The sequence below is a fragment of the Arvicola amphibius genome, chromosome 14 (assembly GCF_903992535.2).
Source record: "Arvicola amphibius chromosome 14, mArvAmp1.2, whole genome shotgun sequence".
Taxonomy (NCBI): Eukaryota; Metazoa; Chordata; class Mammalia; order Rodentia; family Cricetidae; genus Arvicola; species Arvicola amphibius.
Genome location: NC_052060.1, coordinates 51,683,968 through 51,756,056, shown reverse-complemented (window position 1 = coordinate 51,756,056; position 72,089 = coordinate 51,683,968). Strand labels below are relative to the sequence as shown.

The 72,089-nt window shown below is 45.6% G+C and overlaps 1 protein-coding gene across 1 annotated transcript; it reads right to left on the bottom strand.

The window, feature by feature from the left end:
- Window positions 1–19,565: 19,565 nt before the first annotated feature.
- Window positions 19,566–66,230, bottom strand: Mcoln2 (mucolipin TRP cation channel 2). The gene is made up of 14 exons (XM_038311560.1): window positions 66,146–66,230; window positions 53,687–53,846; window positions 47,488–47,661; window positions 45,497–45,650; window positions 39,778–39,862; window positions 39,587–39,683; window positions 38,768–38,867; window positions 35,144–35,256; window positions 33,367–33,516; window positions 32,896–32,997; window positions 32,669–32,791; window positions 24,159–24,365; window positions 22,419–22,540; window positions 19,566–19,690 (listed from the first exon to the last, which is right to left on the bottom strand). Exons 1-14 carry the CDS (start codon window positions 66,220–66,222, stop codon window positions 19,654–19,656), a joined length of 1,701 nt encoding a protein of 566 aa, XP_038167488.1. The 5' UTR covers window positions 66,223–66,230; the 3' UTR covers window positions 19,566–19,653.
- Window positions 66,231–72,089: the final 5,859 nt, after the last annotated feature.

The window sequence follows — 72,089 nt, the reverse complement described above, 5'->3', positions numbered from 1 at the left end:
CTTGCCACCACCACCAAGAAAAAAGTCATTATGAATTACCTTGCTTTAACAGAAGCTTTTCTAGGAGGTTCAAATCTTAGTTTCATTTTAACTACTTAGATGTGGCTTAGTTTGATTATGTTGTGTTGTGATCAGATCAGAAGTAATGGGAATAAATCATAATGAGGGGGGGAGATTTAAAAAAGTAAGAAACATAAAAATCTGAGTATTTGAGAATAAACAAATAACAAAATTGAAAACCAGAAAATAAAAATTAAAAACTATTAGATGACTGTATCATAGAAATATTACTTAAAGTAGCCATGATTCCTAAGCTTCACAGCAAAGTTCAAAAGTTGCATTGTCACCAAGCATGGTGGCATGTGCTCTCATCCCAGCACGTGGGAGGCAGAGGCAGGCAAATCTCTGCGTTTAAGGCTAACTGATCTACAGAGCAAGTTCCAAGACAGCGAGAGCTACATAGAGAAACCCTGTCTTGAAAAACAAAAGCAAACAAAAAACCCTATATAGTGTTTTCTACAGTATTTACTAATTAAGCTTCAATTTTACTCAGTCTCCACAACTATAAATAGTGTCTACTTTCAAGTGCAATGATAATTGACAGGTCTGATGTGCAGTAATAATTTTAAGTGACCTTTTTATCAGAGAAACACTGTGTTATTTAATAAAAACAAAAGGATCAACTCATCAAGTAACAGACTTTCAAAATACATGAGATAAAAATTCACTAAAGGAATAAATAAAATACCTGTAACTATCATTGGTGATTCTGGCATTTCTTAGTAACTGATAGTAAAAGCAGGCAAAAGTCAACTTATAGAGTACTTGATTTAGCCTAATTGGCATTCCCAAAACAGTATCAATTACAAAACACACATACATGAAACAGTCACCAAAACACACATACATGCAACAGCCATCAAAACAGACCACATTTTGAATCACAAAATGACTTTCAATACACCTAAGGGTTTAAATTATTCTCTGGCCAAATTTGCAGTGAGGTAAAGTGAAAACAAAATATAGAAATCTAGAAAATCCCCAGATATTTGCAAATTAAGTTCATGCATATAAAAATCCGTGAACCAGCCGGGCGGCGGTGGCGCACGCCTTTAATCCCAGCACTCGGGAGGCAGAGGCAGGCGGATCTCTGTGAGTTCGAGACCAGCCTGGTCTACAAGAGCTAGTTCCAGAACAGGCTCCAAAGCCACAGAGAAACCCTGTCTCGAAAAACCAAAAAAAAAAAAAAAAAAAAAAAAAAAAAAAAAAAAAAAAAAAAAAAAAAAAAATCCGTGAACCAACAAAGATATCAGTAGAGAGTTTAGCAAACATTGTGAACCAAACATATAAAAAAATTGGCGGGACACTATCTTGAAGAGAAGCAGGAAGGAGCCAGTGTCCAGTATGTGATCCCGTCTCCTGTTCACAGAGCAGATTCTTACTCAGTGTGCCTGGGCAGTGGGGACAGGAATCTACACTCCACTAGGCTGTCAGACCTTATCTGTGTGCTACAGTGTGTTGAAATACGAGCTGTGCTGTCCTCGTCTCTGGGTGGACATAAGACCACTTGTGCCTATGAGACAGCAGAACATAGTGGCAGACTCCAACAGTGAGTGCAGGATGTTATCTTGGGGAAGTCCAATGGTTAGTGTTTCTGTGAAGATCTGTCAGCCTGAAGCAGATTTGAAGGAGGCTTTGCTGCAGGGTCCTTCTTGGTCCTTCTTAGAGCAAAGTGGTTCATGAGGGGCACTGCATGAGGCCTAGACTGAGTAGGAAGGGGTGATCAACCCTCTACCAATGAGATCCTATTCTCTGAGGTAACTTCAGGAAGCTTGATCCCGGGGTGACGTGGGTAAATGATGAGAAGCTCAGAAAAGTCTCTTGAGAGAAAGACACAGCAAAGGAATATTTGAGACCAAAGATCCAAAGTCAGTCAAGATGGCATCACAGATAGCATCACGCCTTTCTTTTGCTCTAACCTCCTCCAGGTGTGTTGAAACCATGGTCCCAGGCCACATGCACCCCAGGAGAGCCGCAAATGTGACTAACACAAAATGGTAGATAAACTCACCAAAAACATCGTGAAGCCTTTGTAATTATTTTTTTTGTACCTGAATTGCATGGTCCTTAAGCATGAACTGTGTAGATAATAATGTTGTATCACAATGTCTAAGGAGTGAATACAGCCTCAGGTAAGAAAAAGAAGCCTCGAATGTCCAGATGCCTCTCTGACACTTTAGACTTTCTAGCTGGGAAAACTCAAGCATTGGAAAGAGAAAAATGTCAGTGTCGTGTGAAGCTCGGGGATGTTATGATCGTAATAAACAGCACATTGCAGTTCTAAAGGGAGATGTTTTCCGACAACTAACCACAAGATGCCTAATTACCTAATGAGGATTGGAATATGTGTAAAGCCTGTCAGGTTTTCACTAAAAAGGGCAGTGGATTTTCAGTGGGCAAGTGGAGGTTTAATTTGCCTTCTGTTCACCCTGAGCTCATCTTCTTTAAGCAGCTGACATTTCAAGAAGATGCTTCTAAAAGACATGAGGTCATTTTAAAAGAAATAACAGTGAAAACTTGACTTGTTAAATTCCAAAGTAAAACACTTGCGTTGTAAAAACAGCTGGAGAGAGACTTAAGGAACCGAAAGGCACATCCGGGGAATTCATTCAGCTGCAGTGAAAGAAAGAGGGGGAATGTGAAAAGGAGGTCACGACGGACGAACATGAGCATGTTTGTAGTCAGACATGGAAAGCAGGACGAGATACAAAGGCAGAGGGAGACACCTTCAAAAAGGAATGATTAGATGTTTTACCTCATAGGGGTAAACAGGAAATTCCAGACTCAAGAAGTTGAGCTAGTTCAAGCAATTGCGCTGACTGTACACCTCCACATTCACAAACTGAAGTTTTTAAGATGAACAGACAGCATCACTAATTAATGAGAAAAGACAGATGATTTGATCTGATCACAGACTTCTCAGCAGCAAGAGTCCAGGAGAAAATAAAACAGCACCCCCAAAGCATGAAGACAAATGCTAAGCAAGCCAGAATTTAATTTCCATCCAAAGAAGTATGGCAAACTGGGAGTTATTTTCTTTTTAGTGAAGACTAAGCCTTAATTTTTTTTTTAAAAAAAAAGAAGGTAAAGGAAGGAAGGAAATGAACCCCAAAAGAAGAAGTGGTCTGTGGAGAGTGTTTTCCTTGTGGCAAGTGGTGAGCCCATGAGTAAGTATGAATCCACCCTCTCTGTAACCAGCAAGAAGCAAATGTTACAAGGAAAAGAACTAAAATATTAAATATAAATATTAAACAGAAAGGACAGGTAGTGGAGAGTAAGCATGAGGGAGAACTGGGGCTGCTGGGCTGAGATCTGCGGCTGACCAGCCTTTAAGCAGGGGGAGGAGCTACCTCAGCCTGATGGGCCAGGCTTTGTGCAAGCCCAGGGTGGCCTGCCCTGTCTGAATGGAGAAGGGGGAGGAGTAAGTGGGGAGGGGGTGGGTGAAAGTCGGAGGGAGAGGAAACTGTGGTTGGTATGTAAAATAAATGAAAAAACATGCTAAAAAAGAAAAAAATTTATTACATTTAGAGTTTTATAAGTCAAGTAAAAAACTAACCAGACTGGGTAAGTACTAAGAGAAATGACAGGGGAATACAAAAACAAACAAACCAACAACAACAAAAAAAACCCAAAAATATCATTAATTCAGTAAAGGGAAAGGCAAGAGAGGGGACCAAGGAAAAAAAGCATGATTTACAGAAAATGCAAATGAAAGTTACAGAAGTGAGTCAAAACACATCTGCAGTCACAAGAAATGTGAGCAAGACAATCTGTCATGGTGAGATAAGCATGGTGGGACTGGCTCGATGCCTCCATAGTACCAGTGCCTGCTGCTCAGCCTGACAACCTGAGCTGGAGCCTCAGGACCAGGAAGGTGGAAAAAGAGAGCCACTGCCAGCTGTCCTCTGACCTCCACATACCCCGTGGCACACTCGCTCCCCCAAATACGCACATAGAGAGATAGATGATAGATAGATGGATAGATGGATGGATAGATAGATAGATAGATAGATAGGTAGATAGGTAGATAGATAGATAGATACATAGATAGATAGATACATAGATAGATACATAGATACATAAATAGATACATAGATAAATACATAGATAAATGGTAGGTAGATAGATGATAGATAGGTAGATAGATAGACAGACAGACAGACAGATAGATAGAAAGATAGATAGCATAAGAACCAACAAATCCAGCTACACATTACTTCATTGAGACATATTCAAATTATAAGAAAATTAATATTAAGCAAACATTAAAGAAAGTTCATGTGTGGTTGGAACCTCCAGCTCACTCCTGCTTGATCCAGAAAGCCCCATTCCTGGCTTTCTCTCTCCCCAAATTCCACCCCCTCAGAGAATCTCCAATAAAAAGAAGGCACAAAAAAGTTCAGCATTCTTGGTGGTTCGGCCCCTCCTCCCCTGAAGCTGTCAGCAGCCCAAGTGCCTGCCTAAAGTGCTCAGCTTTTGATCCTACTTGGGCACAAGCCCCTGGCCTATGAGCTATATAATCTCCCTGCTTTGGTTCTGGCATATGGCTTCTCTCTGGGACTGGAGAACACACCCGGGATCTGGAATGTTCAAATAAAACTGTATTTATTTAATATGTTATGGAGGGGAAAGGGGAAGGGGGGAGGAGAGAAGGGGAAAGAGCAGAGAGACACACAGAGAGAAAAAGAGAAACAGAGAAAGAGAGAGGAGAGAGGGGATAAGAGGAGAGGAGAAGCTGCCTCTTCAGGAGAGAGACAGAAAGGAAGGACTTCAGGCTGGAAGCAGAAGGAAGATCTACTTGCCTCAGCAGACAGGAGAGTGGGAGTGGGCGGGGCTTGTCTCTTAAAGGTATAGGACAGACCATTACATTTCCATCTCTTTTTTATAATAAAAAAGCAGGAGGTTATGCACGACAGGTTAAAGGAATTCCACTGCGGATTCTTAAGACTGCTTCCCGCTTATTTGTGGATGTTGTCTTGGGGGGGGGGGAATCCTGAGAAAGCTGGGTGCTAGTCACATCCTGGGGTAACTGATCTCTTTGTTCCTGTCCAGTGCTTTTGGTATGGAAATGTCTGGTGTCTCTTACACTTGTTTACGGTACTGGAAGAACAGAGGACAAAATTAAGTTTAGGGAAAAAAATTAGGACCAGGGAATTGAGAGGAGTATATCTGACCTGTTTAAGGAGGACCCTTCAATTCAGCTCCCTGAAACTCACAAGAATTTTTTGGGTTTGGGAAAACATAAGTTTTAGCATATTTATATCAGAATGACTGTGACAGATGTTTTCACCCAATGAAAAGTATTTTTAAGACTATGAAAGGTAGGGTGAGAGAGAAATTTGATAGCATGCACTTGTTCTCACACCTGTATAACTTGCAGGTACAAGCCTTAATTACTTACTTGTATTTTGCTAAAATTTGGTGAGGTTGTCCTTTAAAACTGACAGAACTTCTCAGCTGTCAAACTGCATCAGAGATCTTTGAGAAGGAAAATATTTTTACTTGAGTTATTGACTAAAAAACGACAGAGAACTTACTTGGTTGGCACCTAGAGCTACTACTCAGAGTCTGCCATGGTTGCTGAGGGTTCTATTTGCCTTTTGCTGTTTAGTGCAGGGCCTGTCAGGCTCCAGAAGATCCTGTGGGCTAAGAAATCTGTAGGAAGACGAGCCCACCTTGACCTGAGCAGCTAGGCTGTCGATTCCAGCAATTCTGTCCACTGTCTGGAGATCTTCCGTTTGGATGAAAAGCAGTTTTTCCCAGTGGTCAGCACTTGGCAGTTAAAATGAATTGCGTTTGGATGTAGTTTTGTGCCCATTTGTCTTCTGTCTTCTTTGGAGGAAATAGAGTGCTACTGCTAGCAGCCAACCTGTCTCTTTTTGTTATTGAAAAGTCTTTTAATAATTAAATATTTAAATGCCATATTCCCCAGCTCTCTGAGCAGTTGAGGGCTGTCTATCAGGTACAGCTACAGTATAGAATCTGCCTGGAGAGCTGGGTCCAAGCTTGACTGTAGTGGCTCTCAACTTAACGGGTAAGATTTACACTCGTAAAAAAGACAGAAAGAAGAAAACACTGCTTGCAGTAGAAGGGTAACGGCGGAACTGACAATAGCAGGGAACAGTTTAATGTATTTTAATCAGGGTAGTCCCCAGATCTGAGGCTTGTGCTGGCTCCCATCTTTTACAACCCACATTCACATCGAGTTACTTTCTCTCCTCTTTCTGGTGTGGATGAGGAGTTTCCCCGTGTATGGGATGGGGGTGATGACACATGATCTCACAGAATAACTGTGGGGATAAAGCTAAATGATAGACGTGAAAGCCCCCTAGCCTTTTAGTGCGGTGTGGCTGTACGAGATTATTTACACTGTGTCGTGCTCCTGCCATGGATTGGTGATATTAAAAACCACTATTTCTTGAGTGCTTCTGTGAAGTCCAAGTTATCCGTTATCATGTGACTTCTCTAACTTTTGCGGGATGGGGGGGCTCAAGACATGGTTTTGTAAATGGAGATTGCTCGTTCATTTCCCGGATGCCCAGACCCAAATAATCACACAGAAAATATATTAATTACTATACTGTTTAGCCAATGGTTAATGGTTCAGACTTCTTATTAACTAACTCTTACATATTAAATTAACCAATTTCTATTAGTCTGTATATCACCACAAAGCTGTGGCTTATCTGGTAAGGTTCTGTTCTGGCATCTTTCTCCTTCAGTAGCTACATGGCATCTCTTTGATGCCGCCTACTCTCTCTCTATATATCTCTTTCAGTCTGGCTATATTCTGCCCTGCTATAGGCCAAAGCAGTTTTATTCATTAACCAATAAAAGCAACACATATACAGAAGGACATCCCACATCAGGGTTTCTCTGTAACTTTGAAGCCTGTCATGGAACTAGCTCTAGTAGACCAGGCTGGCCTCGAACACACAGAGATCTGCCTGCCTCTGCCTCCTGAGTGCTGGGATTAAAGGCGTGCGCCACCACCGCCCTGCTAACTTCTCTCACTTTTAAGAGCAGAACTGTTGTCATTTATGTTTTTATTCAAATGTAAAGCCAATGGCGGCCAAGTGAAATGTCCTCACCTCTCCCCTTTCTATCGCGGGATGTGCACACGCCCTAGAGCAACACCTGTCCAAAGAGGAAGGAAAGTCGTCTGGGTGCTTCGGGTGAATAAACGTTTCTCCGCCTCCTCCTTGACGTTCCCTGAGCCATGGCAGGGGTGGGGGCAGGGTGTCTCACTTAGGACCCAGTGTTCAGTCACTTATTCTCAGCAATTTGACCACCTGCGCGCGTCTGCATCAACTACTGCCTGCTGCCAAAAAGAAGTTTCTCTGACCAAGGTTGTTCATTTGCGGGAGCAGAGGTAACTTTCCATGAGCCTCATCCTTAAAGAAGAATGATTTGTCCTCCCCTGCAGCTACCACTGCCAACAGTTCCTCAGTAAGAGATGATCCCTTAAAAGCTCACCCCCATGTGTGGTGGGACTCTGCCTGGGTGCTGTGAGGTCACGAGTATGACAGCCATGCTCTGTCTATAAGACAGCATTCTCAACACCTTCCTCATCCTCTCGCGCTACACCAAGGCACATGCAAGCGTCAATTAGACTCCAGGGATTAAAAAAGAGAGAGAACACGAAGTTAGGAGGGAGACATCTGGGGACAGTCAGAGATGGAAATGGGGTGGACACGGTCACATTTCATTGTACACATATATGAAATCCCGAAGAATAAATTTTAAAATGTTTTTTTCTTAGTGATGGGCTTTATAAGTCTAGTAAACATGACTGCATCATCTTTGCCTTGCCTCGTTGAATTTGGTCATTAAGTTTTATTTTGGTGATCCTGAACTCTTGAGGTTGACTGCATGAATCTGAAATGAACAACAGAAAATGAATAAATAAATAAAATAGATAGATAGATAGATAGATAAATAAATAAATAAATAAATAAATAAATAAATAAATAAATAAAAATTTTAAAGAATGCAAATCACAATGCTACTCCACATTGGTTTATTGGCTTGGAGAAGTCAACAAGGAGCTTGTCCTACTGGGCTGGATCCTGAACTCAGTATATAAGGGAATTGGTCACAGAAGAAGATCTGAGCCCTGTATACCTGTGGCCAGAGCACCACTAGGAAAACTTGACATCATGTCAATCAAATAATGAAAAGAGACATCTCAATGAGGGTAGACAGCTTTGGATGACTCACCCTGGGAAGGATACCATGAATCTTGACCAAGCAGCATAGCCTCAAGCTAATTATAGGCAAACATCAGCAAATGAAGATTAAAGTGTTACATATGTGAACCAATGGCCAGTTGTTTAAAAATCTCTGTGCAATGAAAAGTAAAGGCTAAAGAGATATCTCATATTAAAGATGACCAAATAAATAATAAAAGTTGGTAGTGACTCTGAGGTGAATTTTGTGCTCAAGGTGAAAAAGATGTTATAACAAGGACTACTGAAGCAAGTGTAACATTGGGTTATAGACTTGATATGATAAAAAGCATGTTTAAATTCCTGAGTTGAACCACTGTATCCTGATTAGATAAGGGGTTAATTTTGTGCTTAGGAAAGACACATAGGAGCACTAAGCCACCCCCTTCATAAATATGATACCCATGCTGTGTCCCTTTTAGTCCAGTCAGCCTTATCTCAGAGTGTTCAGAAAAGTAAATTTTGCAAATTGGACTGGTCTAATGGTATTGGAGGAAGGCCATTTTTTTTTTGGTTTCCTGGCCACCCAGACTTCTAAAATAATCACATAGAAACCATATCATTTAAATCACTGCTTGGTCCATCAGCTCTAGCTTCTTATTTGCTAACTCTTACATCTTAATTTAACCCATCTCCACTAATCTGTGCATCACCACGAGGTCGTGTCCTACCAGCAAAGTTTCAGCACGTTTATCTCTGGCGGTGACTCCATGGCTTCTCTCTAACTCTGCCTCCTTTCTCCCAGCATTCCTTTCCCCACCCTATCAACAGGCCAAGGCAGTTTCTTTATTCACCAGTGGTAGTCACAGCATACAGAGGGGAACCCCACATCATCATGGAGCTGGTCTTCTGAAAGAGGCGTTCACAGGAAGGCATGGACTGGTGGTGGGGCACTGCACAGAAGTGTGGAAAGATCGTGAGCCCTGATAAAATACGTCTTAATAAGCGGGACTGTGGTGGTGCACACCTTTAATCCCAACACTTGGGAGGCAGAGGCAGGAGGATCTCGGGGAGTTCGAGGCTAGCATGGTCTACAAGAGCTAGTTCCAGGACAGGTCCCAAAGCTACAAAGAAAACCTATCTCGAAAAATAACAACAACAAAAAAGTCATGATGTTTGCTCTCTTGGCTCACAATCAGTGGCAAGAACCATAAGCTATGTCTAGCTCTATGGGTGGAGCAATAATCTTTTTCACTCTCAACTATTTGGTGACTCATTGTTCATGTCTGAACATCTCCCTAGAGAATATAATCTTTTTTAGGTTTCCTATTAGCGTGTATCAATCATCCATAATGATGAGTTTGGGTATGACGTTTTCATATGTGTATACAATGTATTTAGGTCTTAGTCACCCCACATACACACCATCCTCTCCTCTCTCCTCCCCAACTCCCACTGACCCACTTCCTCTGTCCAGTTAGCTCCCCTTCAACTTCCCCACCAACCCCTCTCCCAGTTTTGTGTTGTTATTGTTTTTGTGTGAATCAAGGTTCCTTAGAGAAATATGGGCAACTTACTACTGGCTACACCACTGAAGAAACGCCTCCTTCTCCCCTGGAAACCAGCAGGTGCCATGAATCTTCAGAGAGGGTAGGGTCTTGTGACAGCAGCAATGTGTTTTTTTTTTTTTTTTTTTTTTTTTAAGGAGTGAGAATCAAATTGTGCATGAGCTGGCTTTTGACCCACGAGTCAGAACTACCACACTGATTGACTTTAAAGGACTGGGAGGGAGGTGATGGCTTGTCTGTCCACATACCATTTAAACTACATTGGGAGATAGACCTTAGGCTAATAAGGACGCCGTAGGCAACTGAGATCGCCTTCTCAAACTGCTTCTCACCATTCTTGCACAAGTCAGCCTTAGTCCTTCAGGTCTTATTTCAGTTCTCCCTGCGACATGTCATGTATTGTTTTCAAAGCTAACCTCACACACTTCTCCTGGACATCCCATTGATACTGTGGCTCTCAGGATGGGCTGCTTGGGTCTCACCTGGCTCTAGCAGTGACCTTGTGTGATCCCGCACCTGTTACTGAGCCTCTCCATTTTATTGTTTGTTTCCTACAGATAAAGATTCCAAGACCTAAAACAACCTCCCAGCTGGTCTAAATCACCAAGCAGCTGAGCATTAGACTGGGAGCTTCTGAGGCCCTTTTGACTCCCCCGCAGAGGTAAGAAATGACCTTCTGATATCCACCAGCCCCTAAGTGTCTGGTGTTGTTTGAAAAAACACAAGTCCTCCCTCTCGTAAAGCAAGTTTGTCATTTTTCTGCCATCCAGTTACTGGGAACCATTTCCTCAGAAAGGCAGACAGCAGAAAGGAAAGGAAGGAAGTGGTTTGGGTATGAGAACCCTCAGACTTGTAATGCAGAAAATAAATGTGGTTCTTTTGTCTTAGTCAAGTGTGGACATGTGGACAGAGTATCATGCATAAGGCCTAGAGGTTGTGGCCTCTTTAAAGCTAAAGAAAAGAGTAACAGAGAGGCAAGCATGTCCCCGCCCCCATGCCCCAGCATCCCTTAGCAAGAGATCCTGTCTCCTTATGCACATCTTTTCCAAAGTCCCGTGGAACTATTCGTGCAAGAAGATGAAGATCCAACAGAGCAATCGACGGTGATCCACCCACCCCTTCCTCTGTGCTTCCATTACTCTGATGCCTCACAAGTTCTTCCAGGAACTTGACCTTCAAAGGAAGAGATAGGAGGAAGTCATCAGCTTCATCAGCTTCAGCTGGCATAGTGTGTCGGGGGAAAGAGGGGAAGGGAAGGGGTGTGGGGGTGTGGTTGATATACCCAGTGTCTCTCCATTGGAGAAAACTTATTTTCCTTTCCCCGGCACATATCAACCACAAATAGCTTCTTGGTTAGTACTGGGGTCCCGTGCCCACGTCCCCTTCTTGTGCTGGGATTTTGTCTGGTTTGAACCTGGACAGGAGCTGTGTGTGTTGCTACAGTCCCTGTGAGCTCATACGTGTATCAATCCTGGTATGTCTGGAAGATGCTGTTTCCTTGGAGTCTTTTACCAGCCTGGCTCTTAAGCCTCAGCTCCTCCCCTCACTTTCCCCAGACACACTCCACGAGCCCAGGGAGTCATCTACTGGAGCAGCCCCTCCCTGGCAGTCACACCCAGTTATAGGTCTTTGTACTTACTTCCACTCCCAAATCTCCACGTGGTCATACGAAGTAAGTACGCTCCATTGCTTATGGAGGGTAAGGAGGGAGGCACAAGGAAGTAGGACAGGTAGGGAGGGGGACAAGGAGAAGACTGCAGAGAGTGTGTGGCCAATGGTAGTGTTCAGAGTCAGGAAATCAGACTACACTGTCAGTGACATCCATCCCTCGTCACCTTTGGAGACACAAGACAGCTGCAGGCCAGGGCGAGAGACCTGAAGAGCGCGGGGGTGTCGATGGGTGTGGAGGGGCGATATGGACCAGAGTCTTGGAGAACTGCTTTCTTCCAACCTAAGAAGGGAACTAGCCACTCGCTAGAAACATGTGCCACCCACCTGTCCTGACACATCTGTTCCTCAGTAGCAGAAAGGAGTTAGACCATCCCTTCCTGGTGAGCAACCCAAGGGCAGGAAGTTTCCAGAACATGGCAGCAGAAAAGTCTTTTGAGAAAGAAGAACATGTATGCAGGTAGATTCAAAATATATATGAACCCGGTGTGTTCCTTTGCAGGCAATTCTCAAGTCAATTTTTTTACTGTTTGTCACCATGTTTAACAACAGTCTCTCTCTGTCTCTGTCTCTCTCTGTCTCTGTCTCTGTCTCTGTCTCTCCTCTCTCTCTCTCTCTCTCTGTAGAAATGTTATAACTGACTTTCTTGCCTATCTCATTGCCTATCTCAATTCATCAGGTCACTTGGCTCGTGGGTCTATAGTACTCTGGGGGTTCACACAGATCTATGTCCTTGCCTGGTCTCTTCTTTAATCTCATCTTCTATGATTTCCCCTAAGGCGTGATCCAGACCCTGCCTCCAAAGTATACATTTCCTAATTGGCCAAGTTCTCTCTCAGAGGTCCAAGCCTTTCTCTTTCTGTTCCCTTAAAAGCATGCACCCCACATATCTCAGTTCTTGGGTTGTCTACTCCACGCCACCTCATTTCACACGTCAGGGGGGCACAGGAACGGCCTTCCTGCTGTCCTAAAGGAGGCACGGGAGTAGGCTCCCTGCTGCCGTCCTGCGGCACCTTGGCTAGACCTTGTGCCAAGTCAACTTACTGAAGACAGCGATCTTGCATCCTCAATACATGGCAGAGTCCTAAAATTCAACACGTAAGTGCTGAACTCATAATTCTTAATAGCATCATCACTTTCCTTCCCACGCCATGTAATTAGCTGGTGTTTTCCAAAATTAATAGCGCTTATCCCTCCCTTTTCGTGCCTCTTAGGAAACGCCCATGTTTGTTACCTAAGTCTACCTGTAAGTCCCACAGTGGGAGGAGATTAAGTATCGATAGCAGTACTCTGATGCCCTCCCTACAAACTGAGAGGTTGGACCGAATGCACTGCCTTGTCGTCGTGGATAGCATGGGCGTCACACACACACACACACACACACACACACACACACACACACAGGTCAGGCTCCAGAGGTGTTATGAATGCCCTTCCCTGTGACTTTTAGCGTGTTGGGCGCACGGGGAGGATATAAATCCACGTTGTCAGAGCAAACATTCCTCTTGGGGGACATCGGCTCAACCTGGAAGAGAGAGTAATGGCCCCAGCCCACAGACAACAGGGATGAGTAATTTAGTGCCGCTAGGCAATTAGTGCTGCTGGGGGTTGGGGGGAGGCTTTCATTTAAAATTCTCTTTAAACCATATGCATCATGGCTCAGGGGATAATTTATGTATCATTAGAAAGTAGGAAACATATATCACACTAATAAATTGTCTCCCCCGTTCACTGCAGCCAACAGCTCCCCAGGGTCGTTATGAAGTCAGGCTTCTGCTATCCTTATTATGCAAGGGTGTGACAGGCCCGTGTTCTCATTTCCTCCCTAGCTCACAGACAGAGACAGATGCCGCGGTAACATTGAGCATGTTTTGTTTTTTCTTTTTCCAGCTGTTTGGGGCAGCATTTGCTGCAAGTGGCCCCATGCAGAGTGGTCATGAGATGGATTCTTCCCTAACAGCTTAAGGGTCTGTTTGGAGATTCAGTTTAGCTCTTCCAGGCCTGACATCCACTTTTCTCTAAGATGCGGCCTGTTCAGCCATGCCACAAACCCTTCACACCAAAGGTGACCACAGGGGTTCTGGAGAGAAAGCTTGAAGGCTTTGTGTTTGGCTCCCAAAAGGCTTCCTTCACTCAACAAGCTTTAAGGGTATATGTCATGTGGTAGAAAGTGGTTGGAGTTCAGAAGTCGAACAACCTTTGATTTCCTGCCAAGGGGATAAAATGCAGAACCTGGGAAAGATGCTCTCTCTGAAAGAGAACTGGTCCAGGGCCAGGAAGTCATCACATCTTCACCTGCCTGGACAGCACAGGCCTGACACCACGGTCCTGAGTTCAGTCTCCACTGAGAACAGATTAAAATATCGCCCACTGTCACACCTTCTGCGAGGACATGAGAGATGGTGTACCAGGGCCTCATTGTTATGATTTTTAGGGTTTTGTGTGGGTTTTGGTGGTAACAGTGTTTTGGTTTGTTCTGGTTTGTATTTTTGTTTGTTTGTCTTCTGGGTTTTGGAAAATGGTCAGGCTTTCCAGAACTATGTACATCTTCAATATGTAGCAGAGGACCTTGAATCTCCAATTCTGCTTCCCCCTGTCAGAAGGCAGGGATGACAGCGGGTTTGGTTTATTTGGTGCTGAGGATGAAAACCAGAACTCCCCACAGGCTGGCTAAGTGCTCTGAGCTCCCCTCATCTGCCTCCACCCAGGAGACATAAGAAGACATGGAGGAAACCGTTTAACACTTGTCAGTGAGAAAGGTCAACCCGAAAGGCGATAGACTGTGGGAGTTCAACTAGACTGCACACTGAAAGAGGAAGCAGAAAGAGATCATGTAAAGACTGGTCTGCAGTACTAAGACCAGGGGAAGAAGGAGGCAGAAAGGACCAAGCAGGGTAGGTGGTGTTTAGAGCAGGGAGAGTACCCTGCATGAACATCCAACAGGGGGCGCTATTACACATTCACCCACCCTGCATGAACACCCAACAGGGGGCGCTATCACACATTCACCCACTCTGCATGAACGTTCAGCAGGGGGCATTATCACACATTCACCCACTCTGCATGAACGTCCATCAGGGGGCGCTATCACACATTCACCCACTCTGCATGAACGTCCAGCAGGGGGCGCTATCACACATTCACCCACTCTGCATGAACGTCCAGCAGGGGTACTATCACACATTCTCGTAAACCCATACAGCATACACCGTGAGTGAAGCACAATGCAACAATAGACTGTGGGTGATGATGCGCTCACCCATGCAGTTTCACAGATGGGGTTGACAGCCAATATACAATTCTATTCTGGGACCTGGATGCATAGAGAGGCTGGGCACCTGTGGGAGCAGAGGGGCTATGAGAATAGTCTTCACTTTCAATTTTGCTGTGAACCCAAAACTTCCTTTAAAAATGAAGTCTATTTACATAAAATTGGCAATAAACTTGTTTTCTCTAATTAAAAAAAAATGAAGTCTATTGTTAACAAACACAATTCCAACTCCCGCTCATTTATTTCGACTATATATTTAAATTAAAAGGTTTACACATACCTGTCATCCTAGCACTCAAGAAGCTGAGGCAGGGGGATTTCTTTGAGTTCAAGTTCATGCAGAGCTATGTAATCAGTTCGAGGTCAGCCTGTATTACACAGTAAGATCCTGCCTCAAAAACAAAACCGTAATGAATACAAATATAGACCTCAGTTTCTAATCCTTCCTTCCCTCCTTCCTTTTTTTTTTTTTTTTTTTTTTGAGACAGGGTTTCTCTGTAGCTTTGGAGCATATCCTGGAACTAGCTCTCAAAAGGGTGGGGGGAGAATAATTGTTTAAAGCATGCTCTAAGGGCTGGAGGGATAACTCAGCAGGTAGGAGCCTGTACTGTTCTTGCAGGGGACCCTAGTTCGGTTGCCAGCACCCTTGTTGGGTACCTCACAAATGATTGCAACTCCAGCTCCAGGGATCCCACATTAGCTTCTGTGAGCACTCATATACAGAGATGTACAAAACAAAACAGTTAAACATGTTTTCAAAATTAAATCGAAATTTAAGTTTTAAGTAAGCATGCTTTAATCATTGGGTTGAGTCATATCAAGAATAGCTATGACCCTTGCAGAGCCCACCGACAAATGAACACAAGGGACCCCTTGTCCAAAGTACACTAAGAATTTCAGGACTGGTGATGACAGGCCATTAAGCCAAGTGGAGTGTCCTTTGAGAATGCACAGGTCATGCCATCACCAAGCTGACCCAGAGATCATCGGTGTCAAGACCCTAGGAATCTCAAGTGCCACAGCAATCTCTCCAGTTCCCAGGCTATGGGGCACCTTTCCTTCAGTACAGAGAATTCTGTGCTTGGGGTAGTCTGTAGGTCCTCGTCACCCTGTCAGGCGAGAGGGGGTTCACACATGCTCTGAACCATGGGAGGCTCTGCATGTTTGGTAGAGAACGTGAAGCTGGGATGTTCAAATGACATCAGGCAGAGAGCCTGACTAAATTTGCCAAGGTCATGTGAAAAGGGTGGAAGCAATTAACAGTGAAGTCTGTTTGTCCAATGTCACTGCAGTGAAGGGTTGCATGGGTGAGGGACCCACAGCTCCCTGTAGTATCAGCAGAGGATCCTGGCCAGCACCATAGGGCAGTTCCCGGACACACTTTGCTAAAGACTTTGAACTCCTGGTCCTCAATACCAGAACCAGGCTATTTTTAGGTGAAGGCATTTGGGATTGCTGTTTGCCCTTGATAAGAAGCTGTGCTATTGACTTCATGCACTCAAGGCTCCAAGTCTGGGTTTCCAATGAGTCAGGGCTCCACAGGATTCTGAGTAGAATGTGGCAAAGGGCTTGTCATGGTTTCTAGCCCAGAACATTAGCTAATGGCACCTTCTGCTGTGACAGAGAGAGCATTTGCTGAAAAGATGAGCAGAGGACAAGGCCCACCCTGAGTGTGAGCAGCACCATCATTCTGAACTGATGTTGGAAACAGGGAGAGAGGAAGCATTTCTCCCTTCTCTGCTTCGTGATAGAGCTAAATCTAAACAAGCAGCCTCACGCTCCTGCCGCTATAGCCAGGAGTGGTTCCCTCGGGCATGCCTTGTCTTGTCTTCCACGGTGGGCTGGCTTGCCTTAGATCGTGAGCCAGAACAAACCATTCCACTACTCTCATTTGTCACACAGTGAAAATAATAATGGAGAGCTTTGGATAGGTACCCCTCACCTCCTGCACATCTGCATGGGTAAGGATCCCTCAACTCCTGCACATCTGCATGGGTAGGAGCCCCTCAACTCCTGAACATCTGCATGGGTAGGAGCCCCTCACCTCCTGCACATCTGCCTTGTTGTATCAATGGGCTGAGAATGAAACTGCCCTGCACTTTGCTGTCAGGCCAGTTGGCTAAGGACACAAAAGCTCCTGGTACTGGAGACTGACAGAGTGTGTTCCTCGGGACCTTCGCCATCTCATCTGGACAGCTGGGCACCCAGCGACAGGACATTTAGGCTGCTTCATCCTGAACACCCTACAACCACTTGTGAGCTTCTAGAGTTGAAGCAACCATTCTCTCCAGGACAGACCTAGAGTTGGATTTTTGAGTCCCTAAAGTCCTACCCAAAACAAAGTCCAACAGAGTATTGAGCAATCACAGAAGATGAAGATCTTCCTGGCTGGCCATGAATAGATGTGTACACTTGTACGCCAAGCAAGATGAGCGTTTCAATGACTTGGTAGTATAGCAACCAAAAGACATGCCCCTTTTTATGAACTTTAACTTGACTCTTAATTTTCATAATCTCCATTTTTATACCTGAGCAAATGGAGATGCATTTTGCCCTGTTCAAAGAAACTCAGAAAAAGATCTCTGAGAAACTAGTTTACAGAAGAGAATGCTTTGTCTGCACCATTGCATGAATGAATAGAATCTACTTCTAAATATAGCAGAGGCTGGAACAGAAAGAGGCTCAAGGTCCACACCAGTGCTGGATTTGCAGGCACTATGAGACCCAAAGGCCAGTCTCAGTCATTAAGATGTATCCCCATCCTCTCAAGGCAGAAAGTGGCTTGTTCAGAACCCCAAAGCTGCAGGTTGCGCGGAACTGTGACTCAAGGGGTCCCATGCCAAGCTTGTCTCTGCCGTTCCAAGTCAGCAGCTTAAGATACTGTGTGCAGCTTTGGGTGTCACTGTAAGCCAAGGAAGCAATTTCTACAAGGGGTAGAGAGTTGAGAATGCAATTAAAAGGAAGAAAGAATACGTCTCCTGTCACAGCGAAGTCCCCAAGTGGAGGTCTAAGAGAAGAAAGGAAATGGTTTGTCCCAGATTTGTCTATTAGCAATTACCATGCCACATCGTTCAATGACATCCAAAAGATAACAAGGCAATTGTTTTAAATGATTAAGAGAAAAAAACAATGTTTCCATGGTAACCTTGAAAAAGATTTTTTTTTTCTTTCTGAAAGTATTTGAGTCAACTGGAACAAAAAGAAATGAAAGGAAACATAAAAGCCAATTTAAAAAAAAATAGCTAAAAATGGGCAAGACCATCATTAATTTTCTGTTCAAATGGCAGTCACAGCTGCAGCCTGGAAATCTAGTCTGTTCAGAATCAACCAAGCTAGAAACAGCTTAATCAGACACCTGATCTGGAACCAGGCAATGAATTCTAGAACCTCAGTCTGATGGTTTTTAGTTTCAAAACCAAACCCTATGATCTTGGCATTTTCTGTAAAAGGAAAAATAAATTAAAACGACATTTTAACTAAGCAGTCCATATGTAGGCATTAATTTTTTTCTTTGAAAAATTTTAAAGATTTGTTTGTATTATGAGTGTAAGTGTTTTGCTTGCATTATGCATCTGCCCCATTCTGCAGGTGTGAGAAGCAGGCATGTGAGCCCATGGAACCAGAATTATGGAGGCTATGAGCCACCATGTGGGTGCTGGGAACGGAACTCAGGTTGTCCCCAAGAACAGCAATGACAGCCCTGGAACGAATCTTTTACTTTCTTACAAATTTTAATGTTATTGACTGTATGATTTTCTTTGCCGAGATTTGCTGTAAGCCAATGGAGAAAGATCAGGGGTAAGGAGCAGAAGGAGAATCAGACAAATGATTCATGACTACAGGGTCTTGGGGTACAGACAATGCCAGGGCAGAAGCAGCTCTGAGAAGCTAGTTCAAATCTCACTCCACACCAGTAGATCTCATAGCCCCTGAGATACCTCAGCTATGCCATAAATCCGTGTTTGAGGTGATCTTAAGCTCTTGCTATTAGCCCAGATCTTTACTGAGTAGCTTCTATGGACCAAGCCGCAGAGTTCCTTCACCACTTGCTCAAAAATGAGAGATCTCTCATGGAGACAAGGTAGTTAAAAGGAGTGTGATATGAAACTCACACTTGGAAGCTGTTGAGAGACATTGCGTTTTAACACACAGTAATAATGAAATACAGCATTGTGAAAATAAATTTATTTGAGAAAACACACATCATATATTCTTGCTTGACATAGGTAAATCCCCACCACAGTGGGGATAACTTGTGAAACGGAGGCCACTTCAGGTTTAGCACCACTCAACTGTGTGCACAGGCCAGGGAAAGCTCAGCTGAGGAGATACTCATATGGTCTGCTACATCCCGCCGACTGGGCTGAAAGACCCAGCGTGGCATGCTGAAGAATCAGGTTCACAGAACAAACAGCCATCTTTTGGTTAGTGCCTGAGTGCGGGACTTTTCACGGCTTACCCGTCCTCCAGCTTCAAGCCTTAATTTGGAATAGAAACCAAATATATTTCTGTGCTGGCCATGAATTAACAACTGTCTTCAAATCCAAGGATTACATTTTTAAAACAAACCTTTTTCTGGCAATAAGCACATACTTTTCCCTGGTTTTAATATTGCTTACACACTCTGAAACGCTAATATTTTTCAGCCCAATTTTATGATGTCACAAACGAGCAGACTATTGATGAATTCTATTATCACACTTCAATTAACTCCCAGGAAGGGCCAATCCTCTGCCCTCCATGTTCGAAAAAGGTAGCTTTGGAATGTCACGTCTGGTCAGAAGCTGGCAGACACTCCTCCTTCTGGATCCACAATTCAGTAAGACAATCTTGTAGTGAACTTCTGCTCCCTCTGGGGTCTCTCTTCACCGCCACAGGAGAAAGAGGTCTGGACTTGATTGACATTAGCAGAAGGGTTTTAGTCAATGAGAATCAAGTGGTCATCACTTCCTCTCCTGAAACAGAAAAGGAGATGAAAAATAAAGAGAGCAATAACTTAAGAATTTTTGTTTGGGTAGTTTTGTTTTGTTGTTGCTGCTGCTGTTTTAGACAGGGTCTTATGTAGCTCAAGCTGGCCTCAAACACTGTAGCTGAGAATGGCCTTGAATTCCTGATCCTTCTGCCTCCCCTTCCAGAATACATGCATTGTCATGCTTGATATTCACATTTTTTGAAAACTTTATTATTTATTTAGTAGTGGTGGGAATCAAACTGAGGGCTTTACCCAGTGTAGGCAAGTGTTCTACCATCGTGCTATATCCCTACTCAGAATTTCCAAAATCTCTACAAAAATACTGGGACACTCTATGTTCTAGACACACAGCTTACGTGAGCTACTGTGAGAGAGGAAGAAAACTGAAGAAGGGAAACATTCGCACTCTGGGGCTTGGAGAGACTTCTGGAAACAACCTGTGAGCAGCCACCATCTCTCAGGACTGTGGTTTTATAGAGCCTTATCGGTGGCTACGAAGGCCAGGCTCTCCTTCATGGTGGAGAACATTCGACAGCTCGTGTCTGCTCAACCGAGTCTTTCTCTCCAAAGAGCCACAGCATGTGAGGTCCAGGAAGAGGACTCTTGGGCCATTTTGCTCACCCTGACAATATTGCAGACATCAAGTGGTTCAGGAGGGTGTGGGATATATTCATCTGGGTACAATTTTAGGGGTATTTCTACCGATGTTTTGCTGAGAAGGGAAGACCACCCAGAATTGGGTAGCCCTATTCCATGGGCTGGGGCCTTGGGGTGGACGAAAAGGGGAGAAAGAGATCAAGGGAGCACCAGGGTTCATCTCTTTCTGCCTCTCAGCTGTGTGTGCAATGTGGCCAGCTGCCACGTGCTCTGGTTGCCAAGCTTTATTTGTTCAAGCCCTGAGCTGAGGCAAACCCTTCTTTCCTTCAGGTGTTCCTCATCAGGCATTTTGCCATAGCAACAAGGAAAGTCACTACTACGATAGCTGCACAATAGGAAAACAAACCCAGGGATCTGCCTTCTCCTTCTCATTTCTTAGGAGGCAGCTGCCAACTAAGAAAATTAATTCTCGTTTATCCTGGAGTCTATGGCAGCAATTTGATGCTCTGAGAAGATGAAATCAATTTAGCAAACATCTCAGAAGATCTTATTCTATGTTACCAGACATCTTTGGACGTGGTCCGTTACCCCATTGCAAGCCTCGAGATGCAGAGTGAATTGGTTCTCAAAAACACACACCATGTTTAAGGGCTTAAGCCGTTATGGTCTCCCCTCTTCCTTTAGGAATTTGAATTATAAAATTCTCCTCAAAAACATGGGTAAGGCATACCTTAAAAATGTCTATTCCCAACCCAGGTGAAACACAGATGTGTGCCCTTAAGAAAATCATCCCCATCTGACCTCCATTCTGGTTCCCACACAACTGGGTAGCACACTCTGGTCACTGAGATTTATACCATTCTTTGGTGTGGGAGGTCCTTCTGTCTATGTGTTGCTTTTATTGGTTAATGAGTAAAGAACTGCTTTGAGCCTATGGCAAGGGCAGAACAAAACTAGACAGGAAAAGCTAGGTTGTATGCTGGGAGAAAGAGGGAAGAGTCAGGGGGACACCATGGAGCCACCGCCGGAGATATATGCACTACCGCCGGAGATATATGCACTAAAACTTTGCTGGTAAGCCACGGCCTCGTGGTGATGCACAGATTAATGGAAATGGGTTAAATTAAGATGTAAAAGTTAGCCAATAAGAAGCTAGAGCTAATGGCCCAAGCAGTATGTTAATTAAAATAGTTTATGTGTGGTTATTTCTGGTCTAAGCTAGCCGGGTGGCCGGGAACCAACAAGCAACTTTCCTACAATATTTCTTGCAGAGTCCAAACAGCCAGCAAAGCCCAGCTGAGTATGATAGAGCTACTGATGCGGGGGTTTAAACCAAGAACGCTGTGATGATTTGAAAGAGCATGGTACCCCATAGGCTCATACATTTGAACACGTAATCCCCAGTTGGTGGAGCTATTTGGAAAGGACTAGGGGGTGTGGCCTTGTTGGAGGTGTTTCACTTGGAGTGGGTTTTGAGGTTCCAGAAACCCATGCCATTCCCGGTTCGCTCTTTCTGCCTTGTGTTTGTGAATCAGGATGTAAGCTCTCATGTGCTGCTCCAGGGCCTTGCCTACCACCATGCTCCCCACCACGATGGCCATGGCTTCTACCTCTGACCCTGCACACCCCAGTAAACTCCTTTTTCTCTATGGTGCCTTGGCTGTGACGTTTCATTGCAGCAATAGAAACTAGTAAACAGTAACTAGGAGAGACGCCAGCAGTTCCTCCACAGCAGGTCCCCATCTGTCCAAGGAACGGAGGAGTGCCACATCCCGAGAAGGGAGAGAATGCATCTAACGTGCCTGGAAGCTCACCTCCAAAATAAAAGGCCTCTTCCTTTGGTCCCTTAAGAGTCCGGCCTCTAGACTCAGGCCACAGTTTATCTCCTAAAGAGGCTCTCACAGGGTTCCTAAGAATTTTAATCATGTCCTGGAGCTTTCGACACAAAGCGTATTGTGTAGAACATTGTTTTACAAGAAACAATTTATTTCTCAAACAGATTTGTGCAGGGGAGGAAAGAAAAGAAAAACCAACTGTTTCCCACCACACGCTGACCTCAGAGTGCAGCGTTAACTTTGGAATGGCTTTCTTCCAGCTGTAGACTCAACACTTACCTCCTCAGACAGCAGACACAGGATAGCAAGGCCGGTGGTTCTTTCTGGTACCCATCTTTGCCACTGCGTTCCTTCAGGAATTTCTGCAGATCCGTTTCAGGAAACCCATTTTGCTGGTATTTCTTTTGAAAAGCACACAATGCTGTTACCTGCTTTCTAGAGTGTGAGAAATTGTTCCCCTTGTCAACAATGCAAACCCAACTCTGAGAAATTAACTTCAGCCGTGTGAGTTCAGATCCAAGAAGGACTATGAGCAATGATGACTCAGTCTGTCAGTTCTAGAACATCTGAGCCAGGGATGCCCTGGTAACTGAGAACAATGGGAAGGAAAGCGCCAGAAAACCAGCCAGGGGAGAAGGGAGAAGACGTGTGTTGAAAAGAGGAACTCGCGCGTTAGTAGTGAGACCAGCAGATACATTTCACTCCCCACTCTGCCCACTAGAATCAGACAGGGTCATAACCTGCCTTCTCTGCATACATGAAGTTGGCCAGAAAATGGGATGGGGGTAGATTTTTCTCAACAGACAAAGAGAAACCCTAGCTTCCAGTCAAGCTTAGTAAGGTCATCCAGCTCAACACTGATACTTGCCCCCACACAAAGACACTACCATTCCAAAGACATGAATTTTCATGGTAAGAGCCTGCAATTCTGTCCCAACACACCCTGCTACAGGGACCAGCTACCACGTACATTGTGACTCTAATCGCTGACCAGCTTCCTTCTGAGTTAGTACAGGAAGGGCTGAGCAGAGGGTAGCACCCTGTGTGGTTTAGGCATTGGTGCTGAAGTAGCTTTCCTAGCACAAACATCTGTTGTGGAGATTCCAGTTCCAAAGACAGTGATCTTCCTTGAAGCTCTAATTCAACCACACAGGCCCCATCTGAAAGGGTGTGGGACACATCAGGGCTTGGGAGAACTGGAACCTTCTCTTCCTTTACCTTAAGGAAGGGTGCACTACGAGTGTTCCTACCGCTGGGTGTGAGGTATGTCACTAACCACCCAGTTGTCAGGGCGACAATCACCTCCCATCCCTGGAAGTGACCCTGAAACCTGAGCTCCAGGTAGCCATGCAGGCAGGAGCATCTGTCAAGTTAACTGCACTCAGTTTTTCTTCCTCCCTCTTTTCCCAGCGTGCCTCCAAACCAAACCACCTTGTTCAGGGTAACAAGTAAAAAGTTTCATATACTGTGCTGGCCAGTTTTATGCCAACCTGACACAAACTCAAGTCATCTGAAAAGAGCGGATCTCAATTGAGAAAATGCCTCTATAAGATTTGGTTGTAGGGCATTTTCTTAATGAATGATTGATGGGGGAAGGGCCAAGCCATTGCTGGTGGCGCCATCCCTGGGCTTGTAGTCCTAGATTCTAGATGAAAGCTGACTGGATAAGCCATGATGAGCAAGCCAGTAAGCAGCATCCCCCACCCCCTGGACTCTGCATCAGCTCCTGCCTTCAGGTTCCTGTCCTGACTTCCTCCAATGATGGAATAAGATAGTAAAGTGTAAATCAAATAAAATAAACCATCTCTTCCCCAAGTTACTTTTGGTCATGGGATGTCATCACAGCAATAGAAACCCTAAGATAAGTGCATATTTATAATTAATCATCAAAAAGGTCTATTTTATGATTTTTAAAGACTTGAATAAAATTGCGTTTCAATAAGATTACAGCCTATCTCATGATCCAACCCACACAACGTTTGCGGTGCTTTCTGGCAGCAAACGCTGACCGTGGCTTACCTTGACGGTGTGATAAGAATCGGTGATGAGAGCAATGAAAAGGCTGAGGACCAGGTATATGAAGAGGCTGATGAAGGAGTAGAGGTAAAGGCGACTGAACAGCCACACCAGGGTGCTCTTCTGCTGGATCTGAGCGAAGGTAGCAAACATGTCGTCTCCGTTGACCAGAGAAAACAGGCATTCGGATACTATGTTCAGGTTTTCGAACTGCAGGGGCAAACACAAAGGAACTCCTGAGTCTCGCACCGGAGGGCAGGAAGTGGGGAGCTACAGCTGGCTTGTTTTCTTCTGTTTTGTCGTCAGGAGAGCTGTGGGGTGTATCTTACAGCCAGCTACACATGGAAGTGCTGAAGACAACACGAGATCAAAAGGTTTTCCTAAGTGGCCGTACCATAGACTTCCCAACCACGTAAGAAACACTTTTCTGGAGACTTTCACCCTCCAGAGTGGACATACCACAGCTAAGACAGACTACAGGGCCAGTGGTGCTCTGAACTAGTTCTCGGCGAGAGGAGGAAGAGGTTGCGTCCAGTGACTACGCGGGACTGTGGCGCTGAGACACAGCAATGGCTGAGCAGAGACACTGGTGCTGAGCTGCACAGGGTCTCCATGGGACAGGCATGCATCAGGCTCAAGCCATCTCACAAGCAGACTCGAGGGAAGGTCAACCGAGCCATGGGAGTGGTGTGACTTGGTGCATGCGTCTTTAAAAACTAAAGGCATGTGGGAGAGCTCCTAGAAGAGGGGCAGCCCAAGGGCAGGTGCCAATCAAAAGTGGCACTAGGAGTCCAAGTGAAGCAGCAGGTCCTAGCTAGAGAGAAAGACTCTGGAGAAAGGGTGTCCGCGGGAAAGGTCAGGGCCAGAATCATACGATGGTGAATATTGATGCATCTCCTGCAGGTCTCTGAGGAGTTTCCAGACTAGTTAAACTTAGGTGGGAAGGTCCATCCTATATATAGGTGGCAATATATTATAATATTTTATAGTAATTATAATCTATAATAATTCATATTATAGATTATCAGGACTTAATAAAAGGAGACAGTGAGCTGAGCACCAATGTTCATCTGTCCCTGCTTCCTGACTGCAAATGCAACGTGACCAGCCACCACGACTTTTTCCTCACCATGGTGAGATGTGCCCTCAGATTGTAAACCAGAGCAAACCCTTCCTTCCATTTCCTTTGTTAGCTATTTTGTTTCAGCAGCAAGAAAAATTACTGCTTATCAGCTTTAAACAGTTCTAGACACAGTGCATCTGAGGTACGAGGTGGGAACTTGGACTTTAGGTGGTTCACAAGAAGGCATGCCCATGGAGCTTAAGCACTGATCTGAGGCTGTTGAGGGCCATAGAAGTATGCAACAGGTGATAACTAGTGTTCAGATGCCAACTCACCAGAGGAATGATTCTCTGATGGAGGAGAATCCCATCCAGGAAAGGCCTGTAGGACCACTGACTCTGGAAACTGTTGCTCCTGTCTGTAATTCCACATGTGCAAAAGCAGCTGTGGTGTCTCCACAACACCTGCACTGTAGTGTGTAATCTCAGGTGATGTATATATGTAATCTCATTATTGCATCTCAATCTTATTGGCACATATATCCATGAATGGTCAGGAAGGTGACTTCTCATTAATCTGTACAATTTTGGTATATAGAAAATATACTAGGATATGCTTCCTAAGTAGATATATTGTCCCATAAGGACTCTAAGGCACTTAAAAGCTTGCTTTGTTCCTTTTACTCAGACTAACACAAGAAAACAACGATTTCTCCCCAGTCTAAGACAAACTGCACACAATCAGCTCATTTTCACCTCAGAACAAGTTCAAACTAGACTAAACATTTCTGTAAGTGGATTATAAGTTAAAAACTTTACAGATATGCACAAGGACAAAGTCACAGATGTCCAACCAATGTTATTAACACAAAGCATCCAAAAATACTACGTCAATTTCTCTAACTAAACTCAACTGATAACACAGGTTAGCAGCCACTTCCTACTAAATTCCTTAGGAATTGCCAGGCGGTGGTGGCGCACGCCTTTAATCCCAGCACTCGGGAGGCAGAGGCAGGCGGATCTCTATGAGTTCTAGACCAGCCTGGTCTACAAGAGCTAGTTCCAGGACAGGCTCCAAAGCCACAGAGAAACCCTGTCTCGAAAAACAAAAACAAACAAAAAAACAAAAACAAATTCCTTGGCAATTAACACTCTACACAAACTTCTAATCTCAGTTTAGGATCTAAAACTCAAAGTTCAGCTAACTAACTGTTTATTGTTTAGGTCTCAAATAACAATCAATTAACCAAGTCCAAAGAAAATTAGTCTTATGTCCCACTACTGCGGGCAAAGTTTCACAATTAGCCAGGACTGCAAAGGATAGTCTGGCCTTGTAGCCGAAGTTACAAGGTTCCCCTTTTTATGTTCTGCAGTTACAAGCAGGATAAGAAAATATATTTTTAGGATGGAGATGTTTTCAATGCCAGTGTCCAGGAAATTGCCAAGCACCATGTCCCAGTCTATGTGTTGCCATGGTAAATGCCTCGGTTTACCCAAGAAATGTGCTATGACCGGTGCGATGTAAAAACTTGAAGCTGTAGAGGTAGAATTAGAGCAACAATGACGAGCATGACCCTCAGATCATGTGTGAAATCTTCCAATCCTAGCTCGTGAGAGGTCTTCTCTGAGTTACCCTGGGCAGTGGCTTTGGGAGCCTGACTTCCAGACTGCTAAACAAAGCGAACAGAATATCGCCAGAATCTACAGCAGTCATCCTGGCTTTGAGAAGTTAACAAACTGCTGCCACCTCCACTAAAACAAACTGCATACTATTAATAAACATGTCCCAGGAGCCAGGGGTTTAAACAGTAGATGAATATGAGAAACTCATGGAGGAATAATGACTTGTTAAACAAAAAACAATAGTTTTCAGAAATATATGAAGCAGGTTACTGTAGAATTTTTAATCAAATTCTGACCTCAGGGTCTCTGTGTTCATTAATTGAGCACTGGGGACACCCAAGGCCTCAATAAGCATCTGGCACATCTCTACATGGGGGAGGAAGGAAAAGCTGTAACTTTGCAGGTAACAAAATGAACCGCCCATCACCCTATTCCAGAAAAGGGCTCTCCTTCCAAATTCCTCTATGTCTGTAATGATTCCAACCTCCAACCAAAAGGAAGGTCTGGACCAAAATAATCGAGCACATTCTACTTTGTGCTGACTTGGCCAGTCCTCCCTACTCCAGGGTCCTCTAAACCCTGTGTGCTTTATGGGGAGAACACCCTTTCTCTTCCATTCTGATGCCAGGGCTAATGTTGACTTATTATAGAAACTGCTAGGGAAGTCTTTTGTGTGCCAGTCTCTTTCCCCTGCCATCCAAACTGAAAAGAACAAACAAACAAAGCCCCCAAATCTCATAAAGATAGCTTTGAAGGCATCGCTTGTTTATGGCCATGAAAACTAGCACAAGTGCAGAAGGCTCCACTAAGTTCTTATTTCCTGTCGCCTCATGGTTCCTGCTTGTCGGTATTAGCATCCACACTTAGCTGCTCCCAGAGCACATTGCCCTGGCAGAATTCAGTCTTTTCATCTCACATATCCTCCCTTCTTCTCTGTATCAAACAAAGTCAACATTCAGGGGCCAATTCAAAGTCTACTTAGGGATAGAGTCTCTGTCCACTTTAGCCCCTGATCCACTGTCAGCAAAAACTACAGAGAATACAATAGGGCTGTCTTCTAAGCACTCTGAGACACATTTCTGCACCTCAGTGGGAGAGCAAAGACCACATCTTATACATGTTGTCCTACATACACTGTGCATGTAAATGCATTGCCCAACTCAACACTAGTGTATTCAAAACTACTATATCTCTCCTTCTGTAGCCAAATAGGACTTAGCCCAACACACCAAGTTCAAGCCAATACCCAATAAAGTTTACTGGGTCATTTTTCTACCACAAGAATGGATTATAACCAAAGTCTGTTTTAGTGGCCAAATTTCAGACACATGAGCATAAAAGGGGCCCCTGGTCAGGTGCTAAAGTGTCTCCAGTTAGGTAGCACACTGACAAGCCCGTGTCCAGGTGCTTTTCATGTCAGTGTGAATGAGACAAGGGAGGATTCTCTTGCTCCCGACTTGATGGGGATGGATATACAGTCCATCAAGGCCATAAGGCAGGGCAGTGGCAGGGTACAAGAACTGCTTGCTTGCCTCCCAGCAGGACAACAGTCAGGGTGCTCCCTTGCTTCTCCTCTTTTCCCCTTTTTATTCATCCTGGGCTCTGAGCCCTTACAATGATGCCACTCCCCTTCAGGATGAGTCCTCCCTCCTACACTAGAACTTTCTGGAAATGCCCATGTGTTTATGCCTAGAGGTGTGTCCTCGAGGTGTGATTCTCAGTCCAGGCAGGCTGATCATGCAAATTAACTCGGAAGGCAGGTCAGTCGTCTCTCTGAAGCAAATTTGATGAGTGCCTGACACACTCCAGGCCCCAGAGTGGGCAGTGGAAACATGAGGAGGAATGAGCCACAACCAGTGCCTTCTAAGACCTCAGGCCTGACAGAGCCGTGTGTGTGGAGACTGTAAACACTCAACGGGTGTTTTCCTTAAAAGCCCTGGTATGTTCAGAAAGAAATAAAATGTGTATGCTGCTAATGATGTTTATGAATGAGCCGAGAGACCTTCTGCTTGAATGCAGATCAAACCCGCATTCCCTTATGTAAGAGAACGGTTTAATGTATGCTCTGAGAGGAGGTAGCAAGAATCTCCTGTAATAGTTAGGTAGAATGTTTCAGCTGGCTTGTGATTATTTTGAACAAGCAAAGTATCTGGGCAAGGCCAAAAGCCTTGGAAATTTCAGGATTTTGTCCATGGCCTCAGCAGAGTGCAATGGTTCTCCAAAGCCTTGTTCTTCTTGTTTGTAAAATGAGGGCAATGCAAAAATGATTATTTATGCATCATAGTTTAAGAAAAATAATGTCCCCTGGAGACGGGAAATGTAAAATCCACATTAGAGAAGTCCTTAATAATTCAAGATGAGGTTTGGAAGATCGTCGGCGCTCTTTAAGTCTCTGTGCCCAGACGTCTTCAGGGAGCGTGGTGCCAAAGTCCATTAGTGCTGGAGACGGACATCGATCTGACACTTCTTGTTCCTGAGCTGCATCACTGCCATCAGATGTGTAGCGAGAAGACAGGAAGCTCGGGAATCTGGAGCTTTGATTCCCAGTCAATTGCACCAAGGAGGATTTTCATGACACCTTTCCTTTAGAACTTTTTTCTTGTCTCTTTTAAATGATGAATGGCTTTCACACTCCAGATTGCTGGGCTTCTCAAACTACTAATGAAGTGTTGGCCATGATGCTCGACTGTTCTAGGGTTTGGGTAGGCCTGAAGAGCCTCTGCTATAACCCAGACATTCTAGAAGATCAGTTGGGGGGGGGGGCGGCAGTGCTGCTGGGGGCAGTAAAATTTTCCAACTTCAAATTTAAAGCGGCAACCACATGGGGCAGGAAAGCCCCAAGTTCCAGAATCAGGCTTCTGTTTGTTCACCTACTGACCTGTGCAAACCCAGCCCCTCTCTCTCCCCGTCCATCAGCCTGGCTGGAGGTGGGAGTGAGGGGCATCAACCGACCAGTCAGGGCTGCTAGAGATGGTCTCATTTCAGTTTGTGAGGGAGACAAACGGAACTGGCACAAGTGAAAAGCCTGCCCAAAACTGTAGTCGCCCACCACATGTGGCTGTTTAGCACGTGATAGGCAGTCTGTGGAACTGAGGTGTTTGGGTGTGTCGCACCCTTGGTAGAGGGCTTGCCAACATCGACATCCACAGATCTGAACCGTAGTCCTGCATAAACAGGGCATAGTAATGCGTACCTGTAAGCCAAGGACTCAGGAGGTTGAGAAAGGAAGATGTTTAAGGTTAGCCCCTGCTAGATGGCAAGTTTGAGGCTAGCCTGGCCTACACGAGAATCTATCTCCAAAAATAAAGAAATAATAGCTAAGATGAGACATGTAGGGGGCTCCAAAATCACCAGACTTTAAGGAAGACAAAAAGCAAAAGCCTGAGGACCCAAGGTGTCTTTGCTTATGGGCCAAAACAAGGATTTGGGCTTTGCTAGGCTTAACAAGACACACACTTAAAATCAGCTCTGTCCTGCTCTTCTTGATTTTCATGAGGATATTAGAATATTTTGAAGTGTGATTTGTGGCTCACGCTTTGTGGTCTTTGGCCAGTGCTGGCCCAGGACACCGCAGCTCCACCCCCATCCTTTGGATGACAAAGATGAACATATGTTCACTTAGGTGCACTTAGGCTCACCAGCAAGTGACCAGGTCTTCAGCAGGCGATCCGGACACACACCAAAGGAACATAGCTGAGGAGGGATCCCCAAGTACCACCTGCCTCTCAGGTCAAACTGGATGTCCTTTTCAGACAATAGCAAGAAAAGCACTGTAGGGTATTATTGGTCAAAACGAGATTACCAAGATGGGGCAGGTCAGATTTGACGCTGCATTTGCCATCTAAGCAACCACAGAAATGGTTTGGTATATTAAGGTTTCTATTCTCCGTAAGGGATGCTATCATCTCACGGGAGAGAAGATGATGAGATGGTGAACTGTATCGTGGACCTCAAAATGTCCCCCAAAGGTCCCTGTGACAAAGGTTTGATCTCCAAGCTGTAGTACCATTGTGTACCCTTAAGAGGTAGCACCCATTGGGGGACATGCCTTGAAGGGCAGACTGGAAACCCAGCCCTTCCTGTTTCCTCTTCCCTTCCTGGGTACCATGTTGCAAACAGGACATCCCCTCTATCATGTCCTGCCACGATGCGCTGCCTGGTCCCAGTCTCTAGGGCACCAGGACCAAGTGACTCCGGACTATGAGATAAAATAAACCCTTTTTCCTTAAAAGTTTATCTTGTTGGGTATTTTATCACAGAGGCAGAAGGCTGCCAGGAGAGCAAGGGAGATAAAGAACTTAGACGAAGGGCCTAACAAAAAAGTGGAAAAATTGCAGCCATTCAGTAAACTTCAAGCAGTATTAACTGAGAACTTTCCAGAATAATGGTGAAGGATGGAAGAGCAGCACGGAACGCATGACAAAGAACACAGGACCACTTGTCCAACTGTCGTGGGTCCAATGGATTGATGAAACCCAGGTTAGGCTCAGTATTTATTCCACACGGTACAACAGTGCCCTCTAGTGACAGAGAGGTAGAGACGCTCCAGGAGCAGGAGGCAAGCAAGACAAAGAAAACTGCAAATTCTCCGGCCTTGATCAGACAGTGGGCTCTCCATGTTAGAGTTATCATATCAAAGAACTGTTTTTACCCATGAATCACCTTCAAAGAAGTGTCACAAAACAGAAAAATCAATCGGCTCATCAAGATCCGCAGTTAAGCTGCAGGTTATCACTCTGTTCATCAGACTGCTTTGTCTTGTAAGAAAAATCGAGACTCTTTTTGGACACATTAAATATGACAGAGAGGGAACCCTGGGTTCCAAACTGGGGTTTGATTGACGTGGAGGAAGGTCTGAGCTGTGTGTGTCACTCAGCCTGTGAACATCTAACCAACCACAAAGCTTGCATGTCAAGGTCAGAACTTAGAGTTGAGCTATTATTGGAGGGAATCCTTTGTGCTTCCTGCCTCATTTGTCCTTGCTGGGTGCCTGAGGAGAGTGTGCACATAAAGGGACTGTGTGTGACGTGAGAGAGACCCTGGGACGTTGTGTACAACACCTACCCCGCGGACAAGAGGGGGCAACTGCCGTCATCCTTTCTGTTGACTCAACAGCCAGGAGGCTGGGGAAGAAACACTGTAAGATGCGCTGACTCTTCTTATTGTTTGGCTTGAACACAGTCTCGCTGGTTCTCTTCACTATGTCCTGTAAATCATCACACCATTTCAAGATAGAGTCTCCTGCTTCTAAGGTTAGCCCTGAACTCGCTCTGTGGTCCAAGCTGGTCTTAAACACACAGCATCTTCCTTCCTCAAAGCATTTGGGATTATATCATGCCGCCCGACTGTGAGCCTGACCATGAGCCTGACAGTGAGCCTGACAGTGAGCCTGACTACCCTGGACTTACGATGCTGCCTGAAGGGAAGTAACAGAGACTCTGATTCTGATCTTCAATAAGATGAAAACCTGAAGTTTGATCAAAACCACCCTCACAAATGTGAGCTCATTTCAAGAGAAAGGAAGTGCTCGCCTGTGGTAGAGCCGTTACTCCTCTCTACTCAGTCAATATGGACATAAGACCTAAACTTCACGCTAGAGCGATTCTGTCATAATCTTACTTTTCTTACGATTTGCTAACAGTGATCTCATGTGCAAACGCTTTCCAGTGCTGAACAACTGGTCGAGTGTCAGGTCCTCCGCCAGGCTCAGGCTCCTAGGAGAGGTGAATTTTCCCACCTCCTGTAGAAGAGTGGAGGGGGTGAGTGCTGGAGGCGCAAGGGGAAGGGCCCCAAATGCCCTCGATCCGGAAGGAATTAGCGCTACTCACCTTCTCGTGGTACGGTCCCAAGACAATCCAGCCGCAGAACATGTAGCCCAGGTAGATCATACCAGCACATGCACAGAAGCGGAGGACTTTGGGCAGTGAGGCCTGCATGGTTAGAATGAGCACCTGAAAAACAATGGCAGATGCAGATGCGTTGGAAGATGGAAGTGAGCAGGTAGGACCCAGAGGAGGGGGGAGTGTCAAGCGTGGTGGCGCTTCTGGAAGCTTACATTGTATGTCTGAAAATAGCCCAGGTATCTGATGACTCCAACCCAGACCAAGAGCGTTGACGTCCCGAGCAAAATACTGCACAGATCATAATTTGTGAGGTTCTAGGGAAGGAAAGGAAAACACAGGTGAGTGGAATGGCCCAGTTCCCTTGCTTGTCTACCTCCCTTTAATGGGTGAGGACTGGCTGTCCCCGACCCATATCTGTCACCCCAGTACTGGGGAGACTGAGGCTGGATCCTGTGAGTTCGAGGCCAGCCAGGTCTACAGAGCAAGTTTCAGGACAGGCTCCAAAGCTACAGAGAAATCCTGTCTCGAAAAACAAACAAAAAAATCCCCCCAAAACAAAAACAAACAGACAAACACACAAAATAAACAAACAACAAAAACATGAGACTCATGCTAGTCTCTAGAGGGATTCTGTATCTCACAATGCCAAGATAATATAAGATTCTAGATGGCATGTCACTTACCTTGGCTTTGATCTCCATCTTCAATATGGATCCAATTATTGTCATGAGGTCGCTGAGAGTGACCAGGACGTACCATCCATTGATGAACTCCGACTGGTCAGCATCACACGCGTGGCGCTTGTGCTTCTCCAGGAAGAAGTTCAGAAACCTCTACCACAAGCATGGAAAAAGCATTTCTTACCAATCACACTGCCCTCTGGAGGCAGAAGGCAAGAGCGAACAGTTCCAAGATGGCGGGTCTACCTCACAGGGAGACCCAACGCTGCCACACGCTAAGTCACATTGTCTATCCCAGTGTAAGCAAGCATTTAAACACCTGATAAACCAACCCAAGCACTAAGTTGGCCAAGAGTGCTAACCCAGAGTGTGTTCCCAACACTGCATAGCGTGCCCTCCTTCAAGCCGATGGATGGGAACCCTTCGAACTAAGATTCTACTGGGTCCAGGTGTGGGCACTGTGTCCCCAATGCTTTTAGCAGAAAGGACGTCAGCAGTGGAGTCAGGATATCTAGAGGGTTGGAAAGCAGACATGAAGTAGATATTTACAGAGTGCAAGTCAAGAGGCTGGAGAGATGTCCCAACACCTAAGAGCACTGGCTGCTCCCCCAGAGGACCTGGGTTTAATTCCCAGCACCCTCACAGCAACTCACGACTGTCTGCCACTCCAGTTCCAGGGGATCTGATGCTTCTCCTGGCCTCTGCGGGCACAGGACACACAAAGTGCACAGACATACGTGTGTGCAAAACCCTCATGCACATAAAATGATAAATCTCAAAAAAAAATAAAATTTTAAAACCAACATGGAAGTCGAGATCAAAGAAAACAGAACGTGGGCTATTTCCTGCTCTGAAAATGGCATGCCAGTGTCTCTCTGCTTTCCCTGACCCCAGTGGGAACCTACACTCATGCCTCAAGATAGGATCAGACACACGGTGAGCTGAAGGGCACACTCCTGAGAATGCACATTGGAAGGGGTAAAAGGTACAATGAAACTGCCTAAGGAATCAAATCCAAGTATCCCGTGCTTCACCGCCATCCATCTTCCGGGCCTCCTTGTCAGAGAACTCTGACCTGAAGACGGAAGATGGAACCTGCACATGCTCTTAAGAGCATCCCTGACATTAAAATTTTATTCTGGAAACTTCTAAATGCTTGAGAGCTGACCACAAATACCTGTACTTGTTACCTCGATTTCAAGCAAAATAATTATCGGATCTTCTGAAATAATTTAAACCTTTTTCCTTCTTTGTAAGATTTTTGATGTGTGCATATGTAAATGTATGTTCACATGTATATTTGCTCACATGCATATGTATGTATGTGAATGCCAGGTGTCTTCTTCATCCATTCTCTGCCTTATTTTTTTTAAAATAATAATATCTCTCACTGAACCTGCAGCTCACTGATCCCATCAGGCTGACTGGCCATTGAGCCACAGGACCCTCCTGTGTCCACCACCCCAGAGCTGGAATTACAGTCATACACAGTTCTGTCTGGCTTTGTTATATGTGTGCTGGGAATCAGTCTCAGATCCTGAGGTTTGCCTGACAAGCACTTCACCAACTGGCCTGTCTCATTAGCCCCCAGGGCCTCTTCTTACTTCCTGTACCTCAGGACGGTAAAGGTAACTAATCGAATGGAGAAAGGGCAGCCTAGCCCAGTGCCAGTAGACCCAGTAGACCTGGTAGACCCAGTAGACCCGGTAGAGCCGGGAGACCCCTTGACAAAGGCAGGCTGCAGGCTGAGTGGAGGGAGAAAGGGAAGAGCCACGCTTACCTTTCTCAGCCTCAGAGCAAGGACAATGGATCTTGTGCAAAGGATAAGGGATGCCAGGCAGACCATAATGACAAACACGTCAAACACCAGGACGTACTGAGTGCTTCTCTGAACTGCAGAACGAGGCAGAAAGCAAATGTTAAGCACACCTTGCACAAATTGTGGAGAGTGACTCCCCAGCAATCGGCAGTCTGAAGGGAAAGCCAAAGAAAAATGGATTTGTCTATTGTCAAAACAGTATAACTATCATTCGGAAGTCCATGAACATGGCAACAGTCCCTGGAGGAAAGGGTCATTCACTTACAAACGTAGGCAATGTTTTTAATCAATGCACTCAAATTCTTTATAAATATTTCCTGTATGTCAGAATTCGGCAGAACGCGATCCGTTTAGGCTCCACTCAACAGAGGCTAAAGTGCCGGTATGGCCTAATTTGCAAAGTGACAGACAGTGAGTGTGCCTTATTAATAAGAAAGCAGAATAAAAGGACACAGCGAGAAGCTGCAGTCCCCGCTCATCGGCTCCACGGAGCACCGTCCCACCACGGCACCGAAAAGCTTTGCCTGCTTGCCAACACCAAGAAAATGACTCGTGGGAAGAAATCCGGGGTTTGCTTCGGAATGCAGAGTGGCAAGAGGCTGTCAGAGAGAGCACAGTGTGTAAGCTTAGCTGCTCCCAGACTTCACAGTGGCACATTCTAGCCGCTGTTCCCCCCTTCCACACGGTGACTATACCAACTTCTCTGTCCCACCTGGGGACCTTCACAAGCTTGAGCCTAGAACGGGCACAGCTGCCCTTGGCCAGAACAGCACTGACACACACCTGCTCTGATTTGTTGGGAGGGGGTCAAGTTTCAGATGTTTCTTCTTATTTATTGTGTTGCTTGAAAGTTTACACATTTATGCAATGTATTCTGACCTCCCGCCCCCATCTCTTAGCTTCCCCCATCCCTATCAACACCCGGTCCTCTTCCCAGACTCATAGCTTTTGATCTGGTTTGGGGCAATGAATTCGACCATGGGCTGGAGCCTGATGGGGTCCTAAGTGGGAACCCAGCTGAAGCAGTGGGTTTCTCCTCACTGTGTCTGCAGCAAGCAGGTCATCTCTCCAGGCAGAGGCCCCAAATTCCTCCTCCACCCGTGTCTGCCTGCTGAAGGGGCTGTTCCCACGCACTCCCCATGAGGGCCTCTGCCACTGCAGCTGCTATGAGCCTGTGGTTGGGGTGTGTTTGAAGTGGCCGTGACTTATGGAGATGCTGGCATTTCTCAGCATCCCTCCCATTCTCTCCCCAGTGCATCCTGGTTGTGGTTCGAGCTGTGAGCTCTCTGCTAACTACTCCATGTCTGCCTGCCATGATAGACTCTTAGCCCTTTAGAGCCACAAGTTCAAACAACTCTTCCTTCTATAAGTCACCTTCTACAAAGTCACCGAGTCACCTTGGTCATGGTGTTTTGTCACAGCAATAGAAAAGTAGCTAAGACAAATACAGTTGCTGAATGTGAACTAATAGAAATTCTTCTGCCTCAGCCTTCCGAGTGTTGGCAGCATCCAGCAGACACTGATTTCTTACCCCTACTGAAACTATTTTGCCTTTGCAGAAGCAGCTTCCAAAACTGGCTTTGGAAAACACTAGTTCAGAAATATGCACTGCCACTCCGAGTGGGGAAACCCCACACCCTACTCATCCCATGCTCCCAAACATGTAATGTGTACAGACGCCCTACCTCTGTCTGCCTGAGGGACACTGGCTCAGGGCTATCCAAATGTGTTAACTCCCGTCCAGCAGTAAGAAAACACTATCACATCCCCCATGGCGGGAGCCCTGCTCACCGGTTCTTCCCAAGCCTCATGGGGCTCGTTATAAACTCAAATTGAGGAAGACCAGAAGAAGCACATTTTTAGGGAAAACGGTTATCAGGTAGCAGATGAGGTCTGCCTGTGAAGGGGGCCATTGCCTGAACTTTGAGGAGATGTGGGTAAATGTGGTTGATAACAAGGGAAGCAAACAGCCCAGGTGCTGAGTGAGCCGGAAGGAGCGGCAGAACACTTGGGAAACAGCAGCCAGAGTCCGCCAGATGTCGCCTCTGCCCTTGTCTCTCAGGTAGGGCTTCTCAATCCACCACACAGTTCAGATGAAAGAGAGGGTATAAACCATCTCCTAAACTGGGTTCTAAACCTCAGATTTTTAATGATTTCCCAACCCTTCACTTTATCTTAAATGCGTCTTTTCCTGGTTTCCAAGTTTCTTAAGACACGGCTGTAGGAATAGCACACTTTAGCCGTTTTTCCACCCAGCTCTGTGTGGCCTGTGTTTCTCTGCATTGACCACCAGGGGGAGCTAGAGCTCCTCCCTTCCGTGCACAGGTGTTGGGGGAGCCCCAGTGGTCAAGAAGGAGCCATGGTCTGCCGATGCCTGGGGAGCTGTGAAGCACTTTGATCCCCGTGGTGACTACTGAAAATCACATTTTAAACATGACCAAGGTGACTTCTTTTCCCAGGACACAGCTACAGCTTTCGCTTGGTGGTGGTCTGTGGTGAGGGAGTGTCTGCTGGGGATAGGAAACCATTTTACCCGAACCTGAAACTGTCTTTTTCCTTCAGGAACAACTGAAGCCAAGTCTAGAAAAGGAAGAGAAGACTTCAAAATCATCAGTCGTTGTACAACTGAAAAGTAATTGTCCACCGTTAGGGTAGAGACCATGTGTCTCATGTTTCATATTTCTGGTTGTCTGGTCAAAGGGGAACTCAGTTAAACAAAGTTTGCTGATTCTCAGTGCTGACCTTTCAGAGATATCGCCCTGACCACTGAACAACCCAAACGGGATCCACAGAGCCTAGGCTTTCCTCCTCCCTTCTTCTTTTGGAACAGGAACCCCTGAGCAACCTAGGCTGGCCTTGAACTAGAAATTTCCCCACCTCGTCCTCCATAGTGCTGGGCTTGCAGGTACGTGACACCACACCTAGCTCATCAGGGCCACTTTGAGCACATGGACCATGAGGTGACTGAGGAACTGTCCCCATGTTTGTTCAGACTGTTCTCTACGCTCTGGGGTCTTGACTCTTCTCTGCTGTCCAAGGCTTGGCTCAAAACATGCCTTCTCCCAGTCTGCCCTGGTCAAAGTTATCATTTAACTCCTTCTTCAGACTGCTCATACGTTGGCACTCGTCCGTAGCCACATCACATGAGAGATCTGGTCACGTCCGTCTCCCTCACTATAGCCTTTCCTCCTCCATTAGAGCCCAGCAACTCTGATGATTTCCCCTCTCAGCACTGAGTGCCAAATGCCCTCAGCAAGCACAGTCATTGCTGCTGCTTTGTAGAGAATTCTAAGACAGAGAGGCCAAGACATAGGTTTAAGCCCCCAGACACATGAACAGAAGCAGAATGGCGAACTCAGGCCATCTGGCTGCAGAGACTGATTGATCCCCTAAGCCGCTGACTCATGCTAAGTCTTCCAGAGAAGCAATAAACACTTGATGACTTGGACAGAAGTCTCGAGACTGGTGTTTGAGCTTTGATTTTATGGGACTTTCTTCCCACCACCATCCACAACAATCACATGGGTTCTCCGAGCCCCAAGCCACCCTGTAACACACAAAGGGCAGGTTGCACAACACACTTACCAGATCCAGATATATTCATGGCTTTACATTCCTCTATGTTGGCCTCGCTGTTAAAATAGATCTTTATTTTTCCGCTGTGGGCTGTGTTGTCGAAGGTAATCTAGAGGCAGAAATGGAGAGGTTATAGTCCAACAGGAGGTGGGAGCTTTCAGGTCAACCACTCAGGAAAGTCAGCAGCACCAGGATGGAACACTGATTCAGAGATCATAGCAAGGGAAATGCCCCCAGCGCATGGGTTCTGCTCTAGCTGCTGTCGCTGTGATGGCCTTAGGCAGCCCGGAGATATTTCAGCTAACAATTCCTGGTCGCACTCCGTCACTGAGAGGAGTCACGTCAGAGGAAGGCTGCTCACAGCCTTCATTCAGCCTGCTTTCTTATACAGCCCAGGACCACCTGCCCAGAGATGGCAGTGCCCACAGTCGGAGGAGCTCTCCTATACCAATCAACAGCCAAGAAAACGCTCCACCGAGGTCCTCTTGTGGACGCTCCCTCAGATCACCGTGGGCTGTGTCAAGCTGACAGCTGAAGCCAACTAGGAGAATTCCTTCACAATTTTCTTTTAGTGGTGAGAACTGCAGGGTAAAGGGTTTCTGTGGGTGCCAGGGATTTGAACTCGCGTCCTCACAGGAGCCACCTTCCCAGCCCAGGAATAAGGTTTTAGGGAGTTGGAAAGGCCCGGCTCCATCTTCACATAAAACAGTCTCTAGATGAGACCAGTGCAGCAGTCTCTAATGTCTGTAGGCTTCAGGGTTTATCGTCTTCTACAAAAGCCATAGGGAACAAACCAGACAGAGGTCACCGTAAAACAAAGACACTTGCCATGTTCTGAAAGCTGTAGCAGTCTGGTACCTCTCGGGAATGAATTGCCTGTAGGTCAATTCCTCTGAGGGCAAAGGAGATATCAACTTGCACGAGCCTGAATAAGTAAGAGGCATATCCGTCAGTGGGATGATGCTACTGTGCACCCCCAGCCTCCTCTCCTGGGGACTGAGACCTCATGTGGTGTTTACCGGTAAAAATCCAGCCTGAAGAAAGCAGTCTGTGTCCAGCCCTCGGGTTCCTTGTCCAGCACTTGGAGGTCTAGGTGAATGCAGTCTAGAGCAAAGACAGACCGGGAATGGTCACTTCCAACAAGAACGTGATGCTTAAATACATACAGCAGCCATGTTAGGAGAAGCAGGACCCTCTGAACATCTCAAAACATCTGCCAGAAAATACCAACTCATTACAACACGGAGCACAGTAACTCTTCAGTGGAGAAGCTGGCAGGGGCTGCTTTCAGTCAGGGACCGTGGTAACATTGGCAGTCTCAGGAAGAAGCAGGCTCTGGGTGCCTCCTGCTACAATACCCTGGGAAGGACCCAGCACCTGTGGGACATTCCTTCCCCAGATGCATAACCTCGACCAGTTGTGAGGAAAGAGAAGATGTTCTTTTGTTTGGAAACACAGTAATCAGAAGAGCGTGGGTGGCAAATGCCTTTAATCCCAGCATCCAGAAGGCGGAGGCAGGAGGATCTCTGTGAATTCAAAATCTGAGGTCATTGGGAACAGGAGTGCCATTCTGTTGTACCCTGCTAAGCCCTCCCAGCCTCCAGTGTGGCCGGCACTCGAAACACGCCCCTGAAATGTGGGATATGTTTGTGCCTAACAAAAATATGCCACCCGGGGCCAAACACAGGAGTACAGAACCGAACGGGCAGCTTCAGGAAACAGTGCACTACAGGCCATGTATGTTCCCTGGTTAGCAGAGTGTTCTCTTTAATCCTCAGAGCAAATGTGACAGGCGGGCAGGACTGATGCCGTGTCACAGCTGAAGAAACCAAGGCAAGGAGGTAAAAAAAAAAATCTCTTTATAGTCGCACAATTGTTTGCTGCCTGTCAATATTTAAACCCACCCATTCTTGCCTCCACGTCCTGAGCTCTGCCGAGGCTGACCTTGCTCCTCCCTTTTAGATCCCCTTTCTTGCACACCTTAAAGGAAGTCTGCCTACGGGATATATGGACACATTGATCTCACATGTTGGAGGAAGCTACTTGGTTTTTCCTTGAACTACTTAGAGAATATACCTTCCATGGCTAAATGCTGACAGCTGCCTGTGTGGACAGCTTACCTGGTGGGTGAGCCTCAGACATAACACACAGGACATTAAATGTACATTGGTAAATAATGTGCAGTTTCTTTTAAACATGATAGAAATTTGTAAGCTAATTTTATACTGTGTGTAAAATTTGCCTGATGAAAGTCTGCTTAGTTGCTCAAATTTTCTATTACTTAATATTAATTCCAAAGCTACATGCTGGCTCATTTTATATTGTGGACTCTCTGAAATATGGCTGACTTTACACCACAGTCGGGGCTGCTGAAGCCACCAAGAACTTATAAAATCGGTTTCTTAAAAAGGAATGGAAAAGCCCCAAGGTGAACATCAAAGTTCCAGCAGGATTGGCAGATATTTAGAACAGCAGCATCATTCAGATGCTTCTCCCTTATAGGATTTTCCAGAAAATGGTGACATCCTCAGAACATCACGGGTCAGACTTGTTTTTAAAGAGCTAGGAACATGGTGAAGCTGTCATTGTGTTTTATGCTAAGGACATTTGGAAAGAAAAATCTAGCCTAGGGATAATGAACTGGCTCAGGGATAAAGGTCCTTGCTGCCATGCCTGGTGACCTGTGTTCGGTCCTCGGAGTCCACATGGTATAAGGAGAGTACAGACCACAGTTTGTTCCCTGACCTCCACACATGCATACATAGACACACACACACACACACACACACACACACACACACGGGGGAGAGAGAGAGAGAGAGAGAGAGAGAGAGAGAGAGAGAGAGAGAGAGAGAGAGAGAGAGAGAGAGAGACTATATATATATCTTAAAATAAGCTTAAAATTGGATTAAATATAAAAATTACATAGAGTGAACATCTCTGATCTAAAAACTCCAAACCTAAACTTCTTAAACAATGACCTGATGTCTCAAGGAGAAAATTCTACACATGCCCTTATAGAATGGAGTACAGTCAAAATGCAGGGGCACTAATAATACTATATAAAATTACCTTCTGGCTATTTGTAGAGATGTAAATGAAACAGACTTCATGTCTAGAGTTGGGTCCCATCCCCAAGGTATCCTCTGCACTACTGTGATGGCTATTCTTGGTTGCCAACGTGACTAAAGCCAAGCGTCTGAGTATGCCTGTGAGAGAATTTTTTTCTTAATTAAATCATTTGAAGTAGGAAGATCCACTTTTAATTTGAATCTTTTGAGGTAGAAGATCCCCTGAACCACACCTTCTGGTAGTAGCCTATATAAAAGACATGGAAGAAGGACTCTCTCTCTCTCTCTCTCTCTCTCTCTCTCTCTCTCTCTCTCTGTCTCTGTCTCTCTGTCTCTCTCTCTCTCTCTCTCTCTCTCTCTCTCTCTCTCTCTCTCTCTCTCTCTCTCTCTCTCTCTCTTTCTGCCTGCTTGCCCTCACTCTCACCAGCAACCCCATTCCTTTATTGGCATTAGAGCCTACTTCTTCAGGATTCCAGCATACACTGAAGACCAGCTGAGACACCCATCCTCATGGACTGAACAGCTACTGTCTATTGGAATAGAGTCATCATTTGACTAGCTGGACCACAGCTGTAAGCTACTCTAACAAATCCCATATTTACATATGGGATATATACATATACATATATATATGCATATCTCCTCACTCCAAATTTGAAATCTGAACCATTCCTGGTTCCAAGCACACTGGATAAGAGACACTCAAGATGTACTAAAAGGATAGCCACTTAATTGTTAGGAAATTTTACTTACAGGATTCACAATGGTCGCTTTAGTAAGGCAGAATGGTATAGCTACATTTTTTTTAAACAGAAGAGAGAGTCCTGCTTATTGGAATAACAAAAACTAAAGTCAACTACATCTACACAAGCAGTTTTGCCACTTCAGCTTCAGCCCACTGGGTGGCTGACCACACAGGCGATTCTCTGCATTTGAAAACTGCAGCACAAAAAGTAAGAACACAGAAACAGAAAATGGGGTTCAAGCTGAAGATCAGAAAAGAAAAGCAGCCAAACACTAGGGAGACCTTTTGCCTCTACCAAATCTTCAGACAGACATGAGTGAGATCCTGTCTCCACAAATCCTCAATCTCCATGCCGCACTGAGTTCCTGTCTCTTCCCCTTTATATTCCTCTCTCTGCTCAGCTCCTGTCCACACCTCCCTAATGCTGGGATAAAGGATGTGTGATCCCAAGTGCTGGGATCATCTTTTTGTGGGCTCTGTTTCTATTTTAGACAGATTCAATCTTGTGCAGCCCAGGGTGGCCTTGAACGCACAGAGATCCATCTGCCTCTATCTCCTGAGTCCTGGAATTAAAGGTCTGTGCCACCACTCCCTGGCCTGTATGGCTGACTAGTACAGCTGTTATGCCCTCTGATCTTCAGGCAAGCTTTATTTGTTAAAACATGAATAATATACCACCATAGAAACCTGAAGATGGAAACACTCCGTTTATGAGTAGCCAAGGTAGAACAGCAACTACCAAGCCTTCTGCTTAACCTGCAACCACTTCCCAAGGGAGTCAAAGGCAACCCACTGTCTGTAGGCCTCCAATGATGTGAAAAATCAATCCATATTTACTTCATTAGCAGACTTTCTCTAATGTATATGAGAAAATTAAGTATCAAATATTTTTTAAGATCTTTATACCTTTTCAAAATGTTTACAGATTCTCATTGACAAGTTATACTGAATAAGATCAGAGAAGGCCATGAGTGCACTTAGGCAATCTCTCTTAAAGTCAAATCAATAGTGTATCTCTCTTCGTTTACTCTGAAATATTCCACGTACCTATAGAAAGGAACTGAACAATGCTATCACTGTCCAATAGTTGGGAAATAAATAAAACCTGCTTTTTAGCCCTGCCCATCTTCCCTAGCAACTGATACTGACTTTGGCCACATTTCTTTAAGCGTTTTTCTCAGGAAATGCAATGGGGGTAAGGAGAAAAGCAAAGCAAAACATGGCCTTGCGTCACTGGGAAACTGTTGTAAACTGTTGTAAACTGTTGTATGGCACGTCCCCTTCGAGTCATGCAATTTCAAAGGAAAGTGGTAGCTAGCAGGGAGTGCCAGCCCCAGCTGTGTCTTGCTCCACGTCAATTAAAGGAATCATCTGCACGGCAGGCGAGCCCTAACTGCCTTCTGGAAGCCAGACACTGTGTGGACCAGTGTGACCCACTGGCTGCTTCTTTCAGGATCCAGAGCCCAGGGCACACTTGCTTACATATGGATTCTGAACAGTCAACTCGAGAGGCAAAACCCCTGTCCTGTGGGGGTCCCCCTGTGTCACCAAAAACACCTCAAGATCAGAATATGTTGGGGCAGCTGGCCCAATCCCTGCGTTCAGGGGCGTGGCTGCGCCAGCGGAGTAGCATTCCCCTTAAATAGGATCGGGGCGCCGAAAGGAGCCCCGTTTTGCTCTCCCCCGCGTACCTTCTGCTCCGCTGGACCCTTGGTTCTGTAAGTTCCCTTATCTCCCCTTGTATTAAAACTGATTAATTATAAAAGGACTATCGTGGTTATTCTCTAACTCCTACAACCGCCGGTACTGCCGGCATTTGCCGGTACATTTGGCCCTTAAGAATAAGAAATACAGCTAAATGGGCCATGAGATGCCATCACTTAACTAAAGCTTACCCCACTACTAGTAGTACCCCTCCTTCTGAACTGCCAGGTACTTAAAGGCCAAAGCGGGTTAGCCTTGGCAACCCCATGACAGAAAACCAACGGTGAATGCCTTGGGTCTGTTGATTGGATAGCAAAGCCTCCAAAGTTGTAAAGCACACACTGTGTGCTCACCTACTCTTCTACATTCTTTTTTTGGGGGGGGAGGGGTTCGAGACAGGGTTTCCCTGTAGTTTCTAGAGCCTGTCCTGGAACTAGCTCTTGTAGACCAGGTTGGTCTCGAACTCAGAGATCCGCCTGCCTCTGCCTCCCGAGTGCTGGGATTAAAGGCGTGCGCCACCACCACCCAGCAATCTTCTACATTCTTAAAGCGCACACTGTGTGCTCACCTATTCTTCTACATTCTTAAAGCACACACTGTGTGCTCACCTATCCTTCTATATTCTTAAAGTACATACTATGTGCTCACCTATTCTTCTACATTTTTAAAGTGCACACTGTGTGCTCACTATTCTTCTACATTCTTAAAGCACACACTATGTGCTCACCTATCCTTCTACATTCTTAAAGCACACACTGTGTGCTCACCTACATTCTTAACAGAGCAGCTCCAAGTGACTGACTGCATGGTAAGCTGGTACGTTTCTGTCAAGCAGTCCTCAAAGGGAAGGAATGATAATCATCCACCTCGATTCGCCTTTGAAGACCACTGCGTATTTTATAAACGATAGAGCAGTATGGTGGTGCACACCCTTGGTCACAGCCCTTGGGAAGTGGAGGCAGAGGACACATGGTTAAGAGCACATACTGCAGGATTTTAAGATGAATCAAAGAGACAGACCAAAACAGCGCTCCCTTCCCATCACCAGGAACGTGTGGTTTCCTGAGCCAAAGCCTGGGGCGGCAACTGTGGAAGGTGACTGCCTGGGCCAGAGAGAGCCCGCTCCTCTGAGTTCCGCTGAGTTGCCAGCACATGGGGGCCATTTCACTCATCACAGAGAATGACAAAGTCACGTGATGAAGTGGTCACTGCTGTTACCTGTCTCAATGTCACTGTCAATATTCAGGGTCTCGTTAGGAGAAATCATGGCGCCTGTCTTGTAGTGCTGCTTACAGAATTTCAAGCCAGTTCTGTTGTCTTCATTTTCTCCATAGCCAAGAGTCGCCAGCGAAATGTTCTTTAGATGACGATACTGTTTTTATAAAAACACAGTTAAATTACAGGAAAGTAAACACATGAGTTCTTAAAACCCACAAGTCCTACCATATGGAATACAATTGTAGCTACTTTTATTGCTTATACAATGCCTTTGGGGGGACCCCTCTCCAGTTTAACACAGCACACAGTTGTTTTCTTCAGCTGAACAGGGACACGCTGCCTCATCGAACGCCACACCAAACTAACACCCTGAGGGATACTCGCAACTTCCTCCCAGACAAAACCAAGGTCTGACTCATCTCTCAGACTGTGTCTCACACTGAGGTTCCTCAGCTCTACCCTGTGAAGCCCTACTGGCCTCCAGGCAGTTGCCAGAGCTTGACAGACACAGGGCTAGCTGTGGTCTTTCAGTTCCCTCGTCCTGGATCTCCATCTCGATCTACTCGGCTCACTGCTTCATGTCCTGATCAAGTACCCCCACTGCAGCAGGTGTTCACTCACTTAGCTAGTGACAACTGCACACAAGTACCAAAACCTCACTCTGTACCTCATCGTTAGAAAGCAATTAATTCTACGCTAGTTAAAAAAAATAAGTAAAAATTCAAAACTGTAGAAAAGTGCAACATATGTCTCATACCCCAACCCCCCCCCCCATCTCTTTCCTTGTTTCACTGGGGACCTGAACTACCCACATGTCAGAGCTCACACTAACACAACTAACACTCTCTTACATTAACACAAAAATCTGCTACTGGCTGCCTTCACTAGTGGGCTTCACTAGCCTACAGCTTCATTGCTGTGACTCTACTATGACTTTATACAAAACATGTATGATATTACAGGAATGTTGCAAACAATTACTAATTATTTCAAGATTTAAAAAAAAAACTGAGCAGGGAGGTACAGGCCTTTAATCCCAGCACTCAGGAGGCAAAAGTGATCTCTATAGGTTCCAGGCCAGCCAGGTCTACACAGCAAGTTCCAGGCCAGCCAGGGCAACATAGTGAGATCCTGTCTCAAAACAAATACTTATTAACTTGGCTAAAATTGAAGATTTCGTCTTACGATTCAAGGACTCTATGACTTCTTCCCCAGCCTTCAGATGCTGTGTCCACCAACCTTAAGCAACTGCAACATGGTCTTCACCCAATTTTAATCAAGGTCCCTTCACACAGAAGGACTTCCACCCCACCCAAGGCACCACTGAAAATGGCCAAAGGAATGTTTTCCTTACCGCTGCCAGCAAGAAACTCAGCTGAGCTTAGTAGCATGTTTTGGGCACTCTGCCATTAGGAAGCCAGCCTTCAATACTATACATCTCATTTCTCATTTGTCTAGCTCTCTCTTCTAGAAAGGCCAGGATTTTATCTGTTCTAGTCTCTGCTCCAGCATCAATGTATGGTGCTTGCCAAATACCAGGAACTTAAATATTTATGGAATTAATGAAAGGGGAAAAGACACAAAACAAAACACTACCCCTAAATACTTTCTTCAGTTCTAACAACTTCACACTGTATCATATCCCATATTCTTAATATTTAGCTAGAATTATTAATCCTATAATACCAAATTTGAGACCACTACATACTCTCAGACTGAGTTTCAAATTTGCATTAAACCTGATTTTATAATTTCTTAACTCTTTGTTGTGGGAATCTCCCCAAAACAGTGGTTCTGAATCAATAAACTAAAAAGATTAAAGCCTAGAGAAAAATTTTAAGTGGATAGGTTCTATTATTAGTGCCTGAATTAGTAGTAAAGACCTTGGCAAGCTATGAAAAATTTATGTGAGATAATATTGGTTGGTTTGCTAAAACAACACAACCACATATCACTGTAGTGTTTAAAAGTAGGTCATTTAAAACACTCGCCTGCTTTATAGCAAAGAAGATGCTCTCATAAGCGTCCTCTTGAGTGTATACGCTACAGCTGTAATCATCTTCATCAACTCCGGAAAATCCTTTCAAGAACAGATGCTTAAAAGCAAGAGTGTTATCTTCTTTGAAAGCCACCACCAGCTGGTTACCTAAGCCAAACCGAACAAGCTGCAAAAGAAAACACAGGAATGTGGTTTTTACCATTTACCAGAGAAAGAAAATGGCTGCTGATTCTTATCAATTCTCATCGCTAAGCATCTGGGGGGGGGGGGGGGGAATATCCATTCCTTGATTTGCACGTTAAGAGCAACAATGTTAAAAACACAAGCCTGAAAGAGAATCGCCCATTGCACTGTATCAACAACTCCCAGTATAACAGTGTGTTGGGACTCAGACAGCATCCCAGAGAACGATGCTGGGATGTGCCAGGACCTTGAGCTGAAGGAGCAGCCTTAAGGTTTCTCCCACCCTATTTCTCCTGAGACTTTCTCTGGGGTTCCTTAGCCTGACAGAAGTGCCTTCAGAGAGACAGGACTGTCACGTGCTTCTCTGTCTCAGCAAGCAGAGAAGAAGAAATGACTCATAGAAACGACAGTTGACATCACACCCAGGACTTTGCTCCTGGATATTTTCTGTCCTTTAGCGTGTCTGCCCCCTTGAAAATCACTTGCTGGTGGGGATGGTGACCATTCTTGCAATAGCAACAGGCAGAGAACAAAGGAAGAAGGATTTCCGTGAGTTGAGACCCTGTCTCAACAACCCCCTCCCCAAATCATCTATTTGCTGACATAAAGCCAAATACTCAAAGACTCTCTTCATCAAGAGTTACAGATTTCCCCTTAGACTCCATCAATAGGAAAGACAGCTATCGCCACAGGTTCATAAGAAGCCAGGAAGCTGCACATAATGGTATGCCCATGCACACGCTATCACACAGGCATGATCCCTCTTCACACACATTGTGCATATGTGCACATGCCTGCAGAGCAAGCCTTCACCCCTGAACTCTGTCACTTATAGTGCAAACTCATTCAAAACTACATACACACACATACACACACACACACATTAGCACATGCCTGCAGTGCATGCCTTCACCCCTGCACTCTGTCACATATAGCACACTCTAATTCAAAACTACACACACACACACACACACACACACACACATCACACAGGCTTGATCCACCTCTCATGCATACACACACACACATGTACACATGCATGTTTGCAGTGCATGCCTTTACCCCTGTACTCTGTCCCACATAGTGTGCTCTCGATCAAGGCTCCACACACAAACACACTGACACATAGGCAGCTGTGGCAAAGGTGAACCTCAGCAAGCGTCTCTCACACACCTTCCCCACTTCCCCAAGCGGTCTTACAAACCAAGACTGCAGAATGTTTCCTCAGAGTGACCACCCCGCTGAATCATCATGGAACCTTGAGCTATGTCTCATGAATGAAATCAGGAAAGTGGACTGGGTGACCCTGACGGTTCTGTCATATCTGGTGTTCCTCAGCATGCTATATACCACAACGACACATAAATCATGAGACTGACAAATTCGACATAAGGACTTCCCAGTGGCTTATAGTTTTAACTTTTGTATTTTGTCTGGTTGGGTTTTTAGTATGTCTTGGTGTGTGCTCACATCCATGTTCACACGCATGTACATGCATACATGTATGGAGACCTGGATGTTAACATTGCGAGACTTTCTTAATCATTCTCCACCTTCTTTATTGGGATGGAGTCTCTCACTTGATTGCAGTTAGTCTAGCTAGCCAGCTTGACCTGAGAAAGCCTTGTCTCTACTTCCCACCGTGAAGGGGTTATGAGAAGGCTGCCATACCCGCCTGCCTTTACATGGGTACTTGGATCTGAACCCTGGTTACACATGGACACTTTAGCCACTGAGCTAACATTTTGTCCTTTTTAAAGCCCACTAAATCCAAGTAGTGCTGAATATGAGAATGTGCGCTGATTTTTAAAGACTGAATAGTTAACAGCAAGAGTCCCCACATTTTCAGCAACGCCATAGCCAGCCCCCATCACTAACAGGTTCATTTGCATTACCCCGTCCACCACTACAACCAGCTCTTGTTATCACCATGCTATTGCCTCAGCCCACACTTTACACTGATGTTAACCGCATTAGCCTTCATGAAATGGCCCCCAGCCTCATAGCAAGAATGGAACTTGAGCTTGGCTCCAAAGCTCTTTATTACACCGCATAAACAAAGCCTTTCCACTGAAAACTTTAACAGGTTTCTGGGAAACTTCTCATAGGAGCAGATTTAGTGCTAGACTTTTCAGAATTATAGAAGCAACCATTGCTTGAGCATGTCTACAGATGATACTCTCTAGTCCCTTAATGTCATCACACCAAATTCCTCAAATACCAATGATTAAATGATTACCAGAAACACAGCTATTCTAAGAAAAACAGCAGAGAAGATACCCCAAGCCTATTCCAACCTGTACTGAAAATCAAGCAACCTAAAAGCCAAATTCTTCAGCTAAATGAAGACTTTCAATACTGACGTCTCCTGCAAGGGATGTCAGCAAGGGTTGGGCTGTTTTCTAAAAGCTAAAACTATAGACTAAGGAAGCAACACACAGGAGTGTTTGGAAGATTTGAAAGAGGCCAGCCATCTCCGGACAGCCTGAGCAGTAGCCCCTAGAATGAAACTCTTTAATCATCGTGTATAGAGCGATTCTTCCCCAACCTGGAGTGGAATGAGGGAGGTGTTGTCCACATTGCCAAACACAGAGCTAGCTTCTTTTTCTCTTCCTAAATTGTTTCCTACTCTGAAAACCTGAGTAAATGTCTCTGTGCTCTTCAGACTCACTGGATTAGGAAGAGACAGGGAATGAGGAGGCAGGAAAGGTGGGATGATGTAAGAAGTGACCAAGCCATCCACAACTAGACAGATAGGTAGGTAGGTAGGTAGATAGATAGATAGATAGATAGATAGATAGATAGATAGATAGATAGATAGATAGATGATAGATAGATAGATGATAGATAGATAGATAGATAGATGATAGATAGATAGATGATAGATAGATAGATGATAGAGAGGGAGAGGGGGAGGGAGAGAGAGAGAGAGAGAGAGAGAGAGAGAGAGAGAGAGAGAGAGAGAGAGAGAATGAGGCCACATGGGAATAAGACTGAGACAGGAGTAGGTTGTAACTTATAGGATTATATTAGTAGAGAAACAGAAAACCACACAAAGAGCAAATTACCAGTTCCCAGAATTTATTATTAAAAGTAAAATAAGTGATACAGACAGCAAAGCAGAGTGAGGAACATTACACAAGTGGGGAGTGAGTCCTCAAATCACACCTGCAGAGTGAATGGGCAGAGAGGTACAACCGTCAGCGAGAAGCATCAGGTATATCTGGCTGGCATCTGGACAGGAGGCAGTAGATGAAACCTCCCTGGACAGAGGGTGAAGAAGATGCTGGGAATCCATGAATTCTGGACTTTAAATTCATGTTGTCTTCTGGGAAAGGAAGCATTTTTCAGAACCTCCTGAGCAGTGGTTTGTGAACTGCTTGCCTCGGGAGTATGAGGGTCTTGGTTCAATCCCCAGAACCTGTATAAAATGCCGGGCATAGGAGGATGTGTGTGGAATCCCTGGATAGCAAATGGGAGAAACGAGGGAATTCCCCTAGCTTGATGGCTAGCTACCCTAACAATCCTGCGGAAGCTCCAGGCCTAGAAGAGACCCTGTCTCAGGACCCCCGAGGAATGACACTCAAGATGACCTCTGACGTCCGTGTGCACACACCCACAGGAGGATAATGAAGTGAACACTTTCCTAAGAAAGAACAGTAGGGTTGGGCTGCAGTTAGAGTTAAGAGCACTGGCTGCTCTTCCAGAGGACCCAGGCTCAGGTTCATCCCGCACGCACCCACATGGCAGCTATCAACTCCTGAAACTCCAGCCCCAGGGAATCTGACACCTTCTCCTAGACTCCGGAGGCACTGCACACATGTGGCACCCAGACGAATCACTCAGACATATAAAATAACAAAATAAAAATAAGATGATAACAGCATTTGAAGAGACTGGGATTTGTTTGAGACGAACTTTGAAGCCGTCTGGCCCACTGGCCTGTCTTCCTACCCGCAAACATAGAAGACAAAGCCTGTATCCAGCACAAGATACCAAAAGAGAAACAAGAGTGCAGGCTTTGGAGACTGGCTGGGCTCAAACCCCATCTCTGCATGGCACCAAATTATTTAACTCCTCTGTCCCAGTTTCGTCCATGAAAAGGGGATTCTAACCAAGTCCAATTCACAGGGTTGCAGAAAGGATAAACTGAGTAACCATGCCTAAGACCCTTCTCACGTCTGTTGTGGCAACCATCAACCTGTGAGCTATCAGCAGCAGTGTAGGTAACTACAGTGTGTCTCAACTCAGCGCCCTGCAAATGAGATGTTTCTTCTGTGTTTGAAATTGGAGATATGTGTGGATGGAAAGATGGCTCAGTGGCTAAAAGCACTGGCTGCTTTGGCAGAGGACCAGAGTTGGTTCACAGCACCCACACTGGGCAGCTCACAACCAGGTTTAATTCCCACTCCGGGAGATCTGGCGCCCTCTCTGGTCGATCCAGGTATTGCATTCATATGTGCCTACTCACAAGCATGTAAATAAAAATTAAAACAAATCTAAATCAGAGATAAGAAACTACGCTGGGGGAATGCTGAGAATGGGAAAGGCATAAGCAGGTAACACTTTGAAGAGGAAAGTTAATGTGATTCAATAGTAACCACACCAAAAAAAAAAAAAAACACTAAGTTAAAGATGGCAATGATTTTTTTAATCATTAATGATTTAAGATGGCAGTTACAATTTTAATGACACTATTAGAATAAAACATCAAACTTTAAGCAAGATAGAAAACTGGTAAATAATCAACTAAATCATTTCTTTGCCTTTTAAGAAACAATGAAGAAGACTCTAATTTATAGGTCACCAAAACTAAACTTGAAAATCAAGAATGCAAACAGGCAAGCGATGCATCCTGATAATCACACCACTGCACACTGGGTATGAAGGGTCTTAACGCCTTCTAAAGTGACTGCTTGTCTTTCTCTCCTTTAATTGCTTTTATTTTGTTTTATTATATTAATGCATTTGAGTGTTTTGTCTGTACACCACATGTATGCCTCGTGTCTACAGAATCCAGAAGATGGCATCAGATACTCTAGGCCTGGAGTTATAAGTATGAGCCACTGTATATGCTGGGAACTGAACTCAGGTCTCCGGATGCCAGAGTTCCTAGCCTCAGAGCCATCTCTTCGGCCCCGTGACTTGCTTTTCTGGATGAGCTGAGAGAGTACATCATCCAACCCGAAGACTCCTGCACAAACTCAGAGTCAAGATAAGCTGTAATCACAGCCGAGGCCCTCTCATTTCCACATGGAGGCATTCCTTACATTTTTATTTTATGTTGTATTTCAGAAAAATCATCTTTTTGGATTGATGGTACCAGTAGATTAGGTACAGTAGAGCTAAAGACTCCAAATCAGTACTGTTTTGTTTTCTTTTTTCAGACACGTATGTTCAACTGTAGTCGCCTCTGGAGAAGTCACCCGCAGATGAGGCCAAAGCCACAGCTCAACAGCTAGATGACAGCGCTGACGGCCGTTCCAGTTCTGGTGACAGCTGATCTGCAGCATGACCGTAAGTCAAGGTCCAAATACAACGCTCAGACATTTTTGATAGTGCCTTGGTAGTTAGCACTCACCTGGGCACAACGCTTCTGATTAAAGAAACAGCGTTTTCTATGTCTGAAGACTTCCAAAAACATATTAAATAATGTAAGATGGATTCTTGAGAACTCCTGGCAGCCTGTGCACCTCATGTGGATTGGGGGTGAGAAGATTAAGAAACCCCTTCTACATGGATCTTCTTTTATCCGTTTTTTTTTTTTTTTTTTTTTTTTTTTTTTTTTTTTTTTTTATAGCTCCTGTGGAGACATGGCCTCATGAACTCTTACTGAAACCAGGTCTTCTGAACTGAACTTCGGCCTACTCTCTGCCCTCTGCCCTCTGGAGGAGACTTAATTTCAGTCTCATGAACTTCTGTGTGAGTCTTGCAGATAAACAAGCAAGAACAGAACAGGTGGAGATGATTGGATCTTGGGGGAAGGAAGGAGTCATTGTGTGAGTTACCTGTGTGGTTACCATGACTATCTTCAGAATCTGCAAGCCCAGCTTCCATGGGATCTGGCGTCTGGCTCGGTATTTCTCACAGGGGCTCATAAAGTAGAACTTCAGGTCTTCCCTCAGATGCTCTTCCTTCACCTCAGAATCAAGAGATGCCATCGTGCTTCTGCCACAGAAGACAGTTTTTAAACACCTAGGAACAGCCTATCTCTCCCGGCGCTCCTGGCCTATACTTCCTGGTCTCAGACGTCACCTGTTCCCAGACACAGAACTCTCAGACCAGTGACCTCTTGTCTCGGGAAACCCGAAGGGAGCTCCACTCCTTTGTAACCTGCCTTTGCATGTAATGACCCATCTCACTCAAAATGCCTGTTGTCAGAACCAAAAGCTTTGAGTGGCATTTTCTACGTCTTACTGTCCAGTATCTCCTGTTGTTAAGAGTGTGGGTGGACGGATGGGAGAACAATGTGGAAATGTGAGTTTCTGTGTGTGAGAGTGTGCTATTCCAAAAACAACAAAAGGGAAATCAATCATGACACTTTGGGTTTGAAATGACTGGCATTTTATATAAATCGACAGAATTAAATGGTTAAGGATTTAGAGAATCTTCGTCCTATAACTCTGAGGAGAATTATGTCCCCCATTTATGGATAAATATCAAAGATTACAAGATTCCAGAAGAGAGACTGGCGGGGGATGGATATTATAGTAATATATTATATACATGCACAAAATTGTCTAAGAATAAATATGTAATGCCAGAATGTAAACCACTTGAGAGCTAGGATAGCAGCTCTCTGCTTACGCCCAGCTATATTCTTGTCAACTTGGCTCATCAACTCCAAACTGATGGCTGAACATGTGACTGTCAAGGCCAGAGACAACAAATGAGAGGTGGCCACATAACTGTGACCATAACTGATGAGACATGTGTTTCGTAGCTAAGTCTCCAAGGTGAGGAGTACAAAATATGCTGGGCATATAGAAATTATTAACACTAAAAACATGAATTTTAACATGAATTTTACTAAGAGATAATATAGCATAGAACATGTACAATAGAAAATTAATCTAAATTTTATATATAGCGTCATAGAATGATGTGTAAGGTATATTTAGCAGTAGAATGTAAGCAGTATGCACAATTAGACTGTTGTGATGTAGTTCTCCTGTGGGACAGAGCTGACACAGGTCAGAGGTCGTGGACTGAATGGGTGGGCTGTGCTGTGGACTTGGCCTTCCTACTTAAACAACACCCTGTACATCTATGATCTGGGCTGTCTACCTGGACTAAAGTGGGTATGAACATCACGGTGTGCGTGAGCACTCAGAAGACAACTTCACGGAGCCAGTTCTCTCCTTCCACCTTTATGTGGGATTGAACTCCAGTCTCCAGCCTTCCACAGCAATAACCTTTACCTGCTGAGCCATCTCGCTCACCCTGGCTTTCTGTTTCTAAATTGATTTTTTTTGTTTTTTGGTTTTTCAAGACAGGGTTTCTCTATAGCTTTGGAGCCTGTCCTGGAACTAGCTCTTGCAGACCAGGCTGGTCTCGAACTCACAGAGATCTACCTGCCTCTGCCTCCCGAGTGCTGGGATTAAAGGCGTGAGCCACCACCACCTGACTATATATCATTTCTAAGAGTGGCACACTAGGTTAGCTAGAACCACCCTACCAGAAATTTTAAAAGGAGATAAGAAATGAAGGAAGAAGAAGGAAGATAGGAAGAGAGGGATGAAGGGAGGGAGGGAGAGAAGGAGGAAGGGAGAGAGAAGGGGGAAGGTTGAAAGAAAAGTGAAGGGAGGGAAGATGAGAGGGAGAGTGAGTGAGGTAGCTGGGGTTTCTGCTGCTGTGAAGAAACTCCATGACCATAACATGAGCTGGGGAGGAAAGGGTTTATTCAGCTTATCCTTCCACATTGCCCTTAACCACTGAGGGAAGTCAGGACAGGAACTCAAACAGGGCAGGAACCTGTACGCAGGAGCTGGTGCAGAGGCCATGGAGGGATACTGCTTACTGGCTTGTTTTTCCTGGCTTGCTCAGCTGCTTTCTTTTAGAACCCAGGTTCACCAGCCTAGGGATGGCACCACCCACAAAGATCTGGGCCTGCCCCCACTGATCACTAAGGAGAAAATTTCCTTCAGCTAGATCTAATGGAGGTACGTCCTCAACTGAGTCTCCTTCCTCTCTGATGACTCTAGCTTGTGTCAAGTTGACAGAAAACCAGCCAGGAAAGAGAAAGACATGGAGAAAATAGTTCCCACTGAAGGTCCATGCTGCTCAAAGGTGGATGGGGAGGGCCCATAAAGACTGGATGGTCTCACAGTAGGCAGCTCCCAGGGCAATCTCACATGTGTCTACAGCTGTTGCCAAATGCCACTCACACACTCTGGGATTTGGTGTGTGTGTGTGTGTGTGTGTGTGTGTGTGTGTGTGTGTGTGTCACCCTGAGCGGGCAGCAGATTCTCCTCTCTTGCAGATATGTACCCCAAAGCCCTTCTCGGGAAGTAGGCTGAGAAAATACTCCTAAGGCTACCCCGCAGATCAGACTGACTCCATGTCCTATTTCCAAAGAAAGGGGAAATGAAAATACAACCACATCCCCAGACACACTAGCCATAAACCAGAGCAGTGGGACTTAAACCTAGGTGACTGGGGTACTTCAGAGTGTTGTGTTGCTTGAGTCTGGAGGTTCTGAACTGGAGCTGCCCTCTGTGTCCTGAGATATGCAGTGGATAAGCCTTCAGGGACCTGGGACAATCTAACGTGTAACTTATAAGATATGGCCAGCGCCTGAATAAACAGAACCAGACAAATGGCAATCGAGTAACAAAAGAGCTTAGAATGCAGCAGAAACCGAGTGTGCACCACTGGATGCATTAGGACTAGAAACCTGAGAAAAGAGCCTTGAGACTGGAGAGGTGGCTCAGTGGTTAACAGCACCGACTGCTCTTCCAGAGGGCCTAGGTTCAATTCCCAGCATCTGTTGGGTGGCTAATGGCTGTCTGTCTTCAGCCTTAGGGGATCCAATGTCCTCCCCTAGCCTCTGCAGCTACTGCACACATATGCAGGTAAAACACCTATACACATAAAAATAAAGTTAAAAGAAAAAGAAAGTAGCCTTGAATGCCATGCAGCATGGGTAAAATATCTAGAAGATAAACTTTATTTAGGTCCAAAAATTCTAGCATCTCGGGGCTGGAGAGATGGCTCAGTGGTTAAGAGCATTGCCTGCTCTTCCAAAGGTACTGAGTTCAATTCCCAGCAACCACATGGTGGCTCACAACCATCTGTAATAAGGTCTGGTGCCCTCTTCTGGCTAGCTGTATAATAATTAAATAAATAAATAAATAAATAAATAAATAAATAAATTTTTTAAAAAGATATTTAAAAAAATTCTAGCATCTCAAAGAAAAAGTTTAAATGTGTGAGTTATTGAGACTTCCCTAAAGATTCTATCTTGTTCCTCTCTTCTCGGTTTGTAATTTTGCCTTGCTGCCTAGTAGGTAAAGGTATTTATTATAAAGGTACAGGCTTCGCTATAGCAATGATAGAGGGGTGTAAAGCAAAGAAAGCAACAGAAAAACTAAAAAGTAAAAGAAGAGCGGGCGATATGTCAGGATAAACTCATCCATTCATTTGACAGACAGGTTCCCAGCACTCCCTGGTGGGGAATACCAGCTGGGAGACGGGTGCCAGGGGCCTGAAAACTGCAGTCACCACTTCATAAGCACGAACGAGGTCAGAAGGCTGGAGAATGCTGCAACTCTCGCCAGCGATGATAACAATAACCAACAGGTTCAGAAAAAAAGGCAAAACCTTCCAGCAAGCAGAGGAAAGAACGGCTCTTACATGGCTTCAGGCACGGGAATCTGTGCAGATCTAATGACACCAGCCCATTAACTGCAGCAACCACACACTGATACGGCAAGAAACCAATCAGGACAATTATAGCACTTACACATTATCAGTTTAATTAAGCCAATGCATGATCCGCACCGTATGTACACATGTGTGTATATCTCTCTGTGTGTGCACACATATGTATGCACACGTGGAAGCCCGAGGTTGACATCAGGTGTCTCCTTCACTATGATGATGGAGGTGAAAGCGCCTCTCACTGAAGCCGAACCTCACAGATTAGACTAGACTAGCAAGCCAGAGAATCCTAAGATCTTCCTGTGTCTGCCTCCCCAACACTAGGATCATAGGCAGGAGCCACCACACCTGGCTTTTGGAGATTCTAAGGACTGAGCTCAGGTCCCCATGTATATGCAGCAAGCCCTTTAGTGACTGAGCCATATTCCTAACCCCTCGATTTTAATAAGCTTACTAAATAACATGGTCGAGGACCAAATTACAAAAGGTGGAGGTAAACACAGTATCCATCAGCGTTAAAATAAGATATGAAACAGAAAAGAAACTTAGCCAGACAATGGGTTGAGCAAACGCTTGAGGATGCAGATGGGCTGGTCAGGTGGTGGGGAAAAAAAGGGAAGCAGGCCACCCCTGCGCTGGCTCGTTAGAAAGCCTACCCTGCCGTGAGTAACCGGACCACGTGATGGCTGGGCTGAGGGTTACCATATGACTAAGGGCAATTCTAACTTCACTGAACCAAGTACGTAGAAGCCTGATGTGTTGAAAAACTATTACCAACGATGCTTGGCTGTATCGAGATCATAACCCCCAATTTCATTGTGGGACTGAGACAAAGGCTCTTGCTCTTTGCTTCTGAAAATGCATACACCAGGTGTGTGAGGGCCTCCTGCTGGCAGAGATGGGACTAGTCCACGCTGCTATTGTTTTGAGTTACTTGGGTGACCCTTACCCGCCTGACAAAAGTGACAGGATGAGTCTAATGACAGACCTACTTTGAAGTGGCCTGTTGCTATCTCCTCATGCTGCCAAGGAGGCAAGCTGGGCACCTGGAGCTCAAGACTGGCCACAATACAAAAATCTTGTGTCTGTTTTTGCTTCTTGACACTCGAGTTTGCATTTCCTAAGCTCTAATGGCCTATAGAATGACCAGGAATGAAGAACACAGGTTAAGGAAGGTCTGATATGACTTCCTTAGAAAACATATGGCATCTTGTCCAAACACCTAAAGCATAAGTTAAGGAGCCTTCTATGCTCTCATGTGATCAGAATAAGAAGAAAAGGAACCGCAGGCCTCAGGGTCTAGAGACAACCAGAGAGGAACCTCCGAGCATGTCAGTATGGTAGGAAGACCCACCCTAAATGTGGGTGTCACTGTTCCCTGGGCTGAGGTCCCTGGCTGGAAACCACTAAGGAGATAGCGAGCTGAGTGCCAGCATTCATCTCTCTCTGCGTCCTGCCCGCGATGCACGTGACCTTTAATGCCAGGGTATGGTCCCGGGGCTCTTCTGTTATCCAATCCTGTGCCTTCAAACACTGTGCACTGTGGGGCTTTCCACCCCTCTGCCCCCCCACTCTTGTTCCCTTACCCACTTCTTTCTGGAACCTCCACCCACGTGTCCAGAAGAATTCCCAAACCTTTCCTTAACTGGCCTCCTCAGTGCAGCCACCTGTGACATTCATTCAGACACTTCTATGGTTTCCTGCCAGCTTCACGGTAGAGCCGATTGGGCCCTAGCTCCTAGACATTTTGGCCTATTTGGCAAGAGGTATGAAGCAGGCATGCAGATTTCAGTGAGGTTCCCAGGCTATCCCACTGTGAAGCATCCACTCTTACATCGAATCTGTCCTGTTTTCTCTCATTCTCGGTGCTCCCGGTTCCTACTATAGCCCCTCCCTGAGCATCTTCTCTCTTACTTGATCCCAGATGTGGCTTCCCAGTGCACCACATCACAGCTAGAGGGCAGTGCTTAAGACCGGCTTAATTACCTTTAAATTGATTTCAGCTCGTTTCCTGAATCCGGCATTTCCAGCTGAAATCACCTCTGGGACTTTCTGCGCCTCTCAGAATGAGCGCTGAGCCTCCTACCACTTCCGGGCATTGCTTACAAGACTGCAGTTCACTTTTTCCCATGCTCACTCTGCTTCCTCACTGCGCCCTGTCCAGTCACTCCTGGCTCTGGAACATTCCCCCCATCTGGGGGTCTGCACTTGGTGTTTCCCCAGCTCTTTGTATAGCTGGATCCTTCCTGTCCTTGGAGTTTCTCAGCTCAGAGGTTATGGTTTTACAGAGGCCTTTGGGGGTTTTCCTTGCAGGACTGCGCACTGGACCTTGGACCTTAAACACGACTAGCAAGGACTCTGTCACAAGCTAGACTCCTTGCCCCTTTTACTTTTTGACACCGGGTCTCACTAAGTTGTCCACACTAGACTTAAACTCACCCTGTTACTCAAGCAGGTCTTGAACTAGAGATCCTCCTGCCTCAGCCTCCCAAACAGCTGGGTTTACAGTCAGCTAGAGAGGCCTAGATACTCATGTCCACATTACTGCATGTCACCTCCCTGTTCCTTATTGGAACCTTTACTTTCCTCCGATTCGGTATCACAACTGGTTTTCCTTGTAAGAGCTTCCTTAAGCCCTGCTCCACCGTATCTGGAGCATACGGCAGACTCCCTAACACCGTAGGTATTCAATGAATATGTCTTGGAAGAAGCTAAATGAATCAATGACTGAGGCCACGATTCTGGCTACATAAGTTTTTCCTCAGTCAGTGCCCTTTAAAATCAAACCATAGCAACAGTAATAAAACTATGTAACAATAGAAAATCGAAAATGTTAGAATGACCAACTGAATGAAATATTAAAGTCATACTTAGCCAAGATGACTAGAAGGTTCTAAGTGGTCTAGGTGCCCAATTTGCTGATAGAATTGTTACCTTGTTTTATTCTTTTACTTGCTACTCCTGGTTTGTTTGGGGTTTGTTTTGTTTTGCTTTGCTTTTTTTTTTTTTTTAAATAGAATCAACTTGATAAGTTACCACCATGATGTTCTGATGATCTGCTCTTTGGGTCAGAGTCCTTCCAGAAACAGAATAATAATAAAAAAAAAAACCCACAAGAACAACAACGACAAAAACAAAAAGGATAAAGAGATGCTTGTATTAAAAAATAAAATCAGTGGATACATCAGATATAGAATATAGACAAATAATTTAATGGTCTCTCTAAGTACAGCAAAGCTCAGAAGGCATGGACGCAGCTTCAAAGAGTCAGAAGAGACTGGCTGGAGAGATGGCTCCGGAGAGAAAGTGCTCCCCGAGCAAGTGGGGGTTCAGTGTTCAGACCCCAGAAGCAGGCAAAAGCCAGGCCGTTGTGAGTGCCCTCTGTAGTCCCAGCGCACTGGAAGCAGAACTGGGGGCCCCTAGGTTAACTAGATAAGCTGGCTAGCTGGACTGCTCCAGTTTTAATGAGAGACTCTGCCTCCATAAACAAAAGGATAGCGTGACTGAGGAAGACACGGATGTCAGCTGCAGGCCGACACACGCATGCACATCCACATACATGCAAACGTGTAGTCACACACACGAGCAGAGTCAAAAGGCAGACTCGGAGAAGGTCTGCATGATACTGAAGCATCCAAAAGCTTACTGCTGTTAGTTGTTAATAGGTGCTGGGTTCCTAAAGCCCAAACTATTAATAAGAAGAAGACAGCCCAGTACAGCTACAGGCAAAGGGTCTGGAGAGCAGCAACAGGTTGCTATAGCAATCAGATTGGCACAAATCCAGCTTAACTCTTATGCATCCAGGGGAAACTCTGTTGGGAAAAATGGAAGCACTAACAGCCACTCTGTTCTTTAACTATGAGTGTTTGTATGATCAAGGAACCAATGCTTTATGTATTTTCTGCAAATTTTGTAATTGCTATCTATTAAAATATCTATAAAGTGTTCATTGAATCCAGACTTGAGACTGTGAGATGGGGAAATACTTATGTTACATTGTTACATTTTGATTATAAAATAAACACAGTATAATATCATTATTTTTTAAATGTTAGTGTGTGTGTCCAAAGTTGGCTCTCCATATTTCACCATTTTAAAACATCTAGAACTAGCAAACAAAAATTAAAAAGCATTGCCTACCCACACAACCTCTGGGAAATGTTTCCCAAGGAATCTTAATTTTCTCATGTTTTCTCTCTTTTCTTGAATGTTGGTAATTAACATGAGAATTATTTAGTTACTATCACAACGTAAATGACCTAAGGTCAAAGTAGGGTGTCTATTGTGTGTCAGGAACCAGGTACTCCCTTGCCCTTTTCTTGCATATGCTGAGTGGGAGGAGCAAGAGGAAGAAAAGGTAAACGTGGAGTCCCTCAGTGGTGGCCCTGAGGGCCCCAGGACAAGGGTCAAATGGCCAGTCCCCAGTCCCACAGTCAGAGACTTTGACCCACTGCTGACAACTCAGCCTGAATTTTTCACTCCATTTCTTATTATGAACTAATTTCCTTGTGAATTCTTAATCTTCTAAGAGAAGTTAACTGTTGCCCAAGTCAAGGAGGCTATTAAAAATATCTCTGTACAGATTGGTGGCTCGGATGCCAGGAAGAGCCCTGGAAGAAGACCAAAGGGACTTTCTGTTGCCCACGAGTGCTCTCAACAAGAGACAGACACGCAGAATTTTCAGGATTTCCCTGAAGACAGCTGGGCCACCGAGTTCCTATGAAACCACCCCTGCCATCCTCCTCAATGCCCCAGACTTCCAGGAATGCAGAAGTAGAGCCACACGTGTTCAAAGCTCTTACCCTCAACAGGCCACACTCTTTCTGCAAACATAATGGAAAATCCGTTCCTGGGACCACAGGAGGAGGGAGTCAGTCTCCTCTTCTCTGAAGAATGGGCTCTGATTAAGGACAAAGGCAGCAATGATGGTGAGCCCTCACTAACCTTTTCTTTCCTAAAGTTTTCAACAGGTATCTGGCTCCAATGTCCTGCTTACCCAGTCTGCCGGTCTCTCGGTGGGCCACACCTCTTGGAAATGTGCCATGGGTAATAGGATTTTCTTAATAAAGTCCATCATTTAAACCATGCGTCTTCAAAAAATAGGACATTGAAGACGATGTTCTGGACTCGCTGGCCTCAAGAGTTACTAATGACTACCGGGCACAAATTTTTAACTGAAATCATGAAGACGTATTTCAAAGAAAGAAAGAGGAAAAAAAGACAACTTTTGAAAGAGAAGAGATGAAAACAGCCATCTGAGAGGAAAGGAAGTTGGACACCTGTGCCTACAAAGCAGTCTCCGCCCCCCCCCCCCCCTCCTGGAGAAAGAGTTCAGAACCAGGGAACCAGGCTCAAAACAGAACAGAGGTTCTGTAGACGGGTCAGATAAGACATCAGAGGGGAAGTCCAAGTGGCGGCAGAAGCAAGTGAACATAGATGGGTACAACCCACACTGAGTAGAACACTGTATTCTGCTTGTTCAAGTGTGTGGGGCTGGGGCAGTGGGTTCCAAGGTTAAAAGTGCTCATTGCTATTCCAGGGGACCCGAGTATGGATCCTGGCATTCCCTTCAGAGAGCTCACAATCACCTGTTACTACAGCTCCAAGGGATAAGCAGCCCCTCTCTGGCCCCCATGGGCACTTACATGCACAGCATACACACAGACACACACATACACACAAATGAAAATAAATGTTAAAAGTAGCTACTTCTGGGAATGAAGTTACTTTTCTCCATGGCGGACACATGGGCCCTCTGAAGAGTCATTTCTCTCCTCAGAAGTGACATTCAGAACTTCAGCTCTAAAGGCCCAGCTGAAGAAGGCTCACTTTAGCGCTTAGGGCCAAATTGGTTTTCTTTGGCAACTGTTTTTACTCACAAATGTTAACCACAAGAAGACACCTGGTTGTCAGCTTTTTTTTTTTCCCCACTAAGTTTCAAAAACAGTCTGAATTTCGATTTCATGTCACTGACAGGGGAGCCATGGAGCAGGAGACTGGCTTCTTACAGCTCATCCCCGACTCTCAGCCCCACGTTCTCCAGCGCTCATTCAGAGTGTGCTCCAAGCCTTCCCTTTGTTGGCAGACTTCAGTGTTGGGACAATGTGTGTGTATGTATATATATATATATATATATATATATATATATATATATATATAAAATCTCATCCTCCTAGACAGAGGAGAAAGGGAAAGCCTTGATCTTGGGGGTTACACAAAAGGTGCCTTTCTTTTTAAACCGATCCTGGCCATGAAGCCTAGGTTCAGGAAGGTTGGGTGGGAAAGGTGTGCCGGGCAAAAGTTCAGGCGGCAGGTGTTTAACATCTCTTGGGATTGAAAGAGGAAGATGAGCAAAAATCTTAGCAGAATTCAGACTCTACCAGGAAAACCTATCAAATTGTTCTAGGTATGGCTTAGAATGTCGTGGGTACTGTGAGCAGCACCTGACATGGCAGAGCTCACAGCCCACTTAGAGAGAGCTGCATTCTTTGTCCCTTGTACACACAATGCCAGAGTTTGCACCCTGATATCCACAGGAGATTTTCCACCTCTTGCACCATCCCCCTTCCGTTCTCAGTTTACAGCAACCATCTTGTCTCCCCACCCGTATTGGACAGCCAGACACCTGCCTATGGTATATTTCACATCTGCAAGCCTTCAAAAATGGTTTCCACAAACATTTAGTCTGTGTCCTTCAGCAATGTACACAGCTTCTGAGGACACAGAATATGTCAAAAAAAAAAAAAATTTAAGCCCTGAACTAAATGTGCTGGGGGAAAACAACATCGAACAAAAATAAAACTGAAGGCTATGCTTCGCACCCAACATGAGCACAGACATTTTCCAGGCCAAACAGAGGCCAGTGAGCCCATAAATCCACAGGCATTTGGTCCTTAGTTTCAAGGACAGTGCATTTAGGGAGAAGACAGAGAAGTGGGTACACTACTACTCATGTGACATATTAGAAATAAACTCCTCACTGGGTAGTGGTGGTGCACGTCTTTAATCCCAGCACTCAGGAGGCAGAGGCAGGCAGATCTCTGTGATTTAGAGGCCAGTCTGGTCTACAAAGAGCTAGTTCCGGGACAGGCTACAGAGAAACCTTGTCTCAAATAAAATAAACTCCTTTACTTTCAGAGAGGAGTTTACAGATTGTATGACACTAGCCATTTTGATGTGACATTCACAACTTGTTACAGTTGTTAAAGCTGCACCATTTTTTCAGGGATGCATATATAATTGTGTACGTGCACATGTGTTGTGCAAGTGCACATGTGTTGTGCAAGTGGGGACAACCTAGTGAGCCATCCTCAGGAACAACGCAGACCTCTTTTGAGACAGGGTCTCCCATTGGTCCGGAGCTCCGAAATTAGGGGGTACTGGATGGCCAGTGAACTTTGTGGGTCCTCCTGTCTCCTGCCCCTCCAGCGTTAGGATTACAGGAGCCAAGAACTTACGTTAGTGTTGAGGCTCCACCCCCGTCCTTGAGATTGCAAGGAACCACCTCTCAGAGCCCACCAATGTTGTTTTATAATTCAAAATTGGTCTTTCAAAGGTTTGGGAAATCTATGCCATCCTTGCAGAAAGTTATCCACTCAGGCGATCATCCCAGACTAAATAAGCTCCCTTCTGATTCAGTTTTCCTTGCTGACCTGGAGAGCACCCTGCTGGGAAGGCAGGAGCTGCTCCTGGCTGCCTTAGAAAACTTTAACATCCCACCACTATTTGCTTAAGAGCAGCAAGCTGGAGCCAAAGGCCACTTTGTCCTCACCTTGGCTCCACTGAGCTGCTGTAGAAGTTTAAGCACATAGGAGGGGCCACTTGGCAGAGCCATCTGGCTTGACAAAACGCTTTTTCATAGAGCTGAGGAAACCAGGGTTGACCACACCGTAACCTTCCCACCTAAGAAAAGGCCTGTTTGTTCCGGAATGTAAAACCCGGCCTTATTTAACTAAGTGCAAGCAGTTAGCGTGGGCTTGGCCAAGGTAGCAAGAAGGCTCTGGTAGAGCCAACCAGGATCCTTCAGCCAGAATACTGTCTCCAGAAAAAGCCTCACCAGGACTTTAACCTGAAAACATCTTATCTCTCTCCGGGTCCTTTACCTGGGGAAACGGTCGGGTTGCAGGGCCAGCCCTTTCCCTACCTTCGGAACTTTCCAGGGCTCCGGGGAACAAGAAGGAGTTGGAAAGCGGGCCCACTAGGCACCCATCTCCCGACCCTCGGGACAGCATCCCCCAATTGGAAGCCTGGGGGTATCCAAACCTCTTACCCTTCCAGCCAGCGCTCTCATTGCAGCCCCGGGGCCCCGCGGATGTGTGAGTCCTGGTCACTACGCGTGGCCCTGTTCTCCCGCCACGCCCCCGCGTTCCCACTGGCTGCCGCTGCCTTCCTCCAGAGCTGGGCGACCCGGGAGCTACTCTGCCAGCGTCGCGAAGAGCTTTAACTAAGCGGTCCGGAGCCTGAGGCAGGAGGCGGAACCGGGAGCAGGTGTGGGCGCAGGGACACCGAAGCTGGGGCAGTCCCGGAAGGAGATGACGCTGGAACCCAGGAGGTCACAAGACGTGGCGCCCCGGGGGAGTACAGACCTGTGGTGAGGGTCCCAGACCCGGTCCAGGGAGCCGTTCCAAGCTGGGAGGTCCAGCGTCTCCTCGCCTTCGGGCATGGCGCGAGCGCCACCGACACGCGACGCCTCGATCCCCCACGGTTCCGACACCGGGCTCCGCCTGAGGGTGTCTGCAGGAGGCAGGCGGAGGAGACGCCCTTTATAAAGGGAAGTCGCCTAGGGAGCCTGCTGCAGCGAGGCCTCCGGTTGTCCACCCCGCCCCCGGTCGCCCCGCCCTCCCTCTACCACCCCGCTGCCCTCATCCATTCCCTGACCTCTCCAAGATAGTGTCTGACCCCTTTATACAGTTGCTGCATTTCTTTTGAGCACGTTATGTGGCCCGGACTCGCCTCGAACTCAGAGCCATCCTCCTGCCTTGGCCTCCTGAGTACGTGCCACCCATGTCTGGCTTGTCCGTTTCTTTGGCCAGTTCTATTCTGCCATGTTAAGTGCCCATACTGTGTTCTACGGGATGAATACATTGCAGTTCCTCCGCCTAGGAGTCAACAAGTTCGTGGGGACGGGTTTCTTCATTACAGAGTCTTTATTCTGATAATTCCCTGACATGACAGAGGTGTTGGACAAGCACGTGGAAAACAAGACGCGAGGTGGACCTTCTTCAGCCAGTCTGCACGACCCCTGCAAAGTCCAGAGCAACAGACCCCAGCGGTCCCCTGTCCTTCCCCCTTGCTGTCTGAAACCTGGGGCTTTGAGACGATGGCTCTCCTCCATTCGTGAACCAGACTACAGTGTTCCACCTGAAGCTGGCAGGACATTTTGGACAGAACAGGCCCAGAACTTCAACAGGAGCCAGATGAGCAGAACCGCTCCATTTCCAGGCTATGCGCATTAGTACGTGTTCAGAAGGTCCCCAAGATTAGTCGGGGCAAAGGGCAGTTTGCAGAGGATTATGTAGAAACAGTTGTACAGAAAGACGGGTATCATCGAAGCGTTATTGACCCTTTCTGCAGGGGCAGGGGTTGGGTTTTTGTTTTTGTTTTGGTTTGTTTTTGTTTTTAATTTTGAGTCGGCCTCATGAAACTAACCCAGGCTAGCCTCCAACTTGCAACAAAGCTAAAGATGACCTTGAACTTGATCCTCCTGCATCCACCTCACATTTGCTGCTGTGCTGCTGGCATTAAGGCTTATTCCAGCCTCATTCTGCCCACCCCCGGCCCCCACCCCCACAGAATCTACCCTCTGTTAAAAGTCACTTCCCAAGGACGATCAGGTAAAAAATCTCTCTCTCTCTCTCTCTCTCTCTCTCTCTCTCTCTCTCTCTCTCTCTCTCTCTCTCTCTCTCTCTCACACACACACACACACACACACACACACACACACACACACACACACACATCTTTTTCTTCTTCCGGAATTCCTCTTAGCAGGAATGCCCACTGGGTACAGCGAGCTTGGAGAGTCTGCCTGAGAAGTCACAGTGCCCACCATACCGACGTGTTCAGGATTCTGTGCCCCACCCGCACCAGAAATCATTAGATGGAGCCAGCAAGAGAGTTGAGGAAGTAAAGGTGCTTGGGTAGCCAGTCCTGAGTCTGATTCCAGGATCCCGTGAATAAATGAAGGTCTTCTTAAAGGGCAGTAGGGGGAGGGAGAAGGTCAGAGAAGTTTTTACTTCTCCAGAGTCGCCCACAGAGCAACCAGCGGGTCCAATCTTTCTATTTAGGTCTTTGATTCCCCCAAAACCTTTGCTCTTGCTCCATCCAAGCACTGGCAGGCGCATCATTAAGACAGTTGCTGGTGATCAGTAGCTTTCCTCATCCAGATGAGTTTCTCCAAACAGATTCCCACCTATGACAATATAGAAACTGTTTTGCAGGTGGAGAAAACATGCATTTTCCTAAATAGTTATAAAAGATACATTTATCTAGACATGTCTTCCCTGCCATTTCTAGGAGACAGGACCTCACAGCTGACTTCCTAGCATCTAGTTCTTTCTGCCCTCTCTTCCAAGATCTTCCCTGAGCAGTTGGTTCAGGAGTAACCAATGCAAAACGGTCAACCCTGAAATCATATGTGCAAAAGCCATGCTTATATCAACCAGACACAGGGAGAGATACGATAATCAAAATGAGGCCATCCATTTCAGAAGGAGTGAGGTGTGACATGGGAGGGGTCAGAGGAGAAACAAAAAAAGACAGAAGTGATGCTATTAGGTGTTCCGATCTGTTGAACCGTCTCTCCCGTCCTGCAAATTCCCACAGAGCACTGCAAAGGAGGAGCTTCCCAAAGGAGGGTGCTGGGTCTCAGTCCTTATTGGAGCATAACTCCAGGCTGCCTCACTGGGATCAAGCAGTGCTCTGCACCCTGAACTGGAAGACACTACCCATGCAGTCAGCGCACCTGCTGCCCTTAAAGTAGCAAGGGCCCCAAAGCAACTTAACCCAGATGTAGGAAGGAGCTGTGAGTAGAGAAGAGGGGAAGAGGAGAAAGACGGGAAGCAGAATCAGATGGCTGGAGAGGTTGGCTACCAGGTACACTGAGAGACATGAATTAGCCTATCCAGGCAGCCAGGGGAGCCACTCTTGATGGTTCGTTTACCGAGATCTCTTATTTACAGTGAAGATCCTAGCTCACCTCTCACTGGGTAGCCACGGGCATTGCTTTGTGCTGTGTGTCAGTCATTCCAGTCTCAGGTTTCTGCTCTGCATACCATACTTCCAAGTTTGTTTCATAACTCAGTTTTGTTCAACCCTGCACCGCGTATTGGACGACATTTCAGGTTTACCAGTCACAATCATGAGTTTCTCCAGTGGGTTTCCTTCTTAGAACAGTTTTATAAACTCACAGTTAGAAGGAATTCTCTTAAAGTCCTCTAGGAAATGTCAGCCAGGGTAATGGTAGACCTGAAACAATTTTATAAAACAGTAATCCAAAGCAATATCTACTGGGAAGTCAATATGCGGACAGAGCACAATAAAATAATAGGGAAATTGCTTTCTGTTTATGTGGTTTCACATCCTTCTGATTGTCGTTGATGGGCAAGTAAGTAAGTAGGCTTTGAACTTTCTAGACATTAGTCTTTTGCTGGTTTTAAACACTGTAAATACATTACTCTATCCTTAATTTCTGAACTAGGTCCTCCTTGTCCTAGGTCTCTCCTTCTGACATTGGAAAATCAGCACGATATCTATCTTTATGACCCAAGCGTTTCTGATGTCAGTATCTATCCTTATGATCTGAGCATTTCTGATGTCGGGAAGGAAGTCGACTCAAGAGCCACAGGTATTCTGCCTTCTCTGTAGGAGCTCGATTTTATCTACCATATCAAATTCTCTGTGTTTCAACTTCACCTATGGTGGGAGGTAAGGACAGCTCAGCTGACTGCAAGAAGCAAGCAGCTCAGCAAACACAGCCTGCACCCTGGGTTTGGTGATCTTTCTGGCAGGGGACAGGCGCTGCTCTGAGCTCTGTGGATGGTGCTGCCTCTGTGGCAATTGAGGTGTGATATAGACGCTGGTACAGACAAGAGACGGGGAAACAAACAAGAGATGGGTTTCTTTCTCCAGTCATGGAAATATTAAGCTTTTACAAATAGATTTTGTTTATTAGAGCAGATATAGCTTCAATGTGAGATTGAGCAGAAAGCACAGAGGATTCCCATAGGCCCTCTGCCTCCCCCACAACCCACATCCCACCTTGGGGTCACCGACAGTCTTGGGGTCAGATCAGAAAACATGCTCTCACCGGGCAGCAGATCTGCTGGCTCCCTGACATTCCAGCTCCCCAAACTGTGGAAAATAACTGCTTATCGTTTGGTCTAAGCTACTGGAGCTACTACACTCCTGTGTCATAGCAGCCGGAACTTCCTGATAACCCTTTGTGTACCATCTACTAATCCCCCCATCTCCTGTAACCCCTAGGCATGATGGATCTTTCTACTCTCTCTGTTTTCCCTTTTCTACAACGCCATATGGTTGGCATCCAACAGTGTGTAGCAATTTCAGGCTGACTTTGTTCACTTCATGATATGGGCTTAAACTTCTTCCATGTCTTCCCGTTGCCAGCTAACTCACTACTTCTTGGGACGGAATAACGTTCTACTGAATGGATATACCACCGGGTATTGATCCATTCTACGGGAGGGATATACCACAGGGTATTGATCCATTCACCTCTTCAAAATATCTTGGTTGCTTGCACGTGTTGTAAATTTTGAAGAGAGTTGCTAAAATCATCTGTGTTAGCGTTGTTTTCCTTTGTTGTTTAAAGCGAACATGCTTCCAGATCCTTTAGCTAAACACTGAGAAGCACTAGTGTTAGCTGCTAGATTGCACGCCATGAAAATACAGTTTTGTAGGAAACTGCCCATATTCCAAGTGGACTATAGCATTTTGAATTCTCCTCAATAATAAACAAGATCGTCACTTCCCATCCTCACCAACGTTTGGGTTTGAAGTGTTTTGACTTTTGATGTATTGTAAAGGCGAGCAGTAGATGATTTCATCTGCAGTTCCCTAGTGGCCTGTGACGGTGACTCTCTGTCACATTTGTTTGCCACCTGTATGTCGTCTTTAGTAAGGCATTTTTCAAGTTAATTATATCCACTTTAAATGGGGAGTCTGCTTTCTTATTGTTGAATTTTAAGTTCTTTGTATATTATGTTGGTGTATTATCATTAGCTCTTGGTCTTTGCAAACATTTTTTCCTACTCATCTCTTTCCCCTGTTGGTGCCTTTTACAGAGCATATACTCTGTGAGTTTGAGACCACATATCAAGTTTCAGACGGGTAGGACTACCTATGCAGTTAGAGTTTGTCTCAAAATAAAATAAAATAAAAAGGAAGGGACAAAGAAAGAAAAATGTCAAGCTAACTATTCTCCCTTGTGTGAAATCGAGCCAATGACTTAGTTCATCTTCTGTTACTATAACAGGAATGCCTGACACTAGGGTAATTTATAGAGTTTCATGTGGTTCAAGGTACAAAGTCCAGATGCATGCTATCAGCATCTGTTTTGCTTCTAGAGAGTACTCTGTGCTGCTTCAACCTGTGAGAAAGCAGACGGGACGGGAGGGACATGCACAAAGGAAAAGGAACAGGGCGCAAAGGTTCAGGATGACTATTTCCATGAGAAACACATACATCCATCATAAAGCCTCTATTCCCATGGACCAAACGCCTTGCACTAGGCCCAGGCCCCCAACACATGGGCCTGGGGAAAGAGCATACTCAAACTGTAGCCTTTCTCCTCTGCCCCTCACCCATGTACTTCTTGTTATGAAAGATATAATTATTTCATCCCAATAATCTCCAAGTCTCAACTAGTTCCAGAGTCATCTCCGAAGTCCCTTGTGTTGTCTGAGGCTCAGGCAAACTCCTGTCAAGTGTGAGGCTAAGAAGTCAGCAAAAGCCGTCACCTGTGAGGTGTAAAGTAGAACAGGCTTAGGGTAGACATTACAAATCACAAATTAGAATCATCCAAGCACAGGGCAGAGGTTAGGCCCTCAAGACTGCTGGCAGCTCTGTTCCCACTTCTTTTGGGGGATCAATCCACGTGACTACACTCTGGGGGGCGCAGTGATCTCTTTACTGCACTGTGGAATCACAGTGGGACCTCCATGACTCTGCCACCCCCTATCCTGGCAGGTCCCTGGCACAGCCCCCAGAGTCCAGTGCATCTTTTGATGTTTAGTTGGAGGGCTCCACGCCTTCGTAGCAGCTGCGTTCTGCTCCCCTGAAGAGCGGATGCCACCAGCATTTGCTTATCATGCCCATTTACAGCAACAGTAGAAGGCACATCGGAGTCCATTTGAGACACAGCACGCTGCCCAGGTATGTGGGTTGGGGACTTCGGCGATGTGACCAGAGCCACACCTGGATACACTTGAGCCAAGGCTGGTTGTGGATGAGCAGAACCACGGTGTGATGCGGGAAGCAGAATCCTTGGGATCCCAGAAGGCATGAGGC

Bases quoted from the DNA above. Each gene is read 5' to 3' on its own strand.
- Mcoln2 (XM_038311560.1), bottom strand. From the start codon at position 66,222: ATGCCCGAAGGCGAGGAGACGCTGGACCTCCCAGCTTGGAACGGCTCC. The intron at 45,651-47,487 runs GCGAGTGTTTTA...TTATAAAAACAG, and splicing joins TCTTCTTTGCTATAAAGCAG to TATCGTCATCTAAAGAACAT. The intron at 32,792-32,895 runs GTAAGCTTCCAG...ATTGTTTTTCAG, and splicing joins GCTATTTTCAGACATACAAT to GTGCTCATTCTAACCATGCA.